The 62,479-nt window shown below is 36.2% G+C and overlaps 3 protein-coding genes across 6 annotated transcripts in view; all 3 read left to right on the top strand.

Moving 5' to 3' along the window:
- The first annotated feature begins 2,145 nt into the window (after positions 1-2,145).
- LOC131943338 (BCL2/adenovirus E1B 19 kDa protein-interacting protein 3) lies at positions 2,146-24,116 on the top strand. Its single transcript, XM_059303403.1, has 6 exons — positions 2,146-2,321; positions 20,914-21,082; positions 21,442-21,502; positions 21,933-21,991; positions 22,224-22,388; positions 22,574-24,116. Exons 1-6 carry the CDS (start codon positions 2,279-2,281, stop codon positions 22,635-22,637), a joined length of 561 nt encoding a protein of 186 aa, XP_059159386.1. The 5' UTR covers positions 2,146-2,278; the 3' UTR covers positions 22,638-24,116.
- Positions 24,117-27,204: 3,088 nt separating this feature from the next.
- On the top strand, positions 27,205-36,677 carry LOC131943332 (galactocerebrosidase). Of its 4 annotated transcripts, none has more exons than XM_059303385.1 (19): positions 27,205-27,348; positions 28,243-28,389; positions 28,527-28,595; positions 28,721-28,784; positions 29,143-29,231; positions 29,369-29,533; positions 29,999-30,037; positions 30,241-30,368; positions 30,697-30,814; positions 30,904-30,941; positions 31,488-31,612; positions 31,995-32,134; positions 32,540-32,629; positions 32,776-32,868; positions 33,469-33,610; positions 33,979-34,159; positions 34,874-35,043; positions 35,383-35,462; positions 35,727-36,677. In XM_059303385.1, exons 2-19 carry the CDS (start codon positions 28,264-28,266, stop codon positions 35,934-35,936), a joined length of 2,067 nt encoding a protein of 688 aa, XP_059159368.1. In that variant the 5' UTR covers positions 27,205-27,348; positions 28,243-28,263; the 3' UTR covers positions 35,937-36,677. The 4 variants fall into 4 exon arrangements, with proteins under 4 accessions (XP_059159368.1, XP_059159370.1, XP_059159372.1 ...); XM_059303387.1 differs by having other exon boundaries at positions 27,205-27,352; XM_059303389.1 differs by lacking the exon at positions 28,243-28,389.
- Positions 36,678-42,770: 6,093 nt separating this feature from the next.
- LOC131943341 (neuronal acetylcholine receptor subunit alpha-10) overlaps positions 42,771-62,479 on the top strand; it is a 132,939-nt gene continuing 113,230 nt past the window's right edge. Inside the window, exon 1 of the mRNA XM_059303404.1 lies at positions 42,771-42,914. The gene's annotated coding sequence lies outside the window, so the exon portion shown is untranslated. The remainder of the gene's footprint in view (positions 42,915-62,479) is intronic.

The following is a 62,479-nucleotide window of genomic DNA, read 5'->3' as shown; positions in this document are numbered from 1 at the left end:
AAATACTGTAATTGAATTACATGTATTACCTATGTGTACTTTGCAATATTAATAGTTGAGATGGTGGTTTATTTTTTATCTGTAGTGTATGTCTCTCATTAAATATTGATAATAAAAGGAGAATCTATAAATGTGTTTAGAAAAAAAAATTATAAGTACAAATGTTATGAAGGCTTGATTTATTTTTAATAAAATTTATAAATTTGTTATGATTGTTTTGAGACAAAATTAAGACAGAATATTTAAAAATTTTGAATGGAAAGAAAAGTTTTTAAAAAGCATTACGTTCTGTACTCATACCAGTATTTCTTCAAGCACTGATGTTTTAAGATTAAAGCTATACATTTTTTATGCATGTAAAATAACCTAGTGAAGAAATATATTTACGTTAAATTGATAATTTATATAAGTTAGCAGGGAATGACTACGTACACTGTAACTTAATAAAACATTTTTCCATGAACTATGACAAAATTAAAGTGTATTTGAGCATTTTTCGATTTGTTTAATTTTCAGTGTCCCATTTGTTCATTTGCGCATATTTCTGGGAACCAAATAGACCTAACTTGTAATTATTTTGATGTTAAATTAAACATGTGAATGCCTACATAGTCACTAGCATCAGTTCACATAAACCTGCTTGGAAACTCACTCTCGCCCTGTGTGGACATCATACTTGAGCGAACCCTTTTAAAACATTTTTGTCATTAATATTTTTTAATTCATAAAATTATACATGATGCACAAACTGTAGGAGCAACATTTTTAAATATAAGAAATTTTAGAAATTGTTTAGTTGATCTTTACAAACATTGGTTAAAAAAACAATAGTTAAAAAATAGAGAAAAAAAAAGGATTAAAAAATTGTTTCTGCATTTCTTAACTTTAATATTCATCGGCAGTGGCGGAACTAGAAAAAAAGGGCCACCCCGCAAAAACAAATTTTGGGCCCTTCCATATATATATATATATATATATATATATATATATATATATATATATATATATATATATATATATATATATATATATATATATATATATATATATACACAACCAAACAAAAAATATGAACATAGGAAACTCATTTCTGGCCTGATTGGGTTTTGAAGAAAAAAAATGCTTTTTTTTTCAATTAAATCAAATTACAACAACTTCTCATGTGTGTGAGTGCTTAGTCCAGGGGTCGGCAACCTGCGGCTCGCGAGCCGCATGCGGCTCTTTTGATATCAAGATGCGGCTCTCCAGCTCCTTGAACAAATACTAATAATCTTAATGAAAAAATAAAATATTTGAAATTAAAAAATTGTTAGTGGCTCTTTAAAACCAGGGAAATTTTGAAAATTGTAACTTTTGGCTCTTCCGCTTCAAAAGGTTGCCGACCCCTGGCTTAGTCTGTTTTGAAAAACTGTTTTATTTAATTTTTGCCGTATTCTTATAAACTGTCAAGACGGTCGAAAGAATATGAAACATCAAAGCTTTGTATGTGTAATGGTTTCTCATGTTATGTTTATTTCAATGTCTTTTTGTATTTATATTATTAATTTTAAATACATTTCCTTTTTATACTATGTTATTCTTTAGTATGTATTTTTTGAAAAATAATAATTAAGAGAAGTAATTGCTTTTATAATTTGTTTAGTACAATAATCTATTAAAAGGAGCTTATGAGCACCCCTACTTGACTATTTAAAAAAGGGAAATAAGTCATGGAAGTGGTGAAACCGTTTGCCATTCTTTCACAATGATTTAAAAACAAAGGGGAAAAAGAATATACAAGAGCGTGGAATGGTGTCTATAGAATAAAGACAATCCAACTGCAGCTATAGTATTCTTGTTACAAAACAACCATCAAGTCAAAAATAAAAAGAAAATTACGTTTTTTAATTATTAAAAAATTGATTATGGTCGGCTGTGGGCCCCCTAAATGGCGTGGGCCCCCCCGCATTGCGGGGTCTGGCGGCACTGTAGTTCCGCCCCTGTTCATCGGGTGTCTAATGTTCGTAATCAGGTTTCATAATAAAGTAAAACTGGTCTGTTTTTTTTCCATAGATTATGTCCCTTTAACAGGGGAGGCAATCATTGTTATCATTACTATTACTACTAGGGGCGCTGGAAGCACGATGACCTACTTAGCGACGTCACTTGTAAATAAAGCAGAACAAAAATAATATCAACAAACCATCGTGAGTGGTGGTACGTACGCAGTTGAATATTACGCACAGCAGATTTAACTGTTTAGGCAAACTCTCTTTCCATTTGACTACACAAAACAAAAATGGCTTCAACACAGAGGCCTGACAGAGGTGACGACCTAAATGGTAAGTTATAATCTTTATTTTTAAAATTGTTATAAACGAGAAAAAAGATCAATCAATATTGTTCGTCGTTTGTTGTTAGATCACCCAGTGCCCACCAGAGACAGAGAAATGGAACAGGGCAGTAGCAAGAAATTTGGCGCGCTGAAAATGAGATAGATTCTAGATCTAGACTCTAGATAGATCTATTAGATATTTATTTAGATATAAAAATCTAGATCTAGTTTAGATCTAGAGTCTAGTAGATTTAGTTAGACTTAGATCTAATCATAATCGAGATATATTTTTAAGACCTGTCTATTTTTATATTTTAGGAATGTGGTACTATGAAATGAAAACAAATGTTAATGTTTAGGTCTGGAATAATTAGCCTAGATCTAGATTTAGATATCTGACCCAAGGAGTCAAGATCTAATTCTAAAGTGTAGTGTGTAGGACTATTCCATAGACCACCCCCCACCCTCCCATGTTTAAGTTTTTAGGTTTTTAAAAAAAAAATTACTGTTCAATTAATTATCAACATGTTAAACATGTTTTTATGTTTTTTATTTGTTTTGAATCATGATTGTGGTTAAACATAATCATTAGGATAATTTTCATACATTTTTAACTAATAACCATCCATTGTATCTTATCTCCTCAACTTGGATTATATCTACTAGCATCTTTATGTTAGTCAATGTCTAGAATAGGTTAAAAAGTTGGATTATTTGCTATTACTTTTAACTGTTTAATTCCTCGCATAACTGCACTAAACATAAGCGTAGTGTGAGTTAAATTAAAATATAGATTTTGATTTTTTTCCTAATAATGTGGAAACACCAATTCACCATGATCTTCAGTTTTATTCTTGGGCTGGACTTATTAGGGACATGCACGTCCATCCAACTCTAATGGGTAGTAGCGTCACCTGGTGAGGTTGTCACTGCACCTCGCCCTCTCCAACAATTATCAGTTTGGTGGCACTCTCTTCCCAACTATTTTATTTAAACTAAAAGTGTTTGACAGAACATTTTACATATTTTTATTTGGTATCACCCTCTAAATGGTATCACCTGGAGTGAACATCCCACCCCTCCTGTGTGTATTTGGGGGGGGGGGGGAACCTAATGAAGTTATTGAAAGTAAAGTTTGCCACACTACAATTTCATATTCTAAGGACAGAAAAACAAGTAAACTCTGCTTTAACTGCATTATTGACTGTCGAATGACTTGACTTATATTTTCTGTTAAATGCAGCAGTAGTTAAAACATAGTGGGTGAGGCAAAAGTAGCCCTGACGTTTCAGCTTATTTATTTCTTTAACCTGCCTAGTTAAAATGTGATTAATGGTTTGATCTACACAATAAGGCATTACGGACTCAAACTCACAGTTGGGAAATGTATTCAAGCAAACATGTATTCTAAGAAGTAGTCTTCCAGTATTTTATTCATGTGTGTAATGTATTACAAACATGTTTGTTGTAACAGTAATTTCATTTGATGTCATGAATTGATTTAACCAAAACTAATCAAAACATGCATTGTATGTATGCCTTGTATGTATGCCTTGTATGTATGCCTTGGGGTTGACCTGTTGTAGCAGGTAGGGAATAACAGATTCAGTAAAAAAAAAAAAATGCAATTATCTAGGGGAGATAACACCACAATCTTAAGTTCGAGAGAAGGTGGCACATTTTTTACGTTTGAGGGTTATTGTTCATTAGAACCTCATAACGACAGGACAGTAGCGGGGGGGGGGGGGGGGGGGGGGGGGCACGACGACGCCAAAATGGGCGCCAAAATGGGTCGAAAAAATAAATTGAAAGGTTGAGAAGGGTCCAAATCGAAAGTTTGAGGGGGGGGGGGTGTGGAAATCGAAAGTTTGTCCCCGGGCGCCGGGAAGGGTCGCTACGCCTCTGCATAACGGTTATTCTGCTTTGTACTTTGCCTTAGAAATGAACCGACAGAAATATTATTCTAATTGTCTTCTATTGCTACCAATTATCTTCATTCTAATAGGATTTTTAAAATATTTATAACTAAAATATCTACATTACCATTGGTGTTATCCAAAAACAAATTATATATTTTATTTTAGTATCAATGCCGGTTTGTGTGTGCTTAAAGAAACATAGTCTATACTTTCTTTGTATTGTTTCGCTGTGTGTTGAAGGCGTCCAGAAATGACGTCATTCACCTAGAGGATGTGGGTTTCCGAGGAGTGATGTGATTTTTATTGGCGCAGATGGGGGGGGGGGGGAAGGGTGTTTGAAAATCGACGAAATATTCAAGTTGTTTTTCTGAAAAATAAATATGTAAGAATGCTCGTAATAGTTTTTTAAGGCTGGGGTGGGAGGGGGTGGTGTTTTGTATCATCGGCTTTGTGACTGTAACATCGGTCTAGTTACTGTAGCGCAACATCTATTTAAGGGATCTGTATTTTTATCGAAGACGCAATGGAGATGACAGTTTACATTGCGTGACTTCAGCTTTGACGTCTCTTTTAACAAAACTTCCAATCCCCCCCCCCCCCCTACCACAGTCCCCCATCCCCCACCACTGCTCGCACAGATGTTTACATTCAGTGTGTGCCAAGTGTGGACTGCCTACGTGCTGATGTGCTGACATTGAGGCCCTGGTCATAAACAAGTTTGAATATGTAAACATCAGGTGGTTTCCGATGGTCTTTATCACCCCGGCTCCTGCCGTCAAACAACAACAGCTTTGTTACACTTTTTTCTGTTATCTGACATTCCCACAATTGGTTTTGTTAAGTAGCTCTTTTCCGTTATAAGGGCCACGCGATCATTCTTCTTGTTGTTATCAAATTGAGCCATGCCTTTAATCATGCATGTCGGGGGGGGGGGGGGGTGTCACGATCATTAACCCGGAAGTCTAGAGTTTGGACGGATGTAGAAAAAATTCAATTCAATAGGAAAAATAAACGTCTTGAACTATTGTTCTCTCCCTTGTATGTACCCTCCCCCCCCCCCCTTTCAATACACCACGCCCGTCCATCTATATAAGAGGGTGGTGATACATATTTATCTCATTAATTGGCCTCAATTGACTAGTCTTAAAATTACGTTTTGATTAATTGCATGTACGATTGGATATCAAGTTAAATGATATACTAGCTGTGTATAACAGGGTTTGATATAAAATAACATGCCAGTACAGTTGCACCTAGCTGCCCCAACACGGCTTTTAGTTCTAGTTCAGAACGAGGCCACAGAGATGATACTGTAGTGTTAGCACCCGTAGTTCTGTCCCTTAGTTCTGTCACCGCACGATTTGTGGGGTAAGGTTATCTCGAACTAGGCGCAGCCTCTGACGTCATTGCCCCCGTTGTACACGGAAAGGTTAGAGGTTAAGTTCAATGAATTTAGTCTTCAAGTAGAACAAAGGGCTGAGCACTGCTTTGATAGACAAGATTTTTCCAGTTGTATTTGGTATTTGTGTTTGAGGGTCGTCCATAAATGACGTCACACGTATGGCGTGTATGTGTCAGTAATGAAAGATTGTCTTACTTAATTTTTTTTTCCGGGGGGGGGGGGGGAGAAAAGAAGAAAAACGTAACGTAATTTTCGGGGGGGGGGGGGGGCGTCTGGCTTATTAAGAGAAACCATAGGAGGGGGGTACACGTAGACTTAAAAAGTCGTTAATCAAAGTCGTAATCAAATAAGAGCGTCTTGTGTTATCTAAATTAATTGGTTAACCAAAAATTGAAATATGAAAACCCGCGTTTACTGAAGCACCTGCCACCTGTTGTTCGTGAAACATGCAGGTGCCAAAAGTTGAATAACCTGATGTCAAAACACCTGATGTTAAAACACATGAGATATAAACCTATATTTTCACGTGAGAAATACAGGTACCAATAACCTGATGTCAAAACACCTGATGTCAAAACACATGAGATATAAACCTATATTTTCACGTGAGAAATACAGGTACCAATAACCTGATGTCAAAACACCTGATGTCAAAACACCTGAGATATAAACCTGTACCTTCACATGAAACATCCAGGTACCAATAACCTGATGTCACAACACCTGTACCTTCACATGAAACATCCAGGTACCAATAACTTGATGTCACAACACCTGTACCTTCAAATCAAAACATCCGCCAGACCAAGCTTGGCTCACCAAATTACCTATCACGTGATGAGCTATTGGTTTTTCATTAGCTCCTCTACTAAAATTATCACAGGATGCGGACATTTTTCCTTTCAATTAATTTTATAGCGGAGCCTGATTCAACGAACTCTCCATAACCTAACAAAATACGATTGAATTTTGTAAAAAATTAAAGATCAGTTTAGCCAGTTTAGTTTTAAAAAAATACAAAAGGTTTAATGTATTGGACTTTTTCTATAATCCTAGCAGTCATCCTACACAGATATCAAGGCCACCTAATTTTAGTAATAACATTAAGTCTAATTTAACATCCCCTCCCCTTTAAATCCCTCCCCCCTTGCCCTCGACCCTCATTTTGCATGATTGGTTTGATGTTGACACGGTAGGTGTAAATGAACCCCCAAGCGGTCGATACGTTTACCACGTGATGAACACGAACCTAACATGAACCTGTCAGGTTCATAGAGTTCACCGGTTGGTCATTTTCTAATGTCTATTTTTAGCACCAACCAGCAGATGTACACCTGTAAGGGAAGTAATTTGCGTGTCAGATTTTGATCGACAAAACATCGACAACACACCAGATGTAAACAAACATCGTGTCGTTAGTCACAGAAACGACTTAACCATAACTCATGCTCCAAATACATTATCTCCTTGCCACTTTTCCGTATGCTATTCTTTAAAAACTTTGAGAGTTGCCGGACAAGAAATGATAATATTTGTGTTAGGTAACAGGAGATTGAACGCAAACATAGGCGCGGCTGTGTTAAATTTCTAGCCAGCAATCTTCCTTCTGCCTGCAGCAACCCTAGTTCTACACGCGCATGCCTAACGCTATCTGTTAATTAACATGCATTGTTACTCTAGACATACTGCTCATTCGCAGGCGTGGAACAATATGGGTTTATCCAGTGCTTGTTACCTGCTTTATGAGTTTTTTGTTCTTATGGGCTTAGAGCAGATGAAACTATATGAACAGGCTTTTATTGTAGATCATCGATTGGCTTTGATGTATTTTTTGCCCACACTATGGTATTATCATTTACATTTTGATTAACGCATATTTCAGCTGCCTAGTCGTACTGAATTTGTTTTCACTATGTTGTGTGATGTAGAAAATAGTTTTTTTCTGTTCATAAAACTGGGGTTAAAATTTAAATCTTGATGTAAGACACCGCCTATGTTATTCTAAAACTAACACACATAAGCTTGTATCATTCCATCCCTGGGCGGCCGCCATGTTTCTCTAATGAAGCGAGAGCTTAGCCTCTACATTCATCAATTTGGAGACACGGCTAGCTAATATACACCATCATTAGGCCGAGGAGATTTCCCCCCCCCCTCCTCTCTTTCCAGCTACAACTGGCTGTAATGAGCACTTGAGATTTCTCTCTGCTGAGTCAGCACTTCTGTTGTCAAAAACTACAAGCGCTAGATTTGGGGTAAATATAGTAAACACACGCACTCATTGCCACAATATCGATACGTTTTGTGTAGTGTCAATCATCGATAAATGCGATTGATTGATTCGTTGCATACTGTTACATAGAGTAGCCCTCGCTATACAATGTTGCTTGTTATGTTGTGTGCCTCACAGTTTAAATTATGCTTGTGTTATGTTGCTAAGTTTAAATGTTGCTTGTGTTGTGAGTCCGTTATAATATAAATAGTTGGGTGAACCATGCTTCGATGCAGGCCCTCCTGAAGCTAGTGAAAGCGTGTGTCAGCGCGATATTTTAAAATGGTATCATTTTAAACTCGACACCGCGTCACACGTATCTGAGGTCTGTCTCTATTGTAAGCTTGAACATCTGCTGTCCAGTCCAATTCACGTTTGGTCTAACAACTTTGTCAGCTAGGGCCACCGACTCTCATACATTTCCATAAGATGGAATAATTCATACATGATGGTATGATAATGCCGTGTCGTGAGAGGTTTTGTACTAAGTTCAACAATAATTGCCGTACGCTTTTGGCTAAACCCGTACATCTATCATCTTTTTCTCTTATAGTACGGGTGTTTATTGGTTTACATTATAAAACATGCCCAGATAAATTGACTAATTTGTGACAAGCGCCAACCCATATACCAAATAACATCACATGGTAGCGAAATGAATGTATTATTTCTACATGAGCTTAAAACGGATATTATTCCGGTTAGTTCGAATCTTAATGAGTAAATTATAATTAATGAGTATGACAATCTGTAGTCAGGATTCGGTTGATTGTAGTTGTTTGAATGTGTTAACAGTTTTTATTGGCCAGTACATGTCTTTCCTTTAACACAACTAATTTTTTTACCTACAGCTCAACTTGAGCAGACGTGAACACCCCACGTTTTACCAAATAAAGTAAAATACATATCGCCTGCTGGCTGACCTTTTGAACCCCACGACATCCCACCTCCCCCATCCTATTAGCCTAGGTTAGCCTCTGTAAAACTTGTGTTTGCTGAGCTCTCTCTAGCGGCCAGCAATCATTTGAAATATTTCAGCTCAGGGCAGCAGTAATTTGAAATATTTCACAGCAATAATTTGACAATCAGTCACAGGGTTAAGGGTATCCATATCTCGATTAAAATCTATACCACTCGTATTTCACACGAAATATTTGTAATTAATTTGTTCTTTTGTCTTTGATTTATTCATCAATGAAATTATTTGGATGTACTTCATGTATTTCTCAATTTAATATCAGCTAGGTCTTTCGCTGTAGTAATATAATCTTGCTTTTTCTTGAAAAAAGATTCTTATAATACCATAATGGCGGAATCGCCCTAGTTTGTGATGTATGTAAGGTCCCATAACTCCAGCCGCCAGGATCGTAAACTGTACATTCTTATCACATTACGTTGCAGCAGGATTATCTTCCCTTACAGGGGAGCTAGACGCAACAGAATTTATTGTAATTTTTGTAGCGAGTTAAAAAATAGGAATCGGCACATTTATTTTGTGTAAGAGAATGCAATAATTTGTTAACGGCATTTCAAAGCAGTTTTCGACATTGCTTGCTCCTGGCTAAGAGACAAAGAATCGATTTGGTCACATAGCTTTGTTGGTTATCATCAGCTTATTCCAATTAGCTGAATACCGTTATTTGGGTGTGTCCAGAGTTGCATATACAGTTACATATTATAGACAGTACCATTAGCAGTATTTTAGCATTCAATTTATTCTCTGTTTAGTTTCCTCGGAAAACGGACCCTTAAATTCCTGAGATAAAATTCACAGATCTCTGTCGTCTAGAGAAGTGCTCGTTTCCCACTTAGTATCGGGGATGTGGTGGGGTACGGGTGGGGGTAATGCTGTAGGATTGGTTAAGGGTGGGGGTAATGCTATAGGACTGGGTGAGGGTGGGGGGTAATGCTATAGGACTGGGTAAGGGTGGGGGTAATGCTATAGGACTGGGTAAGGGTGGGAGTAATGCTATAGGACTGGGTAAGGGTGGGGGTAATGCTATAGGACTGGTTAAGGGTGGGAGTAATGCTATAGGACTGGGTAAGGGTGGGGGTAATGCTATAGGACTGGGTGAGGATGTGGGTAATCCGAGTAACTAAGGATGAGACGGGTTGTTTGTGTGGATAGAAGCCGAGTTGAGTCGGTTACAAACAGAAATGATCGATGAACTGAGTGTGAACAATGTACTCAACTTCCATTCTTTAAGTCTTCACACTTTTCAGATCTTGTGATATGAAGGTTGTGGGTTAATCTCCACCCACTAAATCGGATTTAAATTTTTGTTAAACGTGTGTTTATTGTCAGACCATAACATCGTATCAAGGTTTTGTTTCTGTTGTTGTCGCTGTTATGGTCAGGGTTATGATTAGTTATTGCTAGGAACAGGGTTACGGCTGGGTTAGCGATACCTCAGACAGCTATATCCTCGAATAAGTCTTGCTGTGTATATGTATGTATCTTCTAGAACCTCTGTTGTATTTGCGTGTTTGTGTTGTATCGTCCAGTATCTGATAGAACCTCCGTTGTATCTGCGTGTTTGTGTTGTATCGACATTCAGTATCTTATAGAACCTCTATTGTATCTGCGTGTTTGTGTTGAACTTATCTTTGTTTGTAACCTTCAATGAAAGCGCCCACAGTTAAAAGTACATGATGACGACATCTTGTCCTTGTACCCCGACCCCCACTCCCCCATCTTGTGTCTGGATTCTTGTAGCGATCAGAATTCACATAGCGGATGTTCAAGGTAAAGTGACATTGTCACTGAAACGTGCTATAGAAATAAACAAGCCATATTTAGTACCAACATGTACAGATGTCCTACAAGACCAATTGTGTACATTTTATTGCGTATATTTCAGTCCTAACGTTTTACGTTGGTACTTTCTCATTCAGCCTCACATACATGTTTTCTTTTGTGGCTTAGATTGATAACTTCATGGTTGATTAAAATAAAGTTTTATTTTAGGTTTTATTCTGTAAATATTTTTTTCCCGCTACAACATTGTATCAGGTACCCGGTCTCCGTGGTATAAGCCCCCCCCCCCCCCCCCCCCATATGCAAACAGTCTAGAAATACAGTCGTGTCCCTGAATTGTCTAATTGCATTTAGAGATCGTGTATGACGTAATGATTTCAACGAAGCGCGGACGGTAGTGTGGCTTAAAATAAGTTCAGTGAACATAAAAATGGCGAATATTTGTTATGGAAACCAGCCGCATCGCGACCGTCAGCCACGTTATATATATATATATATATATATATATATATATATATATATATATATATATATATATATATAACGTGGCATATATATATATATATATATATATATATATATATATAAGCCACGTTATATATATATATATATATATATATATATATATGCAAGGTTCTTGAGTTTAATTAATGAGTTATTGACTATCATAGTGTATAGACACAATGTTTACTGAAGCAGTGTGCTTTTTCTTTTCAATGTTGGCTGTAAGTAAGAGGCCAATGACACTGACACGTCATAGGACAGTAAAAAAGCAAAGCAGTGACAATAGAAACTGTTTTACACGGATTATAGTCGAGTTGGTTCGTCTTTGTCTAGCAGATTATAGTCTAGTTGGTTTGTCTTTGTCTAGCACATTATAATCTAGTTGGTTTGTTGTCATTGACAACGAGTGGGTTAAGATAACTTATAGTACATGTTTTCTTTTCCTTTTCATAAACAAACATGGAGGTCACGCCAATTAAAAGTATCTGCATTTAATTATAGTAACAGTGCGACTTTTTCAATCATTGAAGAAAAACAAACAAATCTTGAAGAAAAGTTATATGGTACAGATCTCTGGGACGCTTTTTAAAACTTGCCCGTAAGTGGCAATATAAGAGTATAATAACTGATTGTTAAATTTTTATGTTGGCAAGTATAAGTGGCCATACAAGGGTATAATAACTGATTGTTACATTTTTATGTTGGCAAGTTTAAGTGGTCGTACAAGGGTACAACTGAACGTTATATTTTTTTATGTTGGCAAGTTGAAGTGGCCATTCTGAACGTTATATTTTTTTTTATGTTGGCAAGTGTCAAACCTTTATTTTGTCATTCTTACATGAGGGAAAAAATCTGATTGTTACATGATCTGTCTTGTTTTTTGTTTTGACAAGGGACATAATTAAATGTCAATTATGTCGGCTGTTGAGAAGGGGCATAACCAGATGTTACATTATGTCGGCTGTTGAGAAGGGGCATAACTAGATGTTACATTATATCGGCTGTTGACAAGGGGCATAACCAGATATTACATTATGTCGGCTGTTGACAAGGGGCATAACCAGATGCTACATTTTGTCGGCTGTTGACAAGGGGTATAAACAGATGCTACTCTTATTGTGAAATTTTAAAATTATTATATTTCATCAGCTACACCGGCCTGTCGACTTAAATCATTTTGCCAGTTCTCTTATTTCAACGCGAGACAACTAATGTTGACACGAACGATTTTATTATCTGGGTAGAATTTTAGTAAACAGATCTGTTTCTTTTTATGTCGTCACCCGGAAGTAACGACTGCCTGCTGCCGTCTGGCTTGCGACATGAATTCTGGGAATCTGATAGTCCCGTCTCGTGGGCTTCTGAGACATACATTCATCCTTACCCCTGATCCCCACCCGCCCCACACACATTCATCCTTACCCCTGATTCCAACCCGCCCCACACACATTCATCCTTACCCCTGCTCCCTACCCGCCCCACACACATTCATCCTTACCTCTTCTCCCCACCCGCCCAACACACATTCATCCTTACCCCTGCTCCCTACCCGCCCCATCTCCCTAATGAAATTATTCAGCGGCTAAATATAGAGTGGATACCCTTAATGTTCACGATCGCTATTAGATTTTAACCTCGCGGTTTTCTCTCCTTTATACCGTTTTGTTTGGGTGCACGTTTGTCGCCGTGTAACTGTGTTAGCAGGCCATAGTTCTTGAATATATTGGGGAATTTTTAAACTGCTAACTTGAAACTCATTAATTTCACGACGAATGTTTTCAATTCATGGAAGAGAATCAAAGTTACAAAGATGTTTTCGATTTTTAAAAAAATAAATTAAAAACGTAAGGAAATACGCCCAGCTCTAACGCGATTTGAGAAATGCCGCGCATTGTGACCCAGATCCTGGAGCTAACCTTTAGGAGATTTGGTTTCGTTTATCGTAGCCAGTCTCGGCTAGGTGGCCAGTTTAGTGTGTCACAAGCAAGACAACATTGGTTGCCAGATGGTATAGACACGTCAACATTGGTTGCTAGATAGTATAGACACGTCAACATTGGTTTCTAGGTGCAAACAATACATTGGTTGCTAGATGTTATAGACACGTCAACATTGGTTGCCAGATGGTATAGATACGTCAACATTGGTTGCTAGATGTTATAGACACGTCAACATTGGTTGCTAGGTGCAAACAATACATTGGTTGCTAGATGTTATAGACACGTCAACATTGGTTGCTAGATGGTATAGATACGTCAACATTGGTTGCTAGATGTTATAGACACGTCAACATTGGTTGCTAGGTGCAAACAATACATTGGTTGCTAGATGTTATAGACACGTCAACATTGGTTGCTAGATGGTATAGATACGTCAACATTGGTTGCTAGATGTTATAGACACGTCAACATTGGTTGCTAGGTGCAAACAATACATTGGTTGCTAGATGTTATAGACACGTCAACATTGGTTGCTAGATGGTATAGATACGTCAACATTGGTTGCTAGATGTTATAGACACGTCAACATTGGTTGCCAGATGCAAACAAGACAACATAAGTTGCTTGATGCTAAAGACACGTCAACATTAGTTGTTAGACACAAACAAGGCAACATTGGTGCCAGATAGTACACATAACTATGTCTACATCAGTTGCTATATACACACAAGACAACATTGGTTGCTATGCACGCACAAGACATTGGTTGTCAACATTTTTGTTAGACCATCTTGAAAATAAATTAGAAACAAAAACTATTCATGTTGTATAAGCTGTGCGTGTTCTAGAAATGGGTTTACAATATACGAACTTCTGAAATTCTATGGAAACATAAGGGATGTAATCCCCAAAATGATCAGTTACAGTTATAGCCCATGGCATAATCTGGTGGTTAGATTAACTTATCTCTTCTACATATGGATCGATACTTTTCTAATTAAACTATTCTCTGGTATCGATTAAATTGATCATCGAATTATTTACGGTATTTGTTTTGTTTTTTAATGTTCTACTTGGGAAGATTTCGCTCAGTCTGGCGTAGACTCCATGTCCTATTTTCCACTGGAGAAGATTTATTTAGTTCAGGCCAGACAACTCAGAGAGACATTGTTCAACTGTGTGTGTGTGTGTGTGTGTTCTGACAGGTTTATCTGCACATGAGCCTGTGCAAATATTAGAATCCACTTTTTTATATTTCCTGGTGTTATCATATAGCGTTTTAAAAACTATTTAAAATGTGTTCTATTTAATGTACATATTCTGTGTGTCTGTCTGCCTGTCTTTCCTGTGTTTACTCGTTTAGTCTACATTAGCGGATACTAGTGCTAGGGAGGCGCGGACTAGGGGTGGGGGAGGGCGGACTAGTGCTAGGGGGTGGGGATGATGTGCTTGGGGAGGCGCGGACTAGGGGTGGGGGATGGCGGACTAGTGCTAGGGTTGCGGGGGGGGGGGGGGGGCGAACTAGTGCTAGGGGGTGGGGATGATGTGCTTGGGGAAGCGAAAAGTTTCTTAGAAATGTAAAAATTTGTTTTATAAACGGCAGCCCTTCTTTACACAAAGAAATAAAATGGTATTGCATACCTTGAGCTATGAAGCGGCGAGAACACCGCTTAGATCCAACCTCAGTTTTTTTTTTTTATACTTGACTGTCAAGTTGTAGGTTTTATTTACCCAGCCTTTAATGACTCGGGGAGGAGAGGGTGGGGAAATATTTTCAAGGCTGGCTGTTCATGTTACGAAATACCCCAAACAAAGAAGTAACTTGAATGCACCTATCTTTGTTCCTGTTTATTACGTCACCCCGTCTGATGACATTCTCACGCTCCACTGCACACGCAGCAGACATGACCTAGTTTAAATATACACACAGGACATCGCGTTCTGGTCACAGCGTTCCCGCCCAAACCCCCAGGTCATCGATTGATTGATTCCCGGTTGTCACGTCTGCATGTTTGTCTTCTGGCTAATTTAATGATAAGCTAAGTAAAGCAACACAGCGAAACCAAGCAAGAACACCGAAAAATCTGATGATTAAGCTGGAAAAAGGAACATACTAAATCATTTAACCCACTTGAAACATCTGCTGTTGGCTTCAATCCAGACCAGCATTGATTATTATTTGTATTGCATTAAATTTTCTTTACCTCCACTGATAATTTCATTTCTTATCATAAATAACAAATGGTTCCCTCAATGCTGAGTATTCAATTTATCCCCCTTTAATTGCTGCACTGTGCTCAAGGTAAATAACTCCATTTTTTTAAAGCCTTCTCTGAAGTTTTCAGAAACATGTTCAACACAACTCCAGGTAGTAAAGAATTTTAAACATTTCAGTCCAGCAGATAATTATCACATTCTCTTCTTAAAACTAAGATATCCCTTAGAATAAGTCTGGAATTTGACGCTCAAATGTTATTGTATGGCTCTAGGATTTGATTCTTAAATGTTACTAGAATACCCGTCATCCCTTGGATAACTGTGGGTTTCGGGGGTCATCCATCAAAAAACATCACGTCTGTCACTCAGAGGCATAGCGAGCCTTCCCGGCGCCCGGGGACAAACTTTTCGATTTTAACCCCCCCCCCCCCCAAGATTTCGATTTTCAACCCCCCCCCTCAAACTTTTGATGTGCACCCCCTCCCCCCCCCCCACTCAAACTTTCGATTTGAACCCCCCTCAACCTTTCAATTTATTTTTCCAAACCATTTTGGCGCCCCAACATACGTCCCCCCCCCCCTTCACCTCCCCCCCGCCTCCCCTTCCCCCCCCCCCCCCCGCCTCCCCTTTCCCCCCCCCCCCCCCCGCCTCCCCTTCCCCCCCCCCCGCCTCCCCACCCGCCCCCCCCCCCCCTCCTCGCTACGCTACTGCAGTGTCACTTATCGTCACAAAAACAGAGCCCACATTCAAAAATATGTGTCTTATCTTTTAAAAACACCGAAAACACCGATTTCGGACTATCCCTTCATATACTGACGTCACATGTGACCTACTCAACTCTACTTCACCTGCCCAGTGTCCCGCCAAGTCTCAGACAACATGTTTTTATCGTTTAAAAAACGATTCCAGCCGAGCATGTCTCTGACCACACTATCCTTTCATATGGTTAGGACAAAGAAACAGATGAACTCTACTTCACCTGCCCTGTATCCTGCCAAGTTCAGATCATTATCATTTTTTATCATTAACATCTAAAAAAAAAAAAATTGAAAAAAAATATCATTGACATATTGGTCTAGAACCTGTGCCACCCACATGAGAGCGGGCTACGCTACCAACTTAGCTATTTACTCGTGACGTCACAAATGAATTTTTATACTATACTTTAGAGTCTCCGCGCATAGATCTAGTAGTAGTAACTTTCAAATTAAATTTAATCTTAAATTAGCCAAACAAAGATTTATATAAAATAATTAAGGCCTGAAATAGATTCTAGATGTATTAAGGCCTGAAATAGATTCTAGATGTAGAATTTACATTAAGTCTAGATCTAGAATTTACACTGAGTCTAGTAGTGACCTAGAATCTAGATCTAGATCTAGGCTAGATCTAGGCTAGATTCATAACTTCCCTTCGACAGCTGATCTTTAGATCTAGAGAAATTTATCGTAAAACTAAATGAAAAAGACAGTTGAAAATTGATATAAGTGTTGGAACGTAATAAATACAGCAAAAGGACGTATTGTTTAAGTTATAGCCGGCAGAAAATTAGCTTTGTAACGCGTTAAACTTTTGAATGGGCCACAAAGTCTATGATGGGGTCCGCCATTTTTATTGTACCAAAAATGTAAACACATCAAGGGACGTCACTATCCCCACAAAGTTTATTCAAAGTATTAACATTTTTAAAAAAATACGGTTAATTTAACTATGAATAAATCAATAAATTAATTAACGTCTTTAAATAAATTTGTGATCAACAGTCTGTCTGCATTAAAAAATTATTCTCTACCTGCATACTATTTTACAGCTTTCCAGATAGAGTCGAACATATCACAATAGTCGATCAGGCAAACAAATAAATATTCAAACATGTAAACAAAGTTGAGTTTTAGTAGTATATAGATAGATAGATTGTATGTTTCCAGTGTTTCTTCCAGACTTTTTTACTTTTTTCCGAGGGGGGGGGGGGCGGACACTGTTAGAAGTATATATTTTTATATAAATTCCATTTCGGGCGAGGGGGGGGGGGGTCTGTGTGTTGTCGTTCTCCCCCCCCCCCCCCCCCCCCCCCCCCCCCCCATACGAGATGATATGTATGGTTCTAGGATTGGATTCTTAAATGTTATTGTGTGGTTCTAGGATTTGGGTCAGTTTTTGGTCAATTGGTGGGCTATTTAAAACATTGTTTATTAAATTAATAATGTGGATTATTATGAGGTTGTGACGAGCTGTAAGCTGATAGTTTGCTAGCATTCAACTGGTAGCATTCAACCGGTACCAAATCTTTCGGGAAAATCTTATCTCGTGACCAGATACATCATATATAATATACCGTCCTATAATGTTTCTCTTAACAAAAACTTGCTCCAGCCGACGGAGCCCCATCTCCACCTTTGTCTATTCAGGTCAGCGCAGGTAACGGGAAAATACCAACAAACACTGTGTAGGTTAATTATGGAAGACGATTTATGCGCCAACATTCGTATTTTATTTATACCAGCCAATGTGGAGCGACCTGAGACACGTCACTAGCTGATGTAATGAAGGTTCAATAGGTTAAAGGTCGAGTTCAAGACCATTTCAAAACAGAACATTTGTTTACTTGAATTTATCTATGATTTTCATTTCTATAACGTACATGTTTTCAATCTCTGTATATTGAATCAGTATGGGTAACAGCCCTACCCCCGTGGGTAGCTTCAGATAGTAGGTTATGAGTCACACGATTTTACCATAGACGACAGCCCCACCCTTACAGTACATAAGGTAGAAATGAAGTACTGATGTTGGCTTTAGAATGTGAAGAGTTGAAGGGTTCGAATCTTGAGCACGGAGTACGTGTCGTGTTGTCGTTCGTCTGTTTACCAGTAGGTTTTAGCCACTATTTTTCGGGGGTACGTTGTGACGGAGAAGTGTTGGTGTCTACTCACACATAATGATTGGTCGACTGTCATGAAGGTTGCGCTAATCTACAGTCATTTAGGTTCAGTCATATTGATCGCTAGTTCAGTCATATAAGTCGCTAGAACTCAGTCACATAGATTCTTTGTCGCTTGTCCAGTCTGATATTTCGCTTTTTTGTTGAGAAATTAATATAACCTTTTTGTATAGCCGTCTGCTAGCTGAAGTAGTGTCGTTTTTGTTTATGTGAACGGGCTAGAGCAGCACGATTATCTTATCATACAGCACGCACACTTACACCCAGCTGTCCAGTTCGTGGTCAGGAAAAGTTTGCTCCATGTTTTTTGTTTACTTTTGTTTCAAACGTCCAGGTCATCCACTGGTCACGTGGTAGGCTCGTGCACCGTCTGTACTGTGATTGGATTATCTGAGACAGATGACCAATCGCAGGGCGTCAACTGTTTGAGCTGTTCACGAGAACATTTCTCCTTACTCTTAATTAAAGCCTATATAACAAGTTAATAGCCGAATCCATGTTTTGGAATAAATTGTAGGGAAAAAAAAATTACCCATTGGCGTCGCTAGTTTGGGGGTTAATTAGCAATATTGCATTTCAACTGTTTAACCCTTTCTTGCTTAAAGTGGTATCGAGAACTGACCGAGAAAAATTCCCATTGGTATTATTTAAAATTGAATTTAAAAAAAAGTATCAAATATTTTATACCTACTGTATTGTAGATGTTATTCCAATAGCCTGCGGTGGAGTTAGCTCCCATGGGTTTAGGCATATATATGACAGAATAAATCCTCTTGTTCTTATGATGGATTAGCATGCCTGTTCAGCCGTTTCCTGTAAAAATTAATTATAGAGTTATCCCAAGTTTGTATTGTTTATGTTGGCCAACTGCTTCACTTGAACCCAATCCAAATTAAACAGTTAGCAAGATAATGACAATCTGAAGCGGTAATATTATCTTAACATGTATTTTCCAGTAAAGCCATCCATGGGGGGGGGGGGGGGAAGCTGTAAGCTCATGGTGGGGGGGGGGGTTATAACATGTCCAGTCATTAAGATCAGGGGGGGGGTTATAACATATACATTAATTAAGCTCAGGGGTTTATAACATGTCCATTCATTAAGCTCAAGGGTTTTACATGTCAAGTTATTAAGCTCAGCGGGTTATAGCATGTCAACTCATTAAGCTCAAGGGTTTTACATGTCAAGTTATTAAGCTCAGCGGGTTATAGCATGTCAACTCATTAAGCTCAAGGGTTTTACATGTCAAGTTATTAAGCTCAGTGGGTTATAACATGTCCAGCTCACCTCTGATGCTTGCACAACATTGGTTGACTATTTATAGAACCTGACCTACACAATTGAAATGGAGCCAACACTTAAATCTGATGTTTGATTATAGTTTTATTTTAGACAACATCTGCTGTTTACAAGGGATAGAGTTAATGTGTAGCATTTGTGAAAGTGCATAGCTAGACATATTGTCACCTCAGACTGAAAGCCAAAGTCTTACACACTTATTAATGTGTGAATGTGCATAGCTAGACATATTGTCACCTCAGACTGAATATCAGTCTTACACACTTATTAATGTGTGAATGTGCATAGCTAGACATATTTTCACCTCAGACTGAATATCAGTCTTACACACTTATTAATGTGTGAATGTGCATAGCTAGACATATTGTCACCTCAGACTGAAAGCCAAAGTCTTACACACTTATTAATGTGTGAATGTGCATAGCTAGACATATTGTCACCTCAGACTGAATATCAGTCTTACACACTTATTAATGTGTGAATGTGCATAGCTAGACATATTTTCACCTCAGACTGAATATCAGTCTTACACACTTATTAATGTGTGAATGTGCATAGCTAGACATATTGTCACCTCAGACTGAATATCAGTCTTACACACTTATTAATGTGTGAATGTGCATAGCTAGACATATTTTCACCTCAGACTGAATATCAGTCTTACACACTTATTAATGTGTGAATGTGCATAGCTAGACATATTTTCACCTCAGACTGAATATCAGTCTTACACACTTATTAATGTGTGAATGTGCATAGCTAGACATATTGTCACCTCAGACTGAAAGCCAAAGTCTTACACACTTATTAATGTGTGAATGTGCATAGCTAGACATATTGTCACCTCAGACTGAATATCAGTCTTACACACTTATTAATGTGTGAATGTGCATAGCTAGACATATTTTCACCTCAGACTGAATATCAGTCTTACACACTTATTAATGTGTGAATGTGCATAGCTAGACATATTGTCACCTCTGAAAGCCAAAGTCTTACACACTTATTGTGTGGCATTTACAAAGGCCTTACACACCTTACTTATTGATAAACAACAGTTACAAACAAAAGCCTAACAACATGTTAATTTGTATTTAAAAACTCCTCCAAGGTATGAATTTTATTACTGTTAATGGAAAAAAATAGAAAGAGCATTTTAGGATATTGGGATAACTTATTATGCCTCTGATCAAAGAAGCTGCACATATTTCTCCGTGTAGACCCACCTCTTTATTTTTAGAGAATTTATTTTTCAAAAGCATTCTCTTATTTGTTTTCTAATCTTAACTAAACTCCTTAACCACAACTGATTCATATTGTTTTAAACAGGATTTTCCTTTGTTTTAGATTCCTGGGTTGAGCTCCATTACGCCCAGCAGCAGTCCACACAAGGGTACAGCAATATGAACCCAGAAGTCTGCTATGGATCTAGCATGGAGAAGCTGTTGATAGATGCACAAAGAGAATCTCGAACCCCATCAAGGCCAAATAGTAAAGAAAACTCTTATAGGGGGAGGTAAGTCTAATTGTTAAATAATTACTTGTTTGTTTATTATCTGTAAAAAAACCAATTACTTTTAATTCCAACTTTTCTTTAAAACATTGTGCATATTAACTTTATAAAGACATACACCATTTTACAGTAGTAAAAATTCTACACGTATAAAAGGACAAGGTTGTATTAAATTATATATAAATCTGACATAAATTTTTACTCAACTTTGTATGGGAAAATCATAAGTAGGACAATTGAGTTATTTGTTGTCAATAAATGAGTATATGGATAAAATAAATTATAGAACTGTTATTATAAAAAACAAAGCAGTACCAAAAAATGCCACCATTGAATTTTCTTTTATTTATTTTTATCTTCAGCCCAAAAAGCCCAGCAAGCCCAAACACAGAGTGGTCAAGTGAAGAGTGGAGAACAAAACAGGTTGGTCCATTGTTACTTAATGGGTTGGTCTGTAGTTAATTAATGGGTTGGTCTGTAGTCACTTGACAGGTTGGTCTGTAGTTACTTAATGGGTTGGTCCATAGTTACTTGATAGGTAGGTCCATTGTTACTTAATAGGTAGGTCCATTGTTACTTAATGGGTTGGTTCATAGTTACTTGACAGGTTGGTTTATAACTGCTCAATCTTTTAAAATAAATTTGAGTTGTTGGTTTAATTAATAAGTTTATAGGTTGGTCACAATGCATTAAAAAATTAGCAAGAATTTTTTTTAATAAACTTAAAATTGCATCTAGTACGGAAAGGTCCATGTTATTGATTCACATTTTACAATTTTTAAAAATGTGCTAATGTAAGTAATTTAAAACATAAAATTAATGAATTTATTGAGGTAATTTTTTGTATCTAAAGGATCCTGGAACTGATTGGATATGGGACTGGTCAAGTCGTCCAGAACTTCAGCAGTCTTTGTGAGCTATTTTCGTAAAATTTGAACTTTTGAATATACTTTACATTATTTAATCAATAAAACGTCTTAAAAGTAAATAGTCCAAAATTTAAAAAATACTATTCACTAGTCTCGAATGTTTTTTCATTTATTTAAATTATTTTTTTTTTAAATCTAAAGGAATGTGAGTATTACATTATTTATTTTTAAACAATCAGCAAATTAAAAACTTGAACCATTCCCTCCATGTACAGTGAGACTATGAGTGAAAAGTTCCGTCACCCTGGCAGCAAATATAGCAGGACTCCCCTGAGTGTACGCAACACACAAGTCATGAAGAAGACGAGAATTTTTTCCTGGGCTAATTTACCAACCTTGATTCTTACACACGCTTGCACATTCTTTTTGGGGGCTGCAGCGTATGTCGACTTTTAGATTTTTAAACATATGATCATATTTCCATGATAAAATTCGTGTTGAAAATCAATTTTCCAATTAGGCTTTAATTTTAGAAAATAAGTTCTTGAGTAATAACAAACATTCTTGCCCATTGTAAATTAAAATTAATGTTTGAAATAAAATTAAATTTTTCTTTCTTTTTCAGAGTCTTTATTTACTTCAAAAAATACTGCAACTTTGCTTCCATTGCCCAAGTAGCCCTTGATTGATAACAACCATTGGATATTGGCCCTGTGGTAAAGGTCGCCACACATATTTTTATATGTATTGAAATGTCCCTTGTGTCATGGACTGATATTAAAATGGTTGAAGTATTGAAGTATTACAAATGTACAATTTGATGCCTCTAGCATAAGCATATCAGTATGCTGAGGCTAGAGAAATTAACTTTAAAAGAAAAAGAATTCACCTTTAAAAGCTGCACTTAATGATTATTCTAATTTATATATGACTAGAAGTTATCACTGTTAACCTTTCTGTTATAATTCTGATTTTAGTGTATGTTCAATCCAATTGCATTAAAGACATTTTTTGTATACATTTTGTGAAGCTTTTAAATTTGAATCTTCTCTAATTTTTCGTTCGGTAAAAAAAAACACATTACCACTGTACATATATTTTTGTGCCGACAAAATCATGTACATTAAAAATTTTCCCCCATGCATATAAAATGCATATTTCAATATTTTTGAAACAAATTTGTTACCAGAAATGTTCACCATGTTTTTGCCAGTTTGTACATTTAAGAGACTTTTCACTTTGTGAATTTTTTTTTTAGTCATGCATTAATCCAAAATTCAAAGATCCTGAGAAAAAACCTATAATTGTGTATACACACGTGTCCATCATTACAAATAAAAGTACTACGTTTGGGTTGTCCATAAATGATGCAATGCCATTTTACCAGCCTCACCTTTATAAAATGACCTGTATCCACCCCAAAAACCATGAATCTAACAAAAAATAAACTTACATTATTTTTACCCTAATATATGCTGTCAAGTTTTTAAAAGCCATTCCTACATAGTACATCATCACTTAGGTCTAAACCCTGTTTAATTTATGGATGACCCCAACAGATTATTGGCCATTGTCCTTTTATTTCAAATAGTAATAATACATAATTTCAGAACATCAAATGTAAAAAGCAATAGAAATGGTTTACATGTAGCAGGTTGTTTAAATATTTTTTTTTAATGGAAAACATAGTTTATATATCTATGGTTCTTTATTCAAATTATAAAATTCATTTTTGTGTTATTTATTTCAGAAGTTATGTTTTTATTCTGCCATTTTCTTATGGACATTCAAGGCATTTAATTTACCATTTTTGGGTAACACATTATTTGGATTTCACTGTTAAGTAAATAAAAAAATTCTGTAAATATATAAATCGAGAACAGTAATTTATATATAAATATATTATATAAATATAATACTTTTTTAATTTATGAAAAATAAATTTTATGTTATTTATAAACATCAAAGTAAAAAGTATTTCAGTTGAATTTAACCCCAATAAATTTACATTAAATTACTAAAACAACCTAAGTTTTCAAAAATTTTGGGATTACAATTCTGCTTGAAATCCATCTTTACATAGGGCAATGCACTGATGTTTTAATTTTTAAGTTACTTGTTGCTCCCTTCACATGTACACAACATTGACATTATCACAGCTTATTATTTTTCAAATAACATACCAAAGTACTGCAGTGTTGATTTGCTAATCAGTTCTGACTCATTCAATTAATTAACAAGTATATCTATTCGTCAAAGTCTAATATTGAATAGAAAATAATCTTAATATAATTTCATCTGTAATATTTTATAGGTATTTCTTTTTCAATCTAAAAATTTCGAATCACAATTGAAATTGAAATTCAACCTATGAATATTTTTGGAATTATATTACCCTTTTTACATTTGTGACTTTTGTTTGTTGTACAGCTTTATTTCAATAACTTCCTGTGGTCATCTTTGCTTCATTGAAGCTAACTGGGAAATGGTGCAAATTTCAATGTTCATTCACTATATACATGATTGTCAAGTTTTTCTTACTTTCAATTGTTGCAGTAAAATGTTAATACTTAATGTGATTTTCAAAATAAATAATTTTTGTTGATGTTTTAAGTAGGGATTAATGTTTTTCAATTTTTTTTTTAAGAAGAATGTTTTCATTCAACTCAATATATTTTAATTGTTTCCGAGGCTTATGTGTTTAATTAAGTGAAATAATTTATAAAAATGAACCAGCAGCATGTTTTAAAATAATTTACCTGGCTAAATAATTTTTGGTTGTTGTAGGTGGGTACATTTTTACTAGAATTATTTTAATATTTTCCAATTAGAAAAACAAACTGCCAGTGAAATGACAAATGGCTAGTCACTAAAATAATTGTCTTTAAAGTTTTGTCCGCTTATTTTTTTCTCTTTTACTAATAACTTATAAACTAAATAGTTTTTTAATATGGTTGGTTTTCTTAAACTTAAAGCATTGAAAATTTAGTCATTCAATTTTGTTTTTTTAATTCTATGTATGAGTAATACTTCTATTTTCTTAAAAAATCATGGAGTTAGTGATAAAAAAATAGTGAGGGTTGTCAGAGTAAAGGGTTTTTAATCACTTCCATCTGTTGTTGCCTACTGAGCTTTTGGATTCCACTGAAATCTGCCCAAGCTATGATACTAAGAAGTATCTTCATCTTGCACTCCATCCATTTTTAAATTCAAATACACTGTTTTAAAAGGAACTAAAGACATTAAAATTTCCGAGGAAGATACTGATTAACCTGTTTTTAAAGGGCTGTTGTAAAAAATACTATGTACACATGTATGTTATGTAATATACAACATGATCATTAATATGAATTTGAATTATTCTTGTACAATCGTATGCTTATTATCACTGATCAAATAATAAACATTTCATGTTTCAATAGCTTGTTACAAATTGTGTATGTTTTAAAAAAGAAAATGGTAATTATTACTGTTACTTGCTATTAGGGGTCATCCATTTATGATGTCCACACAAATCTCGGATTTTAGACCCCCCCCCCTCTCCTCGTCCACATGCGTCAACTTTTGATGACCCCCCCCCACTCTCCCAATGGACGTCCACAAAAATTTAGTAGATCTCGCATAACTTAATTCCAATTTACTATTGCAATAACATGTATTGTGTGCCTACGGCTTTAAACTTAATCTAGAGGTGTCTTTATTTAACACGAGCAATGTCGTTTTAATTTCACTTTTACCATGCAGGTTACGAGTTCTTGGTTTTTTTTTTAAAATGTTAGTACTTTGACACTAAGTTCAACATGTGGACGTTCGCATGGACTCGAACCACCCCCCCCCTCCAGTTCACACGCGTCCACAAAAGTTGATTTTTTTTCGGACCCCTCCCCCTTCATGTGGACGTCATAAATGGACGACCTCTTACTGACTATACATAACCAGTTTAAAAAATGGAAATTAAAAAAAGTATTATCCTCTTGACTATCCTAACTGATATATTATAAACTTCTACTGGATTCCGAAATCATATCATTTAGATAGAGTATAAAAATAGAACTCAAAACATGGTAGATAAAGACTGAAATTTTTTAAATGATTTTTTTCATAATTATTCTTGTTATTCATGTAAAAAAAAGGGTGGCAGCCAGCTTCTGCTAAATATCAATATTAATGGTACTGTAATTTCTTGTATCAGTCTTAACTTAGATCTAGATCTACTTGTTTTGGTATACTGTCATTGCCAGCTGAAGTTGCTCATTATCCTGGAAAGCTGAAACAGGGTTATAAAATCCAGCAATTGTCTAACCCGGTTACCAGCCACAAGACCCATGAGCTTCTATCAAGCTCTTTTAAAAATAAGCTTTTAATTAAATTAAATAATTTTATAAACAAATGATGTTGGTTTGTTTGTGGGTTTGTGGTATATCTTGTAACTAAAATTTGAGGCACTTCTAATGTAAAAAATTCCAGAAACATTCTTATACTAATACAACAGAAGAATATCTAATTTTTTACTTAATTGGATATTGAAAGTCATTAAAAATTATTTTTAAATTATCCCTTGAAGTGTGACTTTTGACGACCCTTGCCTTATCACAAATTATTTATCTTCTATAGCAGTCAGTAAATCGTAATATCTGATATATCAAATATATGAATTATGATATCCAAGTGCAAATAAAAAGCTATTCTTTTTACATTTAAAAAAACACCTTTGTCAATTGTTATAAAATTATTGACTGATTAATTAAAAGGTTAACTAATCTCAACTGATTTTATTGAAATTGCTGTTAAAAAAAAAAAAGAAAATCATTGTAATTGGGGGAAGGAGATAGGAGATTGAAGTAAAACTTCTGTTACATCATTTTTGTGTGTGACGATTCCGAGGAGGGAAGTAAACTTACTTAATTAAACTCAGTCCGTTAAGTAAGACAAGTTAAAAATATCTAAACTCCAAGTAAAGAGTCTAAAGCTTGGCATCATTTTTGGACGAACGCCCCCCCCCCCCCCCTTTTCCCAGAAATTAGATCCAGTTAAATATTTCCTGGCTTGTGCATTCTAATCATTCTAAGCTACGGTGCAATGTACCATGGCTTGCTTTTTATGCAATGATTATAATGGTATAATACATTGTCTTATTCATAATCACAAAGGATGACAATTCAATTCATTGGTTGCTAAGTAAACAGAGTATTTTAAAATCTATTTTTAACTTTGTCACGTGAATATAAGTTAGATCATGTGACAAACAAATACAAGCCAAGAGTTGTTTTTTTTTACTGTCAGCGAGAGCCTAGCTAGAATCCAATCACTAGTGTTCTGTTGCTGATTTTAAATACTCATTTTTACAGTGACATCTAAAACTTCTATAAATTAAATTATTTATATAATTATACTAGATCAGTAGGTAGAGATTGGGTTAGACTGTTAGATCTAAATCTAGACTAGTAGATAGAACTTGATAATAGATTTAGTAGAAAGAAAGAAGTTGTTTGAACTGCTTCTCTCACTCACAGACTTCAGTGAGAGTGTCTTTACGTCTCAGCCTCAGCCAGTTTCTTCACTCTCACATTCTTAATTAAATGTTTTAGTTTCACGTGCCCCCCCCCCCCCCCCACCACTCCCGAAAGAAACATTGCCTCCTCTGATTACTTTCATCTCCGTCCACTTCCTACCAACCTCTGCCAGCTGCCCCTACCAACCAGGGAAGTTTTAAGCTGCCCCCCCCCCCCTCGATTGCTAACCAGTGATGGAGATAAAAGGTGGATGGGCATGTTAGTGACCCCTTAATTAATCCCTTCATGTACTACCATAAAAAAAGATTGATTCTACTTCATCTCCACCCATAGGGTTGGGGGAGTTTATTAACTACAAAACACTGGAAACTCTTAGGCCTTAGGTATACAACATCATATCATGAAGTTGAATACCAAAATTGTAGTATACTTGGTGATAAGCCATTTGTTTATTTGGATTGTCTTGGATTATAACTCTTCACCAGTTTTATTAAATACCTTTGTGTTATTTTAGGGACAGCAGAGTCAAAAGGTAGATTAGGCTGCTAGCCTGAAAGTCTCGTTCGGATCTCTGTTCAAACTTGTGACTGTATGATGTCACTGACTTATGTTGGATAAAGTATGGCTGGCGGGGCATATTGCTGACCACACCATCCCTTCTAATTCTGTGATTAAGAAACAAATAAACGACTTCATATTCCCAATGGAATCTTTACTTTTGTGTTATTTTGTTTTACTTTTTATTCAAGTGCTAAAAGATTCTTTAAAAATATATCCACAGATTGTAAAAATAATTTATAACATGGCTATGACCCTTGCCCTTGTAACATGCCTATTTACCATTGTGCATGCTACAAATTATGCGGTAGATGACACAGTAGGAATCGCTCGTCAGTATGATGGTATTGGAGGACTTAGCGGTGGTTCAGTAAGCATCAAATTAAAATTGTACCATTCTGTTTTAAAGCTGCTAAGTTTAGTTAGCTTGTAGCTTTATATTAGCTTTCACTTGTGTTATTGTCTAATGCAAAATGTAAATATTAATTGATTTTCTTCTGTATGTAGGCCACATCCAAGCTACTGATCGGATATCCACAGAAACAGAGAGATGAAATCTTGGATTATCTCTTTAAAGTATAGCAATTTTTCATTAGGCTTATAGGTATAATGGCAAAGTGGTTTTTTAATCTTAACAATTTAAACAAGATTTAGAACTAGTTGTTAGCTAAAATTTAAGACTGTTTCTATTTTTATTCCAGCCTAATTTTGGAGCTTCTTTACAAATATTGAAGGTGGAAATTGGTGGGGATGCACAAGCTTCAGGTAATCCATTAATGGGTAGTTATGGTAGCAGTTTTTGTATTTCATGTCTAATTACTTATACATACAAATAAATACAAAAACTCAAATTAAAATAGGGGATTATGTTTACTGTAAGTTTAGTGTTAATTTAAAATTTAACCTACAATAAAATACATAAATTAAATAATAGACTGATATAAAACATCGAATACAGTGGAAAGAGGTTGTATAGTTAGGATTAATAGACCTCTTTAATATCAGTTCAAAGGAATAATACATTTTATACTTGATTCTATCAGTTGCCAATCTATATTAAACTAGGTAAAAATATTTACTATTGCTGATTATTCCAATACCATATTGTATATATTTTTTCTAGATGCAACTGAGGCATCACACATGCATGTTGAGTGGGAAGAGGATTATGAGAGAGGTTATGAATGGTGGTTAATGAAAGAAGCCAAACTGGTATGTCCAGAGTTCTGTTTTTTAAACATAAACATTGAATATAAAGTCCAGCTGTTTTCTTTAAAAAATTATGGGATTTAATATCGTGAGAGTTGTTACCAAGCAGTCATTGAAGCAATTTATTTACAATTTTGCAGCGCAATCCTAAGATTAAGCTGTATGGCCTTCCATGGGCTTTCCCAGGATGGCTGGGTAATGGCACTCAGAGTCCGTACATAGACAACTACAAATTAGCAGACTACATTTTCAAGTGGATTAGAGGAGCAGAGGTTTATCATGGCTTGTTCATTGATTTTATTGGGGTAAGTGATCTAACCATCTGTGACACTAGACTATTCTAAAGCACTGTCTAAACATGTGACAGTTTATCACAATATCCCGACCAGTTACAAGGTCTTCATGTGAACTTACAATAGTACTTCTCTTCCTCAACTATGGGAATTATTTCTTTACCTACATTTTTATTTAATAATCAACTGTTTAAAAAATGTTAAAGATGCATTGAAGCACCTTACATTATTTACCTCTGCATAGCAGCTAGATCTTGGCAGGAATATTCATCAAAATAGTTTATAAGTACAGACCTATGCAGACCTAGTTGAATAATATTTGTTAAGTAGTTACAGTTTTAATGTGTTTATGGGTAAAAATAAATTTACAGATATTGAATGTACAAAACATTTTATAAGTAAATCATGGTTTAGACACAAATGATAACTATTAAGTAGACTAGTTTAAAGTGTTAACTGATCACAATAAATCAACAGATTTGGAATGAACGATGGTGTGATACAGGATATGTGAAGGTAAACAATTGGTGCTGTTTGTGTTACTTTTTATTATCAAATTTATGCTAATACTTTATCATCTGTTATTTGATTGGTAAAATTAACTAATACTTATTAGTTGAGTTAAATATTTTCAAATATAATTTAAAACAAATTTAGTTTAAGGATTTTATTTTTAAATTTTCATATTTCCCTTCTGTTGGGACATTTTTTGTTTTCAGGTTTTACGTCAAACCCTAGACCAAAATGGATATGAAAATGTTCGTATTGTTGCCTCTGATCTTGACTTTGGCATAGTGGATTTTGTTAAAGCAGATACTGCCCTGGCTTCTGTTGTTGACTATATTGGGTTTGTTTTCTTCTAATGTTAGTCTACAGCCCCTTTTTTTCATTTATTAATATAGACAACTATTCAATTTCTCTACAGGACCTGTTGAGTTTTTCATACATCTATAAACTGCTAAATTTTACTGGGGTTTTAATATTTATATATTGGGATAGGGGGCACTGGTGGGGTGTGGAAGAAGTGGCTGAGGGGTGGGACTACTGGTGTAAATCTTTTTGTGCACATTTTTCTTTTGATAACATGAGCTCTCTGGTGAAATTGTAAAATTGGCACCATAGTTATTTTCTCACACTCTGCAAGTGATGTATATTGTCACTTTGTTAACCTCCAGAGCACATTACCCAGGTGTGTTGTCACCTGATGATGCCAAGGAACTTGGGATACCTCTGTGGTCATCTGAAGACTTCAGCACTTATAATGATGAAACAGGTGGCGGATGCTGGGCTAGGGTAAAAAAAATGTTTTTATGTATAAAATCATAAAATATTTTTTTTTATAAGCGAGAAACGATCTAAAGAGCTCTTCCCTCTATTTTCAGATCCTTAACCAAAATTATGTTCAAGGACTTATGACGAGGTATGAAATTAAACAAATATTTCCTAGTTTTAATTTGTTATGTGGAGACGGAGTGGTCTAGCGGTAGAGAGCTGGACTGCTAACCCGTTAGTCTCTCGAGTTCAAATCCGGGTTGAAGTCAGTAGACCGTCCCTGAGTTCACCCAACTCTGATGGGTACCTAACTCACGTTAGGGAAAGTAAAGGAGGCTGGGTATAGTGCTGACCACACTATCTCTTCACATGCAGAGGTCACAGAAACAAGTTAACTCTACTTCTCTTGCCCTATAGACCGGCAAGTTTGAAAGGGAACTTTTTACTTTTTAATTTGTTATGTAGATTCAACTAATTGTTATGAAATATTTTACATAAAATTGCTAGTTTATGTTCATCAGTCACTTCTGAAATTGCTAGTTTATGTTCATCAGTCACTTCTGTTGAGATGGTTGTACATTTTACTCAGCTTTAGCTCTAAACATAAAGCCTAATTTAAATTTTAGCTCCGTGTTAATGAATGCTGTAGATGCTGTTTTTACCTGATTAACTTTTCTATACCCTTGGTTTATAGCACCATTGCTTGGAACTTGATAGACAGTTTCTTCCAAGGCTTGCCATGGGACAGAACATCTCTCATGACTGCAAGAGAACCATGGAGTGGGAACTATATAGTCGAGAGCCCTATATGGATGTCTGGTACGGTCTTGTAATCCATAATGTCAAGTGTATTCTTTTAAATTCTCAATATTCGGAAATCACAGCATTATTATACAATGTAAAACATTTGTTGGGCAACGTGGTCTACCAGTTGAGTGCTAGACTGCTAACCCAAATGTTTCAAGTTAAAATCTGGTTTCAAGTCAGTTGAATGTCCCTGAGTCTACCCAGTTTTAATGGGTACCTAACTCATGTTACTGAAAGTAAAGGCGGCTTGGCATAGTGCTGACCACCCTATCCCAAACTTACACATTTGCTAATGTATTAATTACATTTTGGAGAATAGTTAATTTTTCTGAAATCTAGCAAAAAAATCCAATCCATAGATTAGAAATGTAACATTTTGCTACAATTTGTTCAGCTCACACAACTCAGCTGACTGAGATAGGCTGGAGTTATCTCCCCCATGGTCATGGTGTTGGGATGCTGAAATCTGGAGGGAGTTATGTGACCCTTGTTAGCCCAGATCTTAAAGACTTTACAATTGTTGTAGAAACTATGGTAGGTAGGAGATCATTTCCTTTTGTTGAGTTTTCTTGTATTGTTGGACACCTGCTGAAATTAATATTTTCAACTTTAAAAAACACTTTTTACCCTGCTTTTTTAGTGAATTAGAATCTTATTTTAAAGAAAAATCAGCTCATTTTTGTTTATTGAAGCTTATTGTTTAGATTAATTTAATATAGAAAAAAAAATTTAAAAAACATATTAAATCTAGCAAAATAAATATATTATTTGTATTATTCATTTTGTTTTTTTAAAATAAAGTATAAGATATAAATTTTTATAATTAGAAAAAAATATCTTTTCCGAAATAATACACATTTTATGCATACATTTAAGTGCACCATTTTTCAGCCATTGAAACTAAGTGAAGGAAGTAAAATAAATTTAATGAATCCACAGAGCCATGATCACTCAGTGTGTATTAGACCCCCACTGCCACATTACACTGTAGAGACCCAGGTTGTCACCTTTACATTGGCTGGCAGTTTTGTAAGTACCAGCGCATAAGACCCCTACTTACAGTTAGCTTGGAGAGGCTATAGACTGAATCTCTAACCCATTGGTTGTAACTTCCTACCAAAAAACAAACAGCATTAACCAGGGAATGTTGTAATTGTTTGTAATTTGTTTGACAGGCATCAGTCAAGTCTCTGAATGTTTGGCAAAGTCAACTCAAGTTTGGAGCCAATGAAACTTCAACATATTTTCAAAGCCTTGGGTCTGTCCCAGTAAGTACAATCTGGTCTGATAAAAATGTTGGGTCCGATATGTTGCATTCAAATTTTTTAGATTTAATGCACAAGTTCTTTTACCTTGGTTTTGTTTTAAACTGTTTTATCTGTTATAAACTGTGTGTTGCTAAGCAACTATTTTTGTGTGTTCTATTGTACGCTAAAGTTAGTATGATTGTTGCACTGTTACAGATTGTAGGTGTAGCTGTTAGCTTGATTGTTGCATTGTTAAAGATTGTAGGTGTAGCTGTTAGCTTGATTGTTGCATTGTTATAGATTGTAGGTGTAGCTGTTAGCTTGATTGTTGCATTGTTACAGATTGTAGGTGTAGCTGTTAGCTTGATTGTTGCATTGTTACAGATTGTAGGTGTAGCTGTTAGCTTGATTGTTGCATTGTTACATATTGTAGGTGTAGCTGTTAGCTTGATTGTTGCATTGTTACAGATTGTCGGTGTAGCTGTTAGCTTGATTGTTGCATTGTTACATATTGTAGGTGTAGCTGTTAGCTTGATTGTTGCATTGTTACAGATTGTAGGTGTAGCTGTTAGCTTGATTGTTGCATTGTTACAGATTGTAGGTGTAGTTGTATTCCTCTAGGTTGTTGATGGAGCTGTTAGCTTGACTGTTGGAGTGGATGAAATTTACTCCCTAACAACACTCAGCACTGGTTACCATGGCAAACACCCAGATCCCCCAGAATCTGCTCCCTTCCCTTTGCCTTTTGTTGAGGATTTTGAAAGTAATTTCATCACAGTTAAAACTTATTAAAATTAAAATTCTACAGTCTAAAAAATTTTTTAATATAGATATCTGAATTTCTCTGTGTATATATAGAAAAAGAGACCCTCGCTTTTCTTTATAGTTATTCAAATAGTGATGTATTAGTACACCATTTAAGAAAATATTTTCCTCTTTTTTTTTGTTTAATTAAATAAAAACTTGTTATTAAAACATATTTTATGAAAAAAAAAACTTTGTGTTTCTTAGTTTGACTAATTAAGATAAAGATAATACTGAATCTATCCTATATAAAACTAATTAAGTAATTGGAACCCAATCAGTTTAACACTTGACTGAATTTCCTGTGATTGTTGACTTGTCTGACAGAGTATCCACTGTCTGCGGAGCCGTATATCCTAGCACCCCAGCAGGGCTCCTTTGATGTTGTAGATGTTGGGGGGGACCACGGCAAGGTCATGCGACAGATGGTTCTACAACCCCCCATAGCCTGGTGTCAAGACACTCTACGTCTGAACTCGTCTCTGAACTTGTTTGGCAGATTCAATTGGTGAGTCCTTCATTCATCGCTTTATCTTTTAGGAAATTTTATTTTGTAGGTCTTTAATTCATCTCTTAATATATTTTGTGGTTTAAATTGGTATTTCCTTGTAAAATTAATATATTCTGTTTATTTCCAATGAGACTAGTATCTAATGTCGTAATGATCAGTAAACTTCTACAATTTTGTGGCTGGGTAACCCACCTGTTGACCAGTTGTTAACCCTTCTGTTGACCTGTTGTTAACCCATCTGTTGACCAGTTGTTAACCCTTATGTTGACTAGTTGTTAACCCATCTGTTGACCAGTTGTTAACCCATCTGTTGACCAGTTGTTAACCCATCTGTTGACCACTTGTTAACCCTTCTGTTGACCAGTTGTTAACCCATCTGTTGACCACTTGTTAACCCATCTGTTGACCACTTGTTAACCCACCTGTTGACCAGTTGTTAACCCTTCTGTTGACCACTTGTTAACCCATCTGTTGACCACTTGTTAACCCACCTGTTGACCAGTTGTTAACCCATCTGTTGACCAGTTGTTAACCCTTATGTTGACCAGTTGTTAACCCATCTGTTGACCTGTTGTTAACCCTTATGTTGACCAGTTGTTAACCCATCTGTTGCCCAGTTGTTAACCCATCTGTTGACCAGTTGTTAACCCATCTGTTGACCAGTTGTTAACCCTTCTGTTGACCAGTTGTTAACCCTTGTATTGACCACAGGACAGATGTCGAGGTAGACGTGGATATGAATGCTGGAGAAATCAATGGCACCAATGCTGTTTACCTGGGTGTTCGCATAGACAACGCTGGCTGTGGGACAGATACTGCTCTGGGAATTTTTCTCTTCATTACACCCAAGGATAATTCGTTTAAGCTAACTAATGATATCAGTAAGTTTCTAGGAATTTTCCTCTTCATTACACCCAAGGATAATTCTTTTAAGTTAACTAATGATATCAGTAAGTTTCTAGGAATTTTCCTCTTCATTACCCCCAAGGATAATTCGTTTAAGCTAACTAATGATATCAGTAAGTTTAGTTTTTTATGAATATTCTTATGATGCAATGCAAAAAACCTTAACTATAAATAGTATTTTAAATTTTTCACCATTGTCTCTTGATAGTAAATGTAGTCTTAATCTCTCATAAATATGCTTAAATAAATTTTATTATTTTTTAAAGTATTCAGCATGTTTAGCTAAGATGTAGCTGTATTTTTTTATTTTGTAGAAGGCCAGAAAATTTTACTAGAGGGCAAGAACCAATCAGCTATTCAGAGTGGATGGAATAAAGTTAGCCTTACTGTACAAGTAAGTGAATAATGTTAGCCTTACTGTACAAGTAAGTGATAATTTTTAAAATATGAACTATAAAATGCAGGCCTGTCATTACAAATTAATAAAAGTGAATAATGTATAAGCCAATCATCTGTCGTAATAAATGAATCAAACTAACAGAAATAAGTAAAGGACTTAAGAACTAACATTATTTAAAATTGTATACATTTCAATAGCTATAAACCATTGAAGTTGTTACCATGTAGTGTAGATTATTTCTCTTTGTTTCTTGTCCAGGGTCAGACAGCTGTAGCCTCAGTCAATGGAGTCAAGCTGTTTAACACACAAATCCCTTCAACTCCGGCCAATGGGTTTGTGGGGGTAGGAACAGACATCTACGGCTACGCAGACTTTGATAACATATACGTGCACAATACGACCACAAGGTCTCACAAACACCATATACAGTCGCAACCTTTGTACTTTGTCAAAGAGGAGATTCACTAATGATCTTTGTTTTGTATGTTTTTTAAAAGTACCTGTTCGATATTTAAGTAATAAAATCATCACTGGTTATTTTATTCCAAGGAAGGTAACACAGGAAACCAAGAAAGTTTAGAATTTTTAGTATTTATGTCCCCTTTTTAAGAAAAAAGTGCCCTTTAAAAAAAAAAAATTAAAATTCATTTTAAAAACAATAGTTAAGGCATAAAGTAAAGGAAAAATAACTTCAGTATTGTGCCATATATATACTTTTTTTTAACTTACTTCAGTTTATACGACATGCTATATATTTCACATGTTTATTATATGTCACTTGTCCAGATTAAAGTGTTATTTTCTGAGGTTTATGATGTGATGTTTTAAGAGAAAGTAATCAATACATTAACGGAAGGCTAATGTTTAGTTTTTTAATGTGCCCTAATATGGAGACTTTTATATGGGTTTTGTTTCGTTGACAGATTTACATTTTTTAACTGCTCAGAAGAGCATAATGTGTGAGCTTTTTCACATTCCATTTTTCTGTTCTTATAATTTTTGTCATATAAAAGGTTTCTTTTTGTAGAGGTATTTGTTCATTTTGATGTGTGTCTATAGCTGGGTATGTACAGCTGGGGAAATTTATTTTTTTAAATATTATTTTACACTGCAAATAAAAAGCTGTGAAAAAGGCATATTTTTTTTCAATTACAACATGTCAATTTGTACTGACAATTTTTAGCTTTTCAAAAGAGCTAAGCTTATGTAGTGGTGCTGGGGGAGGGGGGGGGGGGGAAGAGGAGGGGTGGGGGTTATATAGAGGAGATAGAAAGGAGTCCAAAAGGGTTGTTAATTATGGCATTTATTGTAATAAATGGGTCACAGGGAGGTAACTGAGAAAAAATTGTCTGGCATGTGTTTGATTGTTGTAATTTTGTATTGATTAGCATTTCCAGTTCTCTGAGTCGTGTGTGATTTGTCTTTTTGTGGCTGTTAAAAGGACCTAGCTGTAGGGCTACATCAGAAAAATCGACAGTAATGTTTTGATTATTTATCTAGGGCTACTTCAGCAAACTAGACAGTAATGTTTTGATTATTTATTTAGGGCTACATCTGCAAACTAGACAGTATTATTTTGATGGGTTATATAGGGTTACATCTTCAAACAAGACAGCAATGTTTTGATTATTTATCTAGGGCTACATCAGTAAACTAGACAGTAATTATTTAGATTGTTTATGTAGTGGTATGATGGTGTTAGATACATTGATGATGTTGTTAAAGAATTTACGTGTGTATGGTGGTGTTCAGTCATGTTGGTAAAGTGGGATTTGATTTTGGTGGGTTGTATTTGAGGTTCAAAATGTGGAAATCTAATTGTGTAATGACTTTCTGCTGCCTGCTTACATTTTAAAAATATTTATATATTTTATTAACACAATTTGGTTTCAATAAAAGGTTGAGCACATTATAAAACAAAAAATGTGTTCTTCTGGTTGAAAGCACAAGGCTAGTTGATTTTAGACTGCTGATTGATTGTACACTGCTGATTGATTGTACACTGCTAGTTGATTGTACACTGCTAGTTGATAAACAAAAGAAGATTTTCCATTGAAAGCTTACTAAAGTACATGCGAACATTTGTATCAGAGTTTCTTCCAGGCATCTCTTCGGGGGGGGGGGGGGGGGGCAAAGCCCCCCCCCCCCCCCCGAAACATTTTTACCACCCCCCCCCCCCCGAACGAAATGAAATTTAAATAATTTATATAGAAAATATATACTTTTAACAGTGTCCGCCCCCCCGAAGAAAGTTTACCGCCCCCCCGAAGATTTCAAGTGCCCCCCCGGAGAAAAAAGTCTGGAAGAAACACTGATTTGTATCGGCTGTGATTTTATTTGGCCAACTGCCGACATTTAGAAGTACCGCCTCTGCCTGACGACCCACGCAATATAGCTCTTCATGACGAGGGGTAAAAAAGTGAAGCACAAAAGTTTTTTTAAAAAGTGGAGGGCGTTAACGCCTCTGATTTTCTGGAGTCCAATTTATTGAATTCATTCAATCCTGAATTGGGGAAAATTCTGGGACGCGCGTCGAAAATTTCCCGCGAATTCCCTCCATTACTGAAATTTTTTAAGATGTCGTTCTTGTCGTTTTGTTGATTGCCGTTTTTTCCTGAGTTGGCATCTGTTGTCCTAAGGCAGGATCTGTCATCTGATATGGCATGGTCTGTCATCTGATCTAACATGGTCTGTCATCTGATCTAACATGGTCTGTCATCTGATATGGCATGGTCTGTCATCTGATCTAACATGGTCTGTCATCTGATCTAACATGGTCTGTCATCTGATCTAACATGGTCTGTCATCTGATATGGCATGGTCTGTCATCTGATCTAACATGGTCTGTCATCTGATCTAACATAGTCTGTCATCTGATCTAACATGGTCTGTCATCTGATCTAACATGGTCTGTCATCTGATCTAACATGGTCTGTCATCTGATCTAACATGGTCTGTCATCTGATCTAACATGGTCTGTCATCTGATCTAACATAGTCTGTCATCTGATCTAACATGGTCTGTCATCTGATCTAACATGGTCTGTCATCTGATCTAACATGGTCTGTCATCTGACACAAACCCATGCCACGTGACACAGACCAATGCTGTCTGACCTAATACAAGTCAATGTTTTTTATAATTTGACACAACTACAAGCTGTGTCTGACTAGCACAATTTATTTACAATCCAAAATGACACAATCCCGATGGATCTCCAACACAATCCCGGCCTGTGTCCGACACGATCCCGAGCTTCCAACACGATCCCGATGTGTGTCCAACACGATCCTGATGTGTGTCCGACACAATCTTGATGTATGTCCGACCCAAACCTGATGTGTGTACGACACAATCCCGACGTGTGTCCGACACAATCCCGACGTGTCTCCAACACAATCCCGACCTGTGTCCGACACAATCCCGATGTGTGTCCGACACAATCCTGAGCTGTGTCCTACACAATCCCCAGCTGTGCCCCACACTATCCTGACGTGTGTCCGACACGATCCCGATGTGTGTCCGACACAATCCTGATGTGTGTCCGACACAATCCTGATGTGTGTCCGACACAATCCCGACGTGTGTCCGACACAATCCCAATCGTTACCGAGTGTAGAGAAACTGGCTGGCCTGCAGCGTGAACAAGTGTCGGCCCAGAGCCGTCTGAAGACTGTTAATTACTCGGTATTTATGCTTCGTGACTGGAATGTGATTCCAGAAATCAGAAACTCATGACTTGCCGGCTGCTGGCGTCTGAGAACTTTTCCAAAGACAATGGAGTCTTTCAGTCACGTGATGCGGTAGGGACCAATGGCTACACGTTGGTTGGTAACTTGCTCGGTCTTGATGACATATTCACATTGGTCAATGTTAGTTGCGCATATGTGATAATCTTAGTTGCAGACGGGTCAAAACGCGCTATTCACACAGGGCAAGATTAGCTACCTACACGGGTCAAATATTGAAATAGCCTATTTACAAATAGCTAAAAAAAAATATTTTTAAACCACCCATCAAGTTTAAATTTCCATTTCATTCATTTTGTTGACTTTCAATTCACAAAAGAAAACAAAAATCAACTGCATGGACCCGCACCATTACATAAATAAAGAGTCGTTTTAGACACAACATTGATAGCACAATCGCGTGTCAACAAACCAAAAATAAAAAAAAAAGTTTCGCAAATTTAATTTCTTTTAATAATCGTAACAATTTTGTTTGCATCTATTTAATAAGTTTGTTCTTATATTATCATACATAATTGGTAAATTAATTAAATTGTTTAAATGTAAGAAAGTTCAAACGTAGTTAGCTTAAATCAATTAGTGCTGTTGAAAAGTACCGCGACAGTACGCGAACTAACGAGAAACGTTCAGAACTCAGTACTCTGTCAGCAACAGAATCTGTGTTCATTATCAACGTTTGCAAACACGCTAATCGATAGCTAACTGACCAGGCTATCAAGATAAACCAAACAGACAGGTTAAGCCGATCGGGAGTTTGCTGTTTGTAGATCATTTCGTCACGTGGGGGAGGGGTGGGGGAGGCCAGGGGGTGGTGTCTGAGAATGGTGAGGAAAGGTCAAGGACAGTCTGGGATTGTGGGTGTGAATCTGTGGGTTGTGTACCATCGTGACACATGGAGAAGTTTACCATCGTGACACTTGGAGAAGGTTACCATCGTGACGCTTGGAGTATTGTAATGACGTGACACTTTGAGATGTATATGTGTATATATGTATCTATGTCACACATGAGTTATACAATAACGACAGTTCGTTAATATATATATATATATATATATATATATATATATATATATATATATATATATATATATATATATATATATGTATATATATCTTTATAATATTAAGCTTTTAAATGCGCAGAAAATAATAGGGAGATGTTGACTGTGGGATAAAGATAAAATATGTAAGATATCTCAATAGCCACCAATGCTTTTATTAAAGAATGCAAGTTTGATTTATTTTCTTATTTTCAGTTCATTTTTATTATTTTCCACTTCAGTAATTCGTTCTATTTGAAGTTGACACTACGTAGGCTGACACAAAAATAATATTTTTTTATTTTTTTTTGCGTTAAAATCCGATGACTAGCTTGCAATATCTAAAAGACAATAGATCCGTCTATTCTAAGTCTATGGTCAACCCCCAGGCCAGAAGTCAGCCAACTGTGACCTAACAGTTCACCACCAACGGCGGTGATGGTGGGAGCCATGACACATGTATCATAGTGTTCAGCTTATCCCATCAAATTAATACTGTATGCCCTTATTATGGCGTGTTTCATATTCATGTTTTCCCATTAATGTTTCTTCTTCTTCGTTCTGTATTGTAATATTGAAGGTGATTTCCTCCAACATATCTATCACATGTCCTATTCCATCCTGCTTTTCTTTCTGGATTTGCTCATATAAGTTGCGACCACCTAAGAACAAACTACAAGGCAGCAGTTGTTTGATTTTGAAGCATTCTCTCCTAGATGGGTTGCTGTCCCTAGCTAACGAGCCTTATCTGCCCGGGGGTTCGAACTCGGGACTTTTGGAATTAGCAGTCTTAGGCTCGCCATCCACACTACGTCGTTCCCTCTATGGCGTTAAAGTAATGTCATTATTGGTGTCTTATCCCATCAGTTATGAGTGTAACGTCAATATGGTGTCATTATGGTGTCACTATCGTGTTATTATGGTGTCATTATTGCGTCACAATGGTCTCATAATGGTGTCATTATGATGTCATTATGGTGCCTTTATGGTATCCTTGTCATAATGTTCTACCAATCCTTCCAATACGGAATAACATGACACAGTTGTGCCACAATTCATTGTTTCTAAATGTTGTCCATAAAAGCCGCTAAACACTTTAAATTGTTTAAATTAATGATGCGCACACATTATTAATTATTCGGATGTTTCAATCTTTAGACCAACTACGTGGTTAAAAAAATATTTAAACTGTTAATCCTTGCGTTACACATGTGCCCGCGTTGTGTTCGATGTGAGAGGCATCGAAATTATTCACCAGGAAAATATTCTATTTTTTTTTCTGAACAAGAGCCATTTTACGACTACAGTTTTTAAACATACAAAAAAATGTTCACCAGTTTCATTTGCTGAAAGTAAAAAAAATAAGGAACCCAAAATGAATAGGAAAGCTGCATATTTGATAAGATAGGCAACTGTTTTTAAATAGATGCAGGCCGATCTAGTATAAGAAAGCCAGATATTCAATAGGCGGAATACGAAACAAATCGAAACAATATATTGTTGAACCAATGATCAACAAAATCGTTCGCTAGTTCATGATATCACTGTTATATTATTGATGTTATCGAATGAAAGTAATATCTAGCGTACAGATTACTTTTAAGACGAGAAGTTTCAAGTCGAAATTGTTGGCTAAATTAATACTTTTGATCATGAAGTCATAATAATATTCTTGATAATTGATTTTATCAATGATACTTTTTTACATCGGTTGCCCGGGGGCTATAATGTAAATGATGTTGATTGTGTGCTGAAGATAATGATAATTGTGTGTTAAGATGTTGATTGTGTGATGAAGATGTTGATTGTGTGATAAAGATCTTGATTGTTTGATGAAGATAATGTTGGTGGTGTGATAAAGATCTTGATTGTTTGATGAAGATAATGTTGATTGTTTGATGAAGATAATGTTGATGGTGTGATAAAGATCTTGATTGTTTGATGAAGATAATGTTGATTGTATGATGAAGACAATGTTGAATGTGTGATAAAGATGTTGATTGTATGATGAAGATAATGTTGATGGTGTGATAAAGATGTTGATTGTTTAATAGAGAAGTTGATGGTTTAATGGATATAACGTTGATTGTATGATGTAGATAATGTTGATTGTGTGATGGAGGTGTTGATTGTGTGATGAAGATGTTGATTGTTTGATGAAGACAATGTTTATTGTGTGATGAAGATAATTTTGATTGTGGGATGAAGACAATGTTGAATGTGTGATAAAGATGTTGATTGTATGATGAAGATAATGTTGATTTAATGATGTAGATAATGTTGATTGTATGATGAAGATGTTGATTGTGTGATGGATAACACATTGACTACAACAAGGGCTCCCAGATGCCGGGCTCCACAATAGAAATGTCAGGGCTCTCGTCCCGAAATCTCCCGATCTGGAGCAGGGAGCTCCATAGGATCACAGTTCAGCATTGATCCCTGAGTCGGCCCCAGCTCCCCCCCAACAGTTTCACGTGCCAGCCGCGCGCACTGTGAGGAGCAGATAACTCTAGCCGCCGGCCAACTCAAAGTCACAGCAGACGTTGAATTTCAAATAAAAAAATAAACATTTCTGTCACTGTATAGTTGGTGGACCAATTAAATTTACGATCAGAGTTCCAGGACTTTTCATTGTGGGTATTCGGCAGTCGGGTAAGTGTTTATTATTAAAGTAAAAATGTGTTTGCTTATAACAAATCTTTTTGTTTTAATTTTGTTTCGTTTTTACGAGTTTTCGTGGGTTTTTAAAAAATTTAACCAAGAATAATTTTTGTTGTATTTTGATATTCACCCCTTTATTTCTCCGAAAAGCTGTGTGTATATACAGAATACTAAAAAAACACTTAACCTGTTTTGAATCAACTGTTGCTTAAATCAAATCTATATTTACTTATGATTGATTATTTGTAGTAGTTAACCTAAAATATTGTATTAGCGTAAGTTTTGATCGTAACTTTTCGTTGGAGTTTCGTCATTACAAGTTTGTATTGGCTCCTATCATCATTTCATGTAAGATTATTGTAAGGACCAGTAATATATTTTATTGATGAATTAGTCAACAATCAATCAACCTAACAACTGCGTTGTTTAAGCGAAAATGAGAATTAACTATCAAGTCTTTTTATTTAAAGATTAAGCGCAGATAAAATCATTCCCAACTTACTATAGTTGTTATAACTATTGAATCTGTACAATCCCAACTTTTTTCACCAGTAATAGTTAGTCCGTAACCGTTATAGAAAATCCCACCAGTCCTAAGCAATTATAATCCGTATCATCTCCCCAATTCACAACTTTATAACTAGTAAAGTCTCAACAACCCCCACCCTAACCTTTATAAAGTAAAAGTTTCAATAGCCTCTACCCTAACTTTTATAAAAGATTCAATAGCCTCTAACCTAACCTCTATAAAAGTGTAAATAGCCTCTACCTTAACCTTTCTAAAGTAAAAGCTTTAATAGCCTCTACCCTAACCTCTAAAAATGTCAATAGCCTCTTCCCTAACCTTTATAAAAATTGTCAATAGCCTCTACCCTAACCTTTATAAAGTAAAAGTTTCAATAGCCTCTACCCTAACCTTTATAAAAAATTGTCAATAGCCTCTTCCCTAACCTTTATAAAAATTGTCAATAGCCTCTACCCTAACCTTTATAAAAATTGTCAATAGCCTCTACCCTAACCTTTATAAAAATTGTCAATAGCCTCTACCCTAACCTTTATAAAAATTGTCAATAGCCTCTACCCTAACCTTTATAAAAATTGTCAATAGCCTTTACCCTAACCTTTATAAAAATTGTCAATAGCCTTTACCCTAACCTCTATAAAAATGTCAATAGCCTCTACCCTAACCTTTATAAAGTAAAAGTTTCAATAGCCTCTACCCTAACCTCTATAAAAATTTCAATAGCCTCTACCCAAACCTCTATACAAGTTTCAATAGCCTCTACCCTAACCTCTATAAAAAATGTCAATAGACCCTAACCTAACCTTTATAAAGTAAAAGTTTCAATAGCCTCTACCCTAACCTCTATAAAAATGCCAATAGCCTCTACCCTAACCTTTATAAAATGAAAGTCACCAACAAACGCCGGAAACCAAAAGATTGTTGAGAAAGATTTCTAGATGGATGAAGTTATTTTTAGCTCCATTTCCCTGCAGACACCAGCTCACGACTGGCTGAATAATGTGAGGTAATACAGTAGATTTCACGTCTGTTAAATAATGTGAGGTAATACAGTAGATTTCACGTCTGTTAATGTGAGGTAATACAGTAGATTTCACGTCTGTTAAATAATGTGAGGTAATACAGTAGATTTCACGTCTGTTAAATAAAGTGAGGTAATACAGTAGATTTCACGTCTGTTAAATAATGTGAGGTAATACAGTAGATTTTACATCTGTTAAATAATGTGAGGTAATACAGTAGATTTCACGTCTGTTAAATAATGTGAGGTAATACAGTAGATTTCACGTCTGTTAAATAATGTGAGGTAATACAGTAGATTTCACGTCTGTTAAATAATGTGAGGTAATACAGTAGATTTTACGTCTCTTCTTCCGTTTTGTTGGGGAAACGTCAACACATTCATTTCAGTAACTTTACCACCTTCGTTTGATTCTGGTAACTGGAATACCCGCACACATTAGGGCTGGGGAGGGAATGACGGCAGTTCTACCACCTACGTTTGATTCTGGTAACTGCAATACCCGCGTACATTAGGGGTGGGGGAGGGAGTAACAGCAGTTTTACCGCCAACGTTTTTAGTCCCTTAGATCTGATTTGGATCACTTTAACAATGACGTGTTAAACACCAGTTCAATTCCTTAAAATTAAGTTTACTTGATACTGGTAGACTTGTTACGAACTAAGTTTACTGTTCATAAACCAAGATAGCTAGAAGCTATCGAAAAGTGCAAAAAATTATTGACCATCTATCTTGACCGTACAAGAAAAAATATTAAAAAATTCCTGACCATCTATTAACTAAATTTACTAGTTATAAACCAAGATTGCTAGATGCTGGAGAAAGGTGCAAGAAATTCCTGTCCATTTATATCTTGACCGTGCAAGAAAAGTGCAAGAAATTCGTGACCTTCTCAACCTTGACCTTGCAAGAAATGTCTGACCATCGATCTTGACCGTATTAGAAAAATGTAAGAAATTCCTGACCATCATATCTTGAGCGTACGAGAAATTCATGACCATCTATATCTTGACCTTGCAAGAAAAGTGCAAGAAATTCATGACCATCTATATCTTGACCGTGCAAGAAAAGGAAATTCACGACCATCTATATCTTGACCGTGCAAGAAAAGTGCAAGAAATTCATGACCAACTATATCTTGACTGTGCAAGAAAAGTGCAAGAAATTCAAGACCATCTATATCTTGACCGTGCAAGAAAAGTGCAAGAAATTCATGACCATCTATATCTTGACAGTGCAAGAAAAGTGCAAGAAATTCCTGACCAACTATATCCTGACCGTGCAAGAAATTCCTGACCACCTATCCTGACCGTACAAGAAAAGTGCAAGAAATTCCTGACCACCTATCCTGACCGTGCAAGAAAAGTGCAAGAAATTCATGACTAACTATATCTTGAGCGTGCAAGAAAAGTGCAAGAAATTCTTGACCAACTATATCTTGAGCGTGCAAGAAAAGTGCAAGAAATTCATGACCATCGATCTTGACAGTGCAAGAAAAGTGCAAGAAATTCCTGACCATAGATCTTAACCGTGCAAGAAAAGTGCAAGAAATTCCTGACCATCGATCTTGACCGTGCAAGAAAAGTGCAAGAAATTCCTGACCATCGATCTTGACCGTGCAAGAAAAGTGCAAGAAATTCCTGACCAACTATATCCTGACCGTGCAAGAAATTCCTGACCACCTATCCTGACCGTACATGAAAAGTGCAAGAAATTCCTGACCACCTATCCTGACCGTGCAAGAAAAGTGCAAGAAATTCATGACTAACTATATCTTAAGCGTGCAAGAAAAGTGCAAGAAATTCATGACCATCGATCTTGACAGTGCAAGAAAAGTGCAAGAAATTCCTGACCATCGATCTTGACCGTGCAAGAAAAGTGCAAGAAATTCCTGACCAACTATATCTTGAGCGTGCAAGAAAAGTGCAAGAAATTCCTGACCATCGATCTTGACAGTGCAAGAAAAGTGCAAGAAATTCCTGACCAACTATATCTTGACCGTGCAAGAAAAGTGCAAGAAATTCCTGACCATCGATCTTGACCGTAGGCGCTACCCGCGGTGTGCTATCACGCAACCCGTGACGTCACGACGCTCTCATTTAAATTATGCAAATGAAGGTCACATGCTGATACACACAATTATAAATCATATTTTGTGACTGGGGTCTGTTGTGTGAAGCACTGGAGCTACACGGTCTGTAGTTGTGTGAATAGACGGATTTTTTTACTTGGATTTTTAGCTCCTTGAATAATACTAGTTACACCATTGGTTATAAATTTGTGTGAATAGCCTGCTTTAACATACTTTTGACGGTTGTGTGAACTGACTACATTATTGTTTTTATAATTGTGTGAATAGCCTGTTTAACTTACTTTGGACGGTTGAATGAATGGACTAGTTTACCCTTTTTATAATTTTGTGAATAACTCGAGTCACACTATGAATAGCCTGTTATATTTACTTTTAATAATTTTGCGAAATCTTGATTCAACCTATTTGTATTTTAGTAATGTAAATATCTTAGCTTATCTGTTTTATCTACCCTAGACCATTTGAAGTTTGAAGTCCGTCTCTTCGTTTGAAATGTTTTGAAATACGACCCCACTTAATTCCTCCGTGTTTTGTTTTTCTTAACCTCAGATCGTCTTCCAATTTTCCCATAATTCCTTCTTCAGTTTTCGCTTGGAGTATGCCTTAAACACATAGAAATGGCGGACAAATTTCTTCTCTTAATTGATTTTGTTGGGAACGGAGTCAGCAGGCTAATCAATGTTTGCACTTAATTTATTAGCACAATGAGCTCAAATGATTTCGCTGCCGTCTTTGAAATGTTAAACTCGTTATTGGGACATGAGAGGAGGACAGCGGCAGAAGTTTGATCAAAGAAAGTTTCTCTTTAGCTATTGCGTTTGTGCAAAATAGAGACAGGCAAACAACAGCGAATCAAATAACACGACGGATTTTGATCAGCCAATCAGCGTGGTGTTTACATATTTAAAGATTGATAGCATTGAAGCGAGTTGTATGACAATAAACATAGTACAGCTACAAGAATTACGTTTGAAACTAGAATTTACGTTGTAACAACGGACGCCATTTTTACTTTCTCGTATATACGTAGTATAGAGAAAGTATTGTAATCGTGCAAAAAAAAAAAAAATCGAGATTTTTACAAATCTCGACGTTTTACACCTCACTGATACGGAAAAACATAATTTTGCAATCTTGTCCGTGTGTCTGTGTGTGTGTGTGTCTGTGTGTGTGTCTGTCCGTGTGTAAACACGATAACTTGAGTACCGTTACAGCTAGGTTGATGAAATTTCATATATAAGTATTTTATCAAAATCGTAGATCTGTATCAACTTTTGAGCGATTTCCGATAACCGGAAGTGGTACTTTTCCTACTTTGAATTTTTTAAAAGCCTATAACTTGAGTACTATTTCAGATAGATAAATGAAATTTCACATGTAAGTAAAAGATCTAATTCACTACCTTCTGTTAAATTTTGAGTAATTTCCGTTGACTGGAAGTAGTAATTTACGCTACTTCCGATTTCTCAAAAAACTAATGTAAATTTTAAAAGTACTAATAATATTGCGCACTATTATGCGCTTTTTTATTTGCGTTCACTTGGTGTGCAATTAATTTGTCTACGAGATTTTATTCTATTTTTAAAACTTTAAGTATTTAAAATGGATTAAAAATCATGTCTATAGCCCGAGTTTCCATCCCCTGTTATTTTATATAAGAATATTCGAGAAAGTTTAGGGGAGATCACTCCCGGTTTATTGTAAAGTACGTTGGGACAAAGACTGGTTTTCTCGTTAGCTATTCGTAATTTTAATTGCGTCATTTGATTGCGATAAATGTTTTTTAGTGTTGCATATGCTACACTTTTTTTTTTCAATTTTTAAAATAGATTTTTTAAAAACTCAAACATGCAATTTAGTCGATATTTATAATAAAAACCTTTAGAAAAAAAATCGTATTATTGATTTTTTTTTCAAATTGTATTTTTTGAGATGTTGATTAAAAAAACCCAGTTGGTAAACGCCACGAAACCACTGTTGCATACATTTAAAAAATAGCCTCATAATTTTTTCTTGACAAACTTTTTTTGTAGTCATTTTAATAGGCCTCTTTCATGACAGAAGCAAATATGTCGGTACAATACTCATTACCTCAGTACAGTAGCATCTATCCCACTAACATAAGCACACGCCATACACAATAGTCACCCCCCCCCCACACCATCATCTCTGTACATCAACCAGTACATTTTGATGTTGTCAAGAATTTAACCATGCTCGTATAACACAATGATTTCTCCATCCCTCCCCCTCACGCATGCATTACTCATGTATAGATTTTTGCATTATGTCTACACTCACTTTAAAAAGGTGTCACGTGAACGGGGAACCAAAAACCTTTTGTAAATGTACTTCGTTACTTGGTCCCTGGCTCCAACTGGTGCAACAGTGGGTGACGTGGCATAGCTCACCATGTGTCACTGTACAAAACTTCTAGAATCTTAAGACAACTTATATGTGTCTAGATTAACTAGAATATTAAGACAGCTTACATGTGTTGATGTCTAATCTTAAGACAGCTTACATGTGTCCAGGTCTACTAGAATCTTAAGACAGCTTACATGTGTCCGGTCTACTAGAATCTTAAGACAGCTTACATGTATCCGGTCTACTAGAATCTTAAGACAGCTTACATGTGTCTAGAAAAACTAGAATCATAAGACAGCTTACATGTGTCCATCTCTACTAGAATCTTAAGACAGCTTATATGTGTCCGGTCTACTAGAATCTTAAGACAGCTTACATGTGTCCATCTCTACTAGAATCTTAAGACAGCTTACATGTGTCCGGTCGACTAGAATCTTAAGACAGCTTACATGTGTCCATTACTAGAATTTTAAGACAGCTTACATGTGTCCATTACTAGAATCTTAAGACAGCTTACATGTGTCCGGTCTACTAGAATCTTAAGACAGCTTACATGTGTCCAGAGGCTCCTGGTCAAGGGATTAACCTAATCTGGTTAGACCAACTATAAGGCCAGACGTTCGTTGCCCAAGGTGTTACTAGCAACGTGATTATGACGTCAGTAATGTATGCGTGTCACGTGTCTCTTCTCCGTTTACATCCGGGTTAAGGTGTTTGTAATGATTGAAGATTGTGTGGTTATGTTGGGATTGGGAACAGGGCATTTCCCCCCTGTCAATTACCCCCCGGATATTTCCCCCCCCCGACATTACCCCCCCCCCAGAGTAATTACCCCCCTGTCAATTACCCCCCTGTCAATTACCCCCCCCCCCCGCCCAGTAGGACATTACCCCCCCCCCCCGGACAGGGTTAGGGTTAGGGTTAGGGTTAGGGCTAGGGTTAGGGTTAGGGTTAGGGTTAGGGCTAGGGTTAGGGTTAGGGTTAGGGTTAGGGCTAGGGCTAGGGCTAGGGCTAGGGTTAGGGTTAGGGTTAGGGTTAGGGTCAGGGTCAGGGTTAGGGTTAGGGTTAGGGTTAGGGTTAGGGTTAGGGTTAGGGTTAGGGTTAGGGTTAGGGTTAGGGTTAGGGTTAGGGCTAGGGTTAGGGTTAGGGTTAGGGCTAGGGTTAGTGCTAGGGTTAGAGTTAGAGCTAGGGTTAGGGTTAGGGTTAGGGTTAGAGCTAGTTTTAGGGTTAGGGTTGTGTCTAGCTTTGGTTTTGGTTTTGTGTGAAGTTTTAGGCTAAGGTGGATGCTTAGGTTTTGGTCTTTTTCTTAAGGTTTGGATTAAAGTAGTATATAGGGATAAAATTCTAGTTAGGATTTTAACTTGAGAGGGGGGGGGGGTAATTCCCCGGGGGGGGGGGGGGTAATTGACAGGGGGTAATTGACAGGGGGGTAATTGCTCCGGGGGGTAAATACGGGGGGAAATGTCCGGGGGGGGGGAAATATCCAGGGGGTAATGTCCTGTCTTCTTACTTCTTCTTCTTAGTCCTCTTTGCTCCTTATGGAGCATAGGGCCTCCACCATTTCCTTCCATTTCTTCCTATCCTCGGCTATTAATTTTGACATCTCCCAAGACATCCCTATTGGCTTCAGTTCTTCAAGAAGACTCCGCCTCCAGGTCTGTCTTGGGCGCCCTCTCTTCCGCTTTCCCTGGGGGTTCCACTCAAGCGCTTGGCGTGTAACATTTGTGTGAGCCTTTCGCAGTGTGTGACCCACCCAGCGCCACTTCCTCCTTCTTATTTGCACACCTATAGGCTTCTGCCTAGCTTTCCTTCGGCACTTTGTCCTGCCATCTCAGTTTCAGTATCTGTCTAAGGCATCTATTCATGAAGGTCTGTATCTTTGCTGTGCTTGCCTCGGAGACTCTCCATGTCTCTGCTCCATACAGCAGAACTGCCTTGACATTAGAGTTAAATTCTTTAAATATCCTAATTTTTGTGGTAATGGAGATGGCCGAACTTTTCCATATGGGTCGCAGGACTGTGAAAGCGCAGCGGGCTCTATTAACTCTAGCGCGTATGTCCTCCTCTGTGCCTCCCGTTTTGCTGATCTTGCTGCCAAGGTAGACAAACTCTTGCACATCATTTACCTGTCTTCCGTCTATTGACACTGGAGCCTCCTGTTTATTGTTAATTCTCATCATTTCCGTCTTTTCTTTGTTGATCTTCAGACCTACGCGCTGCGAGATGGCTCCTAATGCATCAACTTTTTCTTGCATGTCCTGTAGCCTGTGCGAGAGTAAGGCAAGATCATCTGCAAACTCCAGATCTTCTAGTTTCCCCGTAATGTCCTGTAGCCGTTGGGATTATGATAACTTGGGTTCAAGTGGTGATATTAGGTTTGGTAAAGGTGATGTTTTATTGTTATGACGTAGGATGGTTGGTGACGGGATGACATAGGTTGATGGTCAGATGACATAGGTTGATGGTCAGATGACATAGGTTGATGGTCAAATGACATAGGTTGATAGTCTGATGTAGTGGCATAGGTTGATGGTATGATGTGGTGGCATAGGTTGATGGTATGATGTAGTGGCATAGGTTGATGGTCAGATGACATAGGTTGATGGTCAAATGACATAGGTTGATGGTCTGATGTAGTGGCATAGGTTGATGATATGATGACATGGGTTGAAGGTCTGATAGCATAGGTTGTTGTTATGAAGTGAATATAGTTTACAATGTGGCAATTTGGGGTCGTCCATAAATGACGTCACACGCGTTTGGGGGAGGAGGGGGTCCATAATTTTGTGACGGTGTGTGATGAGGATACAGGACATTACCCCCCCCCCTTCCGTCAATTGCAGGGGGTAATTGACAGGGGGTAATTACTCGGGGGGGGGGGGTAATGACGGGGGGAAATGTCCGGTGGGTAATTGGCGGGGGCAGTCGGATGGAGGTAATGCTCTGTTCCCGTGTGATGAGGAGGAGGGGGGGGGGTGTTCAGATAGTGTGACGGTACATCTTTGCTTTATAAAAAAAAGTAATGTTAGAGATTATTATATTTAAACCGTTATTTTAGAATACTGTTTTGATAAATTGCAATAGAAATTGATTGATTTACTCTATGTTGGCCGAACTCCGTCAAGATGTTAGAAAAAAATCAATGTTTAAAGAAAAATTCAACTGCAATTTTGAGGAGGGTGGGAGGGATAGTGGTCTGAGATGTGACGCTATTTTAGGGGGTGGGGGCTTTTTGTGAAAATGTGTGACGGAGGGGAGGTAAAATCGTTAAAAAAGCGTGAGGTCATTTATGGATGACCCCTATAGGTTGATGTTGACATAGTTTGATCTGGGGATAAGTATTGGTAAGGATATGTTATTTTATATTTTGATTTTATGCACAATATTGAGTGGCTGTTTTGGAAAAAAAATAATATTGATTTTATAATTGAACTCCATGTTTCATGTTACTAAACATATATAATTAGCAATAAAATAATTTTAGAACAGGAGACGTGAGCGAAACTAAGCCCTGCACAGCTCCGTATCGTTTCATTCCACTTGATCTTCTCAGGAGTATCAGCTAGGCTAGAGTTATCTCCCAGCTTGCGAGGAACTCTTTAATCGGGGAGAATGTAGACTATCAGGCTGCCGTCCACACAGAGGCCAAACGACAGTTGCCGTTTGATGGGACCATTGAATCGTAGCTGGACACCCCCTCCTCCACCTCCCAGTCTAAACTTCTGTTAAGAATTAAAGAAATGAAGCAGAAAGGTGAAGAATTTAAACAAAAAAAATTGGAATAGAAGGAACGAGTTAACGGATGAAACTGAATGTGAAATAAAAACAAAATTTAAAACTTATAAGACAAAGAAACGAATGAAAAAATATTTTTTGTTTGCGTCGTCAAATTGCTCTTGGGTTAATCGAGATTTAATTATTGAGGTCGGGCCTTGTTCTTTTTTAAACCGTTTCAAAGACGGAATAAAGTGAGGGAAAAAAGTAAGCAAGGTTGGGCGTTCTATTTCAAACATTATGCTCTAGCTACATTCTAACTACACACACACACACACAACATCCCAGCTACACGCACAGACATACACAGCATCCTAGCTACACATATAGACATACACAGCATCCTAGGTTCACATACAGACATACACAGCATCCTAGCTACACATATAGACAACATACTACCTACACATTCAGACATACACAATATCCTACCTGCACAAAGATATACACAATACCCTAGCTACACACAGTCATACATAATAGCCTAACTACAAACACACATACAAACAACAGAGCTGTAAATACATACACACAAAATACCATAGCTTAACTTACACACAAATAAACTACGGAGTAGAGATTAATTCCCTGATTTATTATTACATAAGTAGCCGGGTGTTCAATGACTTATTCACACATAGACCTGCTCCTAGATAAGATAGGTCTTTAATTTATTCGCCCTACTGTTCTGTTATTTACATAATCATAGAGTGACCGCTCAATTAATGACATATTTTATTATTGACCTGATTCAAGAGCGACCCCATATTTGGTCCCTTATTGGCTTGTTCCTTGAGTTGAACTCATTCATCTCCCTATTAAAACATTGACCTATTCCTATACTGACCCCTCAACCAATGACCTATACACACACTGACCTGTTCCTAGCCTGACCCCATCATCCAGTGACCTATACACACTGTCCATTGATTGATGCCCTTATCCAATGACCTATTCACACATTGACCTGCCCCTCAAGTGACCCCCTCATCCAATGACCTATTCACACATTGGCCTGTTCCTAGCCTGACCCCCTCATCCAGTGACCTATTCACACATTGGCCTGTTCCTAGCCTGACCCCCTCATCCAGTGACCTATTCACACGTTGACCTGTTCCTCAAGTGACCCCCTCATCCAGTGACATATTCACACAATGACCTGTTTCTCAAGTGACCCTATCATCCAGTGACCTATTCACACATTGACCCACTCCGGTCTGAGCACATCTGGCCATCCAACAAGTTTTTTCTGGAAGAATCGATTCGTCTGGCCAGGTCTTGTCGTGGCTCTGCACGCCGTGAAGCTTTTGGACGTCTTGGCCGATATCATCAGGTCAGGCACGCTGGAGAAACACCAGGTCAAGCAGCTGTTGAACCGTCAGAGCAAACATTCGATCTAGCTCTACAACAACTGGACGGGCCAATCAAGGCGTCGCTAGACGCTTTGTTCTAGACAAGTACTGGGAATGTTGGTTCTTTAGATAAGTTCAGTGAATGTTGGTTCTTTAGATAAGTTCAGGGAATGTTGGTTCTTTAGACAAGTTCAGGGAATGTTGTTTCTTTAGATAAGTTCAGGGAGTGTTGGTTCTTTAGACAAGTTCAGGAAATGTTGGTTCTTTAGATAAGTTCAGTGAATGTTGATTCTTCAGAAAAGTTCAGTGAATGTTGGTTCTTTAGATAAGTTCAGAGAATGTTGGTTCTTTAGATAAGTTCAGGGAATGTTGGTTCTTTAGATAAGTTCAGTGAATGTTGGTTCTTTAGATAATTTCAGTGAATGTTGGTTCTTTAGATAAGTTCAGGGAATGTTGTGTCTTTAGACAAGTTCAGTGAATGTTGGTTCTTTAGATAAGTTCAGGGAATGTTGGTTCTTTAGACAAGTTCAGGGAATGTTGGTTCTGTAGATAAGTTCAGTGAATGTAGGTTCTTTAGACAAGTTCAGTGAATGTTGGGTTGGTTCTTTAGATAAGTTCACTGAATATTGTTTCTTTAGACAAGTTCAGTGAATGTTGTTTCTTTAGATAAGTTCAGTGAATGTTGGTTCTTTAGATAAGTTCAGGGAATGTTGGTTCTTTAGATAAGTTCAGTGAATGTTGGTTCTTTAGATAAGTTCAGTGAATGTTGGTTCTTTAGACAAGTTCAGTGAATGTTGGTTCTTTAGATAAGTTCAGGGAATGTTGGTTCTTTAGACAAGTTCAGGGAATGTTGTGTCTTTAGATAAGTTCAGTGAATGTTGGTTCTTTAGACAAGTTCAGGGAATGTTGGTTCTTATATAAGTTTATTGAATGTTGGTTCTTTAGACAAGTTCAGTGAATGTTGGTTCTTTAGATAAGTTCAGGGAATGTTGGTTCTTTAGATAAGTTCAGTGAATGTTGTTCTTTAGACAAGTTCAGTGAATGTTGGTTCTTTAGATAAGTTCAGCGAATGTTGGTTCTTTAGATAAGTTCAGGGAATGTTGTTTCTTTAGATAAGTTCAGTGAATGTTGGTTCTTTAGATAAGTTCAGGGAATGTCGGTTCTTTAGATAAGTTCAGTGAATGTTGGTTCTTTAGATAAGTTCAGTGAATGTTGGTTCTTTAGACAAGTGAAAAAAAAAATTAAAATTTCCAAAATAAATTGGTTTACCAATTTAAAAAAAAAAGTTTGTGTTGATGGAGTGAAGCCTAAAAACGACTCTCATACGAAATTTTACCTAAACCAGCGTCTAACGACATATAAACGAAATAAAGCTACAAAATATCCAAGGCAAGCCTCGAGAGTTGTTTAACCAGTGAAGGGAGATAATCTTCTTGTATTGCCCAAGACAGGGTTGCCAGTTAATACTATTGACTTCATTTAAAGGTCGGATCATGCCCTAACTCTCCCCGCGTTGGTGGGGAAATTGGACATGACGTCTGCTCACTACGTCACTCAAGTTTTAGTGGGGGTGGGGGGGCAGATTTTTTAGCCTCCCTTACAATCACTACACGTTATAATGGATGTCGTCACATAAAGTATATGGAGTAAATAATCCTTTTATGGGAAACATAATGGATATCGCAGTGAAATTTAGTGAAAAATATATTTCCTGAGTCACAGGTAGCTGGTTAAATATGAATAAGTTCTACATTTGTATTGTAAAGTGGATAAATTACGGCCATTTTCAATTCAAAACAATAAACTTACAGGTTTTTTTATTATATGCCTTTTTGTAAAAGTATGTATTTAAAAATTATAAGCAATACATCCTTAAAATTATAAAGAATACATCCTTTAAATTTGTAAACAATACATCCTTAAAAGTGTGAAGAATACGCCCTTTAAAGTAGTAAAGAATACATCCTTTAAAGTAGAAAAGAATACACCCTTTTAAGTAGAGAAAAATACATCCTTAAAAGTTGTAAGTAAAGAATAAACCCTTAAAATCTGTAAAGAATACATCCTTCAATTGTGAAAAGAATATATCCTTAACAGTAGTAAAGAATACATCCTTAAATTGTGAAAAGAATACATCCTTAATAGCTGTAAAGAATACATCCTTCAAATGTGTAAAGAATAGGCCTACATCCTACATGTAAAGAATACATATTTAAAATATGTAAATGATACATCCTTAAAAGGAGTAAATGAAACAGTCGCTGTTGATAAACTGGTAAATCTAGTAAACGAAGACTAGGCTATCACAGTATTAGGTATTTATTCTATAGCACAAACATCCGCGACAACGTCACAAAGTCATATGAACCGTCACATATGCATATAACCCCCATCACTGTGTGTATGTATGTTTGATCATAAGTGTGCATTATTGTTAATCTAAAAATAATATATATATATATAAAATATATATATAAAATATATATATATATATATATATGTAACCTTCCCGAGTCTATCCCACTGTTCGACAACGCCAAATGTTACCGAGTCTATTCCACTGCTCGACAACGCCAAATGTAACGAGTCTATTTGCTTGTAGTGCCAAATGTTAACGAGTGTATTTACTCATTCTACACAACATCGACCACAATATAGATACTCGAAGATGCAGGTTTACCATTGATCCTTTTATTACATGAATCAAAAGAAATGCTTCACAATAATATAATGAATCAACTGACCCCCAACCGTCCTCACTAGTCTTCACATAACCGAATGCACATGTCTATCGTCCCTATTAACACAATACGTCTACACCGTTCAGTAACCAACTGAGTTCCCTACTGTCCACCGTCCTTTGATACTCTCCGACTGACTCGTTCTCAGCTGTCGCCTTCCTATCTATCCCTTCGTATTCGTAATCGTATTCGTACTCGTATTCGTACTCGTATTCGTACTCGTATTCTAATCGTTGCATCAGAATATTAATTGCGCAGCTTCTGTCATACAATCCGATTAATAAACAATCTGCACTGTTACGTCAGCCTGTGAACTGCGCAGCGGCTTTGTCGTATCGCTTCCCAAACTACGCCTTGGCTTTGTGATCGTTATCAGCCCAACACCTGCACTATTGCGTTGTTATCGTCTCTGGTAACTACACTAGTTACATATATATATATATATATATATATATATATATATATATATATATATATATATGTATATATATATATATATATATATATATATATATATATATATATATATATATATATATATATATATATATATATATATATATATATATATATATAAGCGTAAGCTTAGATCCCAATATTTATTACAGTTATAAGAGAGATTTAATGTAAAACAAAACAAAAAACTTAGGATACATTTTGTGTCAACACCGCTCTCTGAGGCAAGTGTCAACACCGTGCTATGAGCGTGACGTTTTATGTTGCCAGGAAAAATTGGGGTCATGCGAGGGAGTGGCCACGCGTTTATTAGATCTTCGAGATATAGTTTCTCCTGCCAGCTTGCCTTCCATCATCCCTCCTGGCACGGTGTCGAAAAATGGTTTTAAAAAAATAAAATTTTGTAATAGAGGTTAAGGAACAAATCTCAAGTTCCAGTTGACATTTTTGTTTGAAAAAAAAAATTCTGTATTCTCATGTTTTGTAATAATTTTTTTTTTTACATTTGAGTTTTTTGGCCGAATAAAAATGATATTTCACCGAGGGTTCTTCTGTATCAAAAAATATTTTAACTTTGTTAAAAAATTCTCATTAAAAACAAAACAAAAACACATGTTCCTATTCATATTTTTAATGAATATCACGTGTCTGTTATTTTTCTGGCAAATCATTGAAAACTTGTTTTTTTTAGAAACTAAAACGGGAGTCTACCCCAGGTTAAAAATCTGGACCAATTAAAGCTAATTACATTTGAAAATTATGACCAATTGAAGCTATTTACTGTATAACTACATTTGATAATCTGGACCACTTAAAACTATTTCCTGTATGATTAAAATATAATCTCTAAAACAAATTGTTTTAAGACGGTTTAAAAGTGCGCTAACAATTCTTCAGACATTGCATCTATTCCCACATGTGTTTCACACCTCCACCACCACTCCGTGACACGTGCGACAGCAGCAACAATTAAAGCTGCTCAAAACTCTTCAATATATCAACGTGCAAATCATCAACACCCAAACAAGCTAAACTGGTCGATATATATATATATATATATATATATATATATATATATATATATATATATATATATATATATATATATAAATATATATATATATATATATATATATATATATATATATATATATATATATATATATTATATAGGCCTATATATATTATATATTATATATATATATATATATATATATATATATATATATATATATATATATATATATATAAATGCCTCCATTACTGTGTCCTATATTAAAGGTTCGATAAACTCTTTTATGAAAAATGTTGGTTAAGATGTTACATGTTATCTCTAAGCTTAAAGATAAAAGTTTTGACATAGGTAAATAAAATGTCAGGTAACTCAAAAAACGTATTCTCCCTGGTCAGTAAACTAACACTTTTGAAGGAATGTAAAGATTCTCCAAATATGTATAGAGCACATTGTAAAACGGCCTGTAGATCCGATAGAAACCGGTTCTTTTGAACAATATTGAGGGTTTTTTTAAACGTCTTTGAAGGCATATTTCAAACATCTCAGAATGTGCCTTTCAAAGACCAAAAAAGGTGCTATTTAAACATTCTTGAGTGCGCATTTTCAAAATATACAAGACGCCTTTATAACATCTTCACCGGTGGTTTTTATAGATTTTTGACAGCGTTTTATAACCTGTTATAAATTATTCTTATAATTCATCTCAGTCAAAGTAGTTCTTAAAAAACCTTGCGAACATTGTAAAAACATTTAGCAACAACCCGACTCACAACAATTAGATTTGCGATACTAGATCGTACAAATGTTGTACGGATAATTTCTCATATATTTATCATAACGTTGTTTTGGTATCTCTCTAACACTGAAAATATGTACGTTTCTAGAGACTGGATAGCGAAATTTATCTTATTTATAACACGGTTTAAAGTATGTGTTAAAATATATCTATAAATTCTACTTGAGTGATCACTTTTTACCAATATAGTAAAATATATGTAAGACTTTTCAGCTTGGTAGAAAATTACTCTTTAAGTTACCGCTTGTCTATTTGGTAGAACATTCGAGAAATATCTTTAGAAAAATGCACTGGGATGTGGGCTCAAAAAAGTGACATTTCCCATTTAGTGCAGACAGCAGTATTTTCAGAGAAAACAATTTTTTTCTCAGTTTTTCTAATCTGTTCAAAGACGTGTTTTCCTCTTTTTTTTCTGACACCAGAATCTGAGTCTGATTTCTTCTCTATACAGCACAAGTATTTAGTAGTTTGGTACCCACACTCGCTGTGGTGTAACCAACCATGTTCGATACGATCAGCTCTGTGTTGGTGTCTGCTGTAATCAACATCTTTCATGGATAATTAATGAGTTTTATAACAATTTTTTTTCTTGTTTTAATGTTTAAGTTAGGTAAATAGTTAAGTTCCCTTTTCGAACCTAACGGTCCGTGGAGCAAGTGAAGTAGAGTTCACCTGTTTCTGTGACCTAGGTATATGAAGTTAGATACCTGCCTTTTATACAGAAAACATACAGAATATGTATTAGATCACTCTTTTCTTCTGCAGTTAGATTTTATTAGTCCATTTAAATTATAATCTATAATTGAGTCTATCCCAGTTATGCATGATTTCCTATCTAGTATAATACGTATAATCTGAAGAATTAGCTACGTGTATTAAAATCTCATGTTCGGTCGGTCTTCGAGTTTAGACATGCGCAGATGATATTTATAGATATCCAATTCCTGGATTTAGAAAAAAATAAATAGCAAAAATAGCTCACTGCACATATTGCAGTAGCGGGCACAATTTAGCTTAGATTTTACAAAATTATACAATGTATCGATTTTTTCATGTAGTTATTATGCTAAACTTTTCTATGAGTACTTAGTTATCCTTATATTATTCATATATTTATTGAATGGTAACATATTGTTATAATATCTCAATAAGTCTAGATTACGAATTTGAATTTAAATTAAAAAAATATAATCTACTGCGCGGATTATGGAATAGGATATCTCTAGAGCAACGAGGCAGCACAAAGAACTCGCGAGATTGAATGGCATGTTGGTAGAAAACGATAAGAATTCTGCACCTTGAGAAAACAGACGATTTCAAACCTCGTTTTTTTTGTTTGTGTTCTCTCTTTAATGGCATCCTTTGTTGTTTTTTCGGATGTTTATATACACAGGGGCGGGCTGGCATGATCAGGGGCGGACTGGCGTGGCCAGGGGCGTAGCTAGAGCACAACATTTAACTGTTGAGCTAGAGATACATGGGAGTTTTCTATGAGACTTGCTCGATGTTGATTCAATGCATGGGCCTAGCCATCGTGAAGCAAATTGGCGAGGGGTGGGGGCAGGGTATTCCTTTCCGGTGGTTAATCAGCAAAGAAGTCGATATTGAGTAGAGTCGATATATATATATATATATATATATATATATATATATATATATATATATATATATATATATATATATATATATATATATATATTTATAAGCCCCTTTTTATATATAATGGTAGTAAAAAATTAGGCAATCCATCAAGTAGTACCGGAACTGTAACAATTACAAAGTGGCCTGTATTTCAGTACACAGAAGTAACCAAAGCAAAAACATAGTGGCCTCAAATTATCACTTCAATCAGCTAATCTTAGCTTATAATCAGGCTATTTTCCATTAACATTTTTTTACGTAATTAGAAATTAGCATAAGCCCAACATGATCTGAAGACGTCACCAGACTTAATTAGCCTGGTTATCAACACCCGCATTAGCCTGTCAATCAGAATGTCTTTAATTAATCCACTCAAGAAGCAGAAAGGCTAGCCTCATCAACTGCGTTTTTCTTGTGAATGAAAAAGATTCGCCTGACGTATTTTAACAGGTCCACATTATTTCTGGTTGAAATTCATTCTAAATAAACTTCCGTGTACTTTTAGTTTTTCCAAACTATCGTCACCACTAAAGAAAGCTATTTTAAAAAAAACTATACTAAAAAAGACGTATAAACTTTGTCTGTTTGCATTCTTCTCATTTAACCCACAACCTGATTTCACATACTGATGTTGTGTATAACTTAATCCTTGACCCATCCTACTATTGAATTACAATCATTATAACAGACAAGTTGTATAATTTACTGGGAGTATTTTAAATACAAAACAGAAATAAAAATGAAATAATAATAAAATTTTGCAAATAAGATACATTTGATTAATTAATTAATTGAATATACTCAAAAATCATTGTAACTAAAATACTTTTTATTCAACTTTAAAACAATTTGTATTATTGTAGCTCATAACAATATTTATTTCGCTTTCTATTCATACAGATGCGTCAAAATATTGTACGATATAGAATATTTAGTCAGACTTTGCACACTATTCCTTCTATGTTATCTGGTATAATTTCACCTATGTAAATGACCACTATTGCACTGACTTTCTCAACAAACGTAAACTGGCTAGGAAAAAAAAATCAGTTCAAGCGAGTTTTGATGATATGTGTGAGGCCAATAAAGACACTAAGTTACTCCCCCTCTTGGTATATCTATGAGGCTAATAAAGATAGTTACTCCCCCTTGCAGCAGCCAAATATTTAGAACGGCTTGACTTGCCGGCTAGGCCATTCTTCACGTCCCTGGCCAATCTTTACTGCTTCGTTTGTGCCAGATTGTCCGAGGATAAGAGAAAAAACTGGCCAGTCTATTCAGACCGCGTCATCATGGTCATTTTCTCTCTTTACACAACTAACTCCCCCAAAATTGGATCTGGCCGATGACTGGCCGATGACTGGACGATGGCTATTGAAACGGACAGTCCACTATAGAGTCACTTGAGAACTGTGTACAACTAGGCTATGATAGTAATGTTGATTGTTTGCCGGCTCTGGTAGTAAAGTTGATAGTTTGCCGGCTGTGGTAGTAATGTTGTTTGCCGGCTTTGGTAGTAATGTTGATTGTTTGCCGGCTCTGGTAGTAATGTTGATTGTTTGCCGGCTCTGGTAGTAATGTTGATGTTTTCCGGTTCTGGTAGTAATGTTGATAGTTTTCCGGCTCTGGTAGTAATGTTGATTGTTTGCCGGCTCTGGTAGTAATGTTGATTGTTTTCGGCTCTGGTAGTAATGTTGATTGTTTGCCGGCTCTGGTAGTAATGTTGTTTGCCGGCTCTGGTAGTAATGTTGTTTGCCGACTCTGGTAGTGATGTTGAT

Source organism: Physella acuta, unplaced genomic scaffold, assembly GCF_028476545.2.
Source record: "Physella acuta isolate Inbredline_101_S28 unplaced genomic scaffold, ASM2847654v3 ptg000453l, whole genome shotgun sequence".
Lineage (NCBI taxonomy): Eukaryota > Metazoa > Mollusca > Gastropoda > Physidae > Physella > Physella acuta.
This window is presented reverse-complemented; position numbering and strand designations above follow the sequence as displayed.

Bases quoted from the DNA above. Each gene is read 5' to 3' on its own strand.
- LOC131943332 (XM_059303385.1), top strand. From the start codon at position 28,264: ATGGCTATGACCCTTGCCCTTGTAACATGCCTATTTACCATTGTGCAT. The intron at 30,942-31,487 runs GTATGAAATTAA...CTTGGTTTATAG, and splicing joins GTTCAAGGACTTATGACGAG to CACCATTGCTTGGAACTTGA. The intron at 33,611-33,978 runs GTAATTTCATCA...CTTGTCTGACAG, and splicing joins TTTTGTTGAGGATTTTGAAA to AGTATCCACTGTCTGCGGAG.
- LOC131943338 (XM_059303403.1), top strand. From the start codon at position 2,279: ATGGCTTCAACACAGAGGCCTGACAGAGGTGACGACCTAAATG. The intron at 21,503-21,932 runs GTTGGTCCATTG...TTGTATCTAAAG, and splicing joins AAGAGTGGAGAACAAAACAG to GATCCTGGAACTGATTGGAT. The intron at 22,389-22,573 runs GTATGTCGACTT...TTTCTTTTTCAG, and splicing joins TTCTTTTTGGGGGCTGCAGC to AGTCTTTATTTACTTCAAAA.